This window comes from Scyliorhinus canicula, chromosome 1, assembly GCF_902713615.1.
Source record: "Scyliorhinus canicula chromosome 1, sScyCan1.1, whole genome shotgun sequence".
In the NCBI taxonomy this organism is placed as follows: Eukaryota; Metazoa; Chordata; class Chondrichthyes; order Carcharhiniformes; family Scyliorhinidae; genus Scyliorhinus; species Scyliorhinus canicula.
This window is the reverse complement of record NC_052146.1, coordinates 213,937,188-214,009,276: the sequence shown is the minus strand read 5'-3', so window position 1 is coordinate 214,009,276 and position 72,089 is coordinate 213,937,188.

The window sequence follows — 72,089 nt, the reverse complement described above, 5'->3', positions numbered from 1 at the left end:
ATCCCTCCCTCTCTCTGTAATCTCCTCCAGCCCGCGAACCCGTCAAGGTATCTGAGTGCCTAATTCTGGTCTCTGGAAACATGTCTGATTTTAATCGCCTCAACATTGTTGGCCATGCCTTCAACTACCTGGGCCCTCACCTTTGAATGTAATTTCCTCTCTAAATATCTCCACCTCTCTACCTTCCTTCCCTCCTTTAAGACATTCCTTGAGACTTAGCTCATTGGCCAAGTTTTTGGTCATATGGGGCCGAGTTTTGCTAAAAAATGGCAAAGTGTCATTTTCGGAAAGAAAATTGTTGCGATTCCTGTCAGCCCTGGCGGCACTACCTGGATCGCAATCTTTAGACATTTGAAAACAAAAATTTCCCACACGTGGAAAACACTGTGCCTGAAGCATGAAGCGTCAGATTGCGCTTCAATCAAGGCATTTAAATGGCTCCACAGCAGTTGTTCACAGTCAAGCCAGGAGGATGGCAGCCAAGGAACCAGCTCCACCATTCACTGAGGGGCCCTCAGAAAAATGTTGGCAACTATCAGAGGAGCAAGAGACTCTCCAGCAACTTCACGATTCCCAACTTGGAAGCAATGGAAGCACGAGCCAGTGCCAGCAGTTTGACCAAGACGACAGGAATGTAGTATTGGAAGAAGATGAATGACCTCCTACAACCAGCTCCCTGTAAGTGCTCCCTGTCTCCTCTCAGCACTCCACCCTTCCGTCACCTCCAGAATGTCACCTGGAACCCACATGCCACCACCTCTCAGGCGCCCAACATCCGACTTCCCAACATCATCCTCCAGTGCAGAAGGAGGCCATTCAGCCCATCGAGTCTGCACCAACCCTCTGAAACAGCACTCCATCTTGACCCAATCCCTCAATCTACCCCTGTAACCCCGCACATTGATAATGGCCAACCCAATTAACCTGCACATCTTTGGACACTAAGTGGCAATTTTACCATGGCCGCCCCACCTAACCTTTGAACTGTGGGAGGAAACCGGAGCACCCAGAGGAAACCCATGCAGACACAGGGAGAACATGCAAATGCTACATAGTCACCCCAGGCTGGAGCTAAACCCAGGTCTTTGGCACTGTGTGGCAGCAGTACAAACCAATGTGCCACCATGATATCCTCTAGGCCCCACATCAACCATGCTTGGAAATATGTCACCATTGCCGCTGGGTCAAAATCCTAGATCGCCCTCCCAAACAGCACTCTGGGTGCCACATAGAGTGCAGTGGTTCAAGAAGGCAGCACATCACCATCTTCTGAAGGGTAATTATGGAAGGGAAATAAATGTTGGCACACATCTCATTAACAAACATATATATATTCTTTCAAAGCTATGTAAAAGCAGCAATGGCATCTTGCTTTTATCCAGACTGCAACAAAATCAACATGAAAATGAACACCAGCTTTACGCCAACAGCAACTGATTCAGGAAATATCCTGAGAATCCCATGAGCAGTTTCAAGGAAAAGGTAGTATAAAACAAGGAGGAATCAGCAGAAACAGATCTTGAATCTGGGGAAACGTATGGGAAAAACACAGGCCGGAATTCTCTGGCTGTCGTGATTCCCACTGGCGGCGCACCCCTGCCCGTGGGGTTTCCGGTGGTGTGGAGTGGCTTCAATGGGAAATCCCATTCCCAGCAGCGGGAAGAGAGAATCCCGTCACCAGGGATCGTGCTCCCCCGAGAAATGTGGCGAGGGGACTGAAGAACACTCCCACCAGTCTTCTTTCTTTAGTTTCTCTTTACTTTATTAATATTAGAAAAAATATATATTTTAAGTCATTACACCATAACTGACACACGTTAAATACAGCCTGTTTTTAAAAATTGTAATTGTGGAATACAGGACAATATTTAAACTGAGTCTGCAGAGAGTCCGATTCCCTCATCGTTCCTCTGCTCAGTGATCTAGATTGGCTCCCAGTCAAGAAATATCTTGATTTTAAAATTAAAATTAAAACAAGGATGAGGCTCCTGGGTCACCCTCTGGTGAGCAACACACACATGCTGCAGCACATCAGCACGGACAGCATGGTAGCATAGTGGTTAGCACTGTGGCTTCACTGTCTGTGTGGAGTCTGCACCTTCTCCCCGTGTCTGTGTGGGTTTCCTCCAGCTGCTCTGGTTTCCTCCCACAATCCAAAGACGTGCAGGTTAGGTGGATTGGCCATGCTAAATTGCCCTTAGTGTCCAAAAAGGTTAGGAGGGGTTATTGGGTTCGGAGGATAGGGTGGAGGTGAGGGCCTAAGTGGGTCGGTGCAGACTCGATGGGCCAAATGGCCTCCTTCAGCACTGTATGTTCCATGTTCTATGTTCTATCAGGTGGAAGCAGTGACTCAACCAGTCAGAGGGCTACCCAATCCCAGAGAACAGCTATCCACAAGACAGATGTTCTGTTTCTGCAAAAGGTGATCCCACCACTGGTACAGATGCAGACACAAACCAGGATGCACAGAATGGGGTGACAGCAACTTTCCAGCGCCTGCAAGTACATTTGGAGGAGTCCAGCCGCCTTCAGGCACAGGAGATGGTGCCGACAATGCGTGGCACCCAGGCTGATACTGAAAGGGTGGTGGTCACAGTGGAAGGCTTGGGACAAGACACCAGAGCCATGTGTCAGGATGTGTAAGGCTCGGGGCACACTGTGCTGTCCATGGCTGATTAGTAGGACAGGAGAGCCCAGCTACAGGCAGACATGCCCCTGGTGCAGAAGGATGTTGCTGCGATGCTCCAGAGCTTTGCCCATTCCCAAAAAGTCACAGCTGAGGACATCCAGAGACTTGGCCAGACGCAGATTTACCTGAGCCAGTCACAGAGGGACATGACCGAGGCAGTGAGGGATATGGGCCACTCGCTGAGGTAAAAGTCCCAGCCATAGAGCACCATGGCTGAGGGCATCAACAGAATGGTTCAGACGAGGGCAGGCCTCCAGTCCTGACAGTGCCATTTCGAGATGAGGCCTCCGCAACTCACTCCGGCTGGGCCTCCATCCCGTGGAGTAGCCCAGTGAGTACCCCGAAGGAGGAGGAGGAAAGGAAGGGGGAGGTGCTGGAACACTCCAGCCCATCTGAATCCCCCTCCTCCTGACGCTGGCACACCTGCTGGGCAGCAGGCAGAACAGGCTGACTCGACATTACCTGTGATGCCTGAAAGCTGGCCAGGCCCACCCAGGTCCAGGCCCTCCAGAGCCTGACTACCAAGGGCACCACAGGGTAGAGGGCGAGACAAGCAGGATCCGGGCGCAACGGACTCATGGACGTCATACAGGCATCCAACCTCACCGAAAAGTGACAAGCTATGGGAGCTACAGTGTGAAACAGCCTAGAGTAACACCAGTGAATGAGCCCAAACCATTCATGAACACCCCCCCACTCCCAAAATGATGTGACCCATGAGAAGCTGTCCCCATTGGACAACCAGGGATCATCCGGGTGGACAGTGGTATGGTATCTTCAGGCCAGGAGTCAGATTTTGTCACACAAATGAGGAGAACCAGAGCTTATCTCGCAGCGAGTCATCCTCCTCCTTCTCCATCCCATGGACAAGACCCGCTGATACTGCCAACCTGAGGCCAACACCCTGAGGTGATGCTGAGATGAACTTCAGAGGAGGGAGGGGGAGTTGTGCTAAGCGAAAGGTCGGGTGAAATGCTAAGGGGGAAAGGCCCGGGGGGGGGGGGGGGGGGGGGGGAATGGATCTGGGGGTGGAGAGCACAATTGCAATGGAGCTGCCGGTGGTTTGATCTCCTCATCAGAAAATTAGGAATAATTTCTCATGTTTCTCCCTGGCTCATCAGCCCTGAGTGACTCATTCCATGGTCTGTCGAGTCCCCCAGCGCCGGATCCACATCAGGACATTGGCCAGTAAGCAATAAGCCTGAGGACTGAGAGAAATTTAACATTCAACAGAGGAAGACAAAGGTATTAATTCGGAAGGGGAAAATAGAATACAAGAGTAAGCTTGCAGAAAACATAAAAAATGATTGCAAAAGCTTCTAAAGATGTGTGAAGAGAAAAAATCTGCTGAAGCCAAATGTAGGTCCCTTACAGTTAGAATCAGGTGAATTCATAGCGGGCAACAAAGAGATGGCAGACCAGTTGAACAAATATTTTGGATCTAAGGAGGACACAAATAACCTTCCGAAAACATTAGGGACAGAGCGTCTAGCATGAAGGAAATCCTTATTAGTCAGGAAATTGTATTGGGGAAATTGATGGAATTAAACCCATTAGATCCCCAGCGCCTGATGTTCTGCATCCCAGAATACTCAAGGAAGTGGCCCTGGAAATAGTGGATACATTGGTGACCATTTTCCAGCATTCCATAGACTTTGGAAGAGTTCCAATGGATTGGAGGGTAGATAATGTAACCTCACTTTTTAAAAAAGCAAGGAGAGAGAAAATGAGGAATTATGAACCGGTTAGCCTGACATCGGTGGTGGGGAAAATCCCAATTATTAAGGATGAAATAACTGAGCATTTGGAAAGCGGGGTCAGGATCGGTCCAAATCAGCATGGATTCACTAAAGGGAAATCATGCCTGACAAATCTTCTGGATTTTTTTTTGAGGATGTGACCAGTGGAGTGGACAAGGGTGAACCAGTGGATGTTGTTATCTGGACTTTCAAAAAGCTTTTGACAAGGTCCCACACAAGCGATTAGTGAGCAAAATTAAACCTCATGGTATTGGAAGTAATGTATTGATGTGGAGAGAGAACTGGTTGGCAGACAGGAAGCAGGCAGTGGGAATAAACGGATCCTTTTCAAAGTTGTAGCAGTGACTAGTGGGGTACCGCAGAGTTCAGTGCTGGGACCCCAGCTGTTCACAATATACACTAATGATTTGGGCGAAGGAATTGCATGCAATATCTCCATATTTGAAGGCGACGCTAAGCTGGGAGGCAGTGTGTGCTAGGAGGAGGATGCAAAGAGGCTGCAGGGTGACTTGACAGGCTGGCTGAGTGGACAAATACTTGGCAAATGCAATATAATGTGGGTTATTGTGAGGTTATCCACTTTGGTCGCAAAAACAGGAAGGCAGATTCTTATCTGAACGTTGACAGTTTAGGAAAAGGGGAAGTGCAGTGAGACCTGGGTGGCATGGTGGAACAGTCGCTGAAGGTTGGCATGCAGGTACAGCAGGTGATGAGGAAAGCTAATGGCTGGCTGGCCTTCATAGCGAGAGGATTTGAATATAGAAATAGAGATGTCTTGCTGCAGTTATATAGGGCCTTGGTCAGGCCACACCTCGAATAGTGTGTGCAGTTTTGGTCTCCTAGTTTGAGAAAGGACATTCTTCCTATTGAGGGTGTTCAGCAAAGGTTCACCAGACTAATTCCCGGGATGGCAGGACTGGCATATGAAGAAAGACTGGATCGACTGGGCTTGTATTTAGAAGAATGTTGAGAAGAGTTTAGAAGAATGAAAGGGGATCTCATAGAAACATATAAAATCCTGATGGGACTGGACAGGCTAGATGCGGGAAGAATGTTCCCGATGTTGGGAGAACTAGGTGTCACAAACTATGGGTCACAGCCTAAGAATAAGGGGTAGGCCATTCAGGACTGAGGTGAGGAAGACCTTCTTCTCTTGGAGAGTTGTGAACTTGTGGAATTCTCTACCACAGGAAGCCGTTGGGGCCAGTTCGTTGGATATATTCAAGAGGGAGCTGGATGTGACCCTTGCAGCTGAAGGGATCAAGGGGTATGGAGAGAAAGTGGGAGGGGGAGACTGAATTTGCATGATCAGCCATGATCATATTTAATGGTGGTGCAGGCTCGAAGGGCCGAATGGCCTACTGCAGCTATTTTCTATGTTTCACACCTGGCTCATCCTGGACATCCTCCTCGTCTGGTGAGGCCAATCATTCTTCTCTCTCCTCCAGCCTGTTGCCCAGCTGCTGTGCGATATTCTACAGGAGGCAGCAGGTCACCACGATGCATGAGACCTTTCAAGGGGCTGTGTTGGAAAGCCCACCAGAGCGACCCCGGTAGCAGAAGCACATCTTAAGGAGCTCGATGCACAGCTCGCCCACTGGCCAACCCCTCACCTGAGAGAGCATCTCAAAGGTGCTGTGAATCTCGCTAGGATGTATGTGTCATGTACGCTGCCTGGATATTGGGCACAGACATGCATGATGTGCAGGTGATGATCGCACACAAACTGCATGTTCAGGGAGTGGAAACCCTTCCTGTTAATTGAGGGAACCCCCTGTTGAGGTGGTGCTGTGAGGGCGACATGCATACCATCAATATCTCCCTGGACTTGGGGCATCCTGGTGGGCCTGGTCCAGGTTAAAGCGGATGTTGATAGATGCCTCGGTACATAGGGCATCCAAAACATCTTGGGTAAAGGGTGAAGCTTCGAGCTTCCAAATCGTTAATTGGATTCAAATGAATGCAAAGGAACTGTTTTCATGTTCCAGATGGAGCGGGGCGGGAATCCCGCTATGGCCACTGGGCGGGACCGGAGACTGGGACAGCTCTGCTGCCCGGCACCGTTCCCATTTTTGGCCCGACGTGGGATTTTCCACCCAATCTGGAGTCCCGATCATAGCGACGGGGAATGGAGCATTCCGGCCTCAGTTTGAATATTGCCCATTATTCTCCGGATCCTGGATTTAAATTATTCATCTTTTCATGAACTAACAAGTTAACAAACTTGGAATTTTGGGGGTTTGGAAATGAAGAAGCGTCAAAGGCTTTGGATCAATTTCATTGTGCTGAAATCATTTTCATTGTTTCATTTTATTTGTAAAGGAGCAAAACAAAAGTTCCCAAAACCTCTCCGCCAAAGTGTTTCGGGGTCAGGTTTCTGTGAGTCAGATAAGTTAATACAGGGGGAAATCGGCCAATCAAGTGGAAAATGATCAGGGAATTTTAAACATTAATTATGCACAACATGGTGGATGAAGAATGGCTCTGACATTAAAATATGGTCAGATACCAGCACCTGTGCAATTGTAATCCACCAGGAAAGGTAATGGTTTGGAGGGTAGGTGGGGAGTATTAATCAGGAACTCATGCTGACTGCTGAAGTATTGCAGGAAAGCAGTTTTGTGAAGATAATGTTAACAATTGTTACAGTCAGCATTCTGACAACATTCACAAAAACAGGAGAGTCCTCCGATTGTAACATTCGTATGTATACAGAAGGGATCATAAAGTTACATTTTTAAACCGTATTTTAAAGAACGATTATTTATTGTGTCTGTATTCTCAGCATGTCTGTTTAAATCAATGGGAAGTCTACAGAAGGAGCAGGCAAGGCAGGAAATCTACTTCCTTGTCTTCACTCATTGCAATCTGCTGCTGACAAGTAATTTCACGCCCTCATAATCTGTGCTGTACCTGTGTCACTCTTCCCCACAATCACTCAGGAAGCACACAAGGCATTGGATTTGCCCAAAAACACATTTACAGTTTTCATTGCAAAAGTTAATTTTCCTTTCCTCGATTCTGAAACTTTTGGCCAATCTAAGGTGACGGCGCAAGGGATATGGAGCAAAGGTGGGTGCATGGAGTCGGGTGACAGGTCAGCCATGATCTCCTTGATTGGCGGAACAGGTTTGATGGGCTACATGGCCGCTTCCTGTTCCTGTAGATTGCTTGTTAAGCTGATGGAGCTAAAATGTTAGTTATTGCACTATTGACACCTGAAGTGGCTCCTTAAGAACACAGCGCCAAATATAACACTCAACCTGTTCACTATTTTAACTCAAACTGAAGCTATTTAAATTACACTGCACAAAAATTCTTCCCCGTTGTTCTAGTTTAATTAAAATTGCTTTGGTTATGTTACAACCAGCGAGGACACGTGTCAGCACTCGACCTTTCTTTCACACTCCTTGATTTATCGTAAGGGAGATTTTTGTAATTTATAAGGCTGATGGTATTAGTTCAGTCCCTGTAATTAACCATTTAAATGCTGACTGCAAACAACTCATCCCAGCAAGCTTTCTTGAATTTAGTTTTTGTTGCGCTAAGAACCCACCCAGGTAAAGATATAAAGATTATTTTTAAAAAGGTTAACACATGTCCCGATCTTCAGAACACACACAAACACACACGCTCACACACACACACACACATTCACAAGCATGCAAAATTATGTTATACAGCCAAGGGTGTTACCTTTTGACCAAATTATGGTTCTATGATTAAAAAAAGACAAGGAAATAGAGTTCGCTGTTTTCGATTCCTCTATCGGTGTTTGTGGATGAGGCGGAATTTTTTCCATGGTGGTCTTGCAATTCTGTGGGGTTGAAGCTAATGTAAACCGCAGTTTTTGGATAGAGTCTCTTTTAAACCATAATCAATCTTTTCCAAAGGCCAATAATATTGTTCCCAAGATTCCTTTCAACTGAAATTCTCTGGGCGGGATTCTCCGATTGCTGACGCCGAAATCACATTCGGCGATTGGATGGAGAATCCCTTTTGACGCCAAAATCGGGGTCAGCGCCTGTTTTCGCACACTCCGCCTCCTCCAAAACGACATCGTCGGTGAGTACGCCGCACGCCATTGGGCCTCCACAATGCTCCGCTCCCGATGGGCCAACTTCCTGACAGTGTGGATCAACCTAACATGTTCGTCAACCTAACATGATGGCTGCGGACTGTGTCCAGCTTCATCACAGTCGGGAGGGGAGGGGGGGAGGAGCAGATCCGTTGGCCGGTGGGGGGGTTCGCCGGGGACTGGTGGGGGGTTGTTCGGTGATGGCGAGGGGGGTTACAGGGGTGCACTATCTGGCAGGCTGGGTCTGCGCGCGGCTGGCACCATGTTGAACAGCACGACCGCTGCAAGTCTTCGCCATGTGCGTGCATGGCCATGGACCCGTCAATTCTCCGGCTGTTTCTGTCAGGAATGCCAGGGGTTTTACGTGGCGCAACTGCTAGCCCCCCACCAGGCAGAGCATCGGTGTAGGGGCGGCGCCGAATTTTTCATTGTCAGACTAGACACATGCTCCGGACATAGCCTCAGAATTGGAGAATCTGGGCGGCATGTGGCACAGTGGTTAGCACTGGGACTGCGGCGCTGAGGACCCGGATTCGAATCCTGGCCGTGGGTCACTGTCCGTGTGGAGTTTGCACATTCTCCCTGTGTCTGTGTGGGTTTCACCTCCACAACCCAAAGATGTGCAGGTTAGGTGGATTGGCCACGCTAAATTGCCCCTAAAATTGGAAATAAATAATTGGGTACTCTAAATTTTTAAAAAACGGAGAATCCAGCCCTCTATCTCTGTCAGAGATTGGGCTCTGAACTTGAAAGCAGGGGAGAGCGAGATAGTGTACCGCTCCCTTGGCAGATTTATTCTAAACGGTTCCAAAGCAACCTGTCATAAAAGTGATTTCAAAATGGTTATTCTGGCTATGTGATCTCTCTCTCCGTAATGAGTTGGGTATTCCATAGCAAGCAATTGATCAGCTCATATCTGGACAGATCTTATTGTGTTATGTTATAGGTGATTATGTTCAATGTCCCAGCCATCATTTCTGAATGGACCATTCTTCCCGGTGATGAGCTAGGAAGGACACCTTCTTTATAGTCATTATCCCCTGTAGAATGTCAGTCTCTGCTTGAAAGGTGGGTTTGTAGAAACACACAAAGAGTGAGAACTGAATCATTCCCAGAACCTGCATTGAGAGAAGTTGGGAGCAGTGGTTATGATCTGAAATGGTTGAACTCAGTGTTGAGGTTAGAAGGTTGTAGAGTGCCTAATTGAAAGATGAGGTGCTGTTCCTCGATCTTTACTTCAACTTAATTTGAACAGTGTTGGAGGCCAAGGACAGAGAGGTCCATGTGGGAGTGAAAAGGACAAGTAAACAGAGACTGAACAGAAGTGGTGAGCAAAGCAACAATCAATCTGTCATCTTTAATGAAAGTGGGATATGAACAATGTACCTGACAAATGAACCTTTACTCATCTCAAAATATATCATGGCTGACTAACCTTTGGCAAGTCATTATTACTGTGGTGATTTATGGTGACTGTCCCTTTAAGGGCAACATAACCGAATTGGGTCACCAGGCTTGGGGGACCAATTGGGGCGAGAGTTGATAATTACACGGGGATTCCTCTCTGAGGCAGAAGGCATGCAGGGAACTAGGGCAGCCGTGTGGGCTGCTGGCCTCTGTACAGATTTTATTATTCATAAGCATGTTTTGTGTTTCCAACAAAGTCTGCCAAAGTACATCATTATTGCTAATTTGCATTAAAAACATGCCAATCATAGTACTTTAAATGGTGTAAACTAAAATAATTAGTCAACAGAACCAAATTGGGAATTTGTGTGTGTAAATTAAAATGTGGCAGTCATGGGAAATTCCATGAAATTGGCTCTTGGTTCCCACTCTGGTTAAACATCCAGCTTGGGAAAGTCTTCACACTCGGATTCAGTTGAAAGTTGGCTGCATATCAGGATCGTGGCCTAATTCGACTTAGATGGACAGTTCTATAACTGCCAGGATTTAGGCCTGTGCCAAGACTGCCAGAAAATACATGGTGATAGATTCTCCGGTCCCCCAGCAGCGTGATTCTCGGCAGTGCGCCTTTCGCTGGTGGTGGGATTCTTTCTTCCCAACGATTGTCAGTGGGATTTCCCATTGAAGCCCCTCCACGCCTCTGGGAAGCCAATGGGGGGGGGTGCGCTGCCTGCGGAAGAAGAGAATCCCAACGGCTGGGTGATTCCGCCCCATGATATTCATGAAAATATCAACACTCAGCCACTATGAGAATATTAGGGCTCAGCCATTGACACATTGGCAATAGTCAGCCATGGCTCAGTGGTTTGGCCTCTAAGTCGAAAGATCATGGGCTCAAGTCTGACTCTGGTGCCTGGGCCCAACAATCTAGGCTGATACTCAGTGCAGTACAGAGGGAGGGCTGCACTGTCAGGTGTGCTGTCCTTTTGGACAAGATGGTAAAAGCTCAGATGGACAGAGAAGATCCTATGATACCACTTGGATGAAGAGCAGCAGGATTATCCTTGGTGTCCTATCCAATATTTATCTTTCAATTAATATCGTTGAAAAAGATGATCACATTATTGTTTGTTGAAGCTTGTTGTGAATGAATTGGTTGCTGTTTTTCCTACATTGCAACAGTGACTATATGTCAAAATTACACCATTGGCTGTAGGGTGCTCATGCAAAGAGAATAAGGAATACATGTATATCTTTATGAGACCTGAATACCTAGTCACCGAGAGCCACTTGTCATGTGTCCAGAATTGTCCTGGGGGCTCCAGAAATTGCAGATTAAATTTGTGGACTTGATCACGGTGAAGCAAGAGATACAGCATTGAGGAGATTGAGAAAATCTTTTGTTTGCACATTTTAATGGAGGAACGTGAAAAGGACATTAATGTGAGAGTCAATGAGCATCCAATCTGAACATACAAAATAGGAACAATTGTAGGCCATTTGGTCTCTTGAACCGATTCCGCCATTTGATAAGATCATGGCAGATCTGTTGTGTTGAGTTCAACATTCCTAATCGACCACGATGACTTTTGACGTGTGACGTAGGTCATAGGAAGCGATTGCACATGCGCGGCTTCTTGCACATGCGCAAACGGACCTTCCCGTTTTGTGTGCACTTGGCGCAACTGCGCATGTGCAGCTCCTTTTTCAAGATGGCTGCTAATCAAAACTGCAGATTTCTTCAATGGAAAGCCTACCTTAGCCTCGTGGCGAGTTTTGGCGCCTCTTTTACTGTTGTTTTTTTGTATGTATCTTGGAATTTGTCCAGGACTGCCTGGAAGTTGCTCTTGTTTTGCCCCTTTGAGTATTTGAAGAGCTGGACCTATGATGGTAAGTAGAAGCTTTATATTTTTCTGCATCCGCCACGCCATCTAGGTCGGACGCTACCAGGTAGATCTGCCTGAACGCACACCAATTTTCACTGAGATTGCCTTGGTACCTGAACTGCTGTGGAACCGGAATCTTGAACATCATCTTGCCTGGCTGCTGTTGCTTGTTGTCACTGTTCGCTGAGTTGTAACTATATGGATTTAAACAGGTCGCTCTTGGGTACCATGTTTTGTTCTGCTCTTGACGTAGCATAAGCTGCTTCCTTGATGTGCACTCTGACAAAGGAAGGTTCAGACTTGGAGATAGCTTTAACACATTTATTAAACTGTTAACAATTCTCCTACTTGGATTCGACTCTCTGTTAATCCTGCTATAGCTACTCAGGCTGACGGACCAGTCTGCTACAATCCACGTGGTGGGTGTGATGTGTTTCAAATCAACCCTGTGTACTCACTGAGTGTCTCCACTGGAAAGAGGAAGATCATGTATGCTGTGTTCTTTTATATGGGTTGGTGTAATGCCCTCCTGTGGTAGTGTCATCTCTGTGTGTATCGTGAATGCCCATTGGTCGTGTCCTATCTTATTGACCTATTGGTTGAATGTCTGTGTCTCAAGTCTCTCATGCTCCCTCTAGTGTCTAGATAGTCTACGTGTATTTATATTAACCCCTTGTGTATTTACAGTGATTCATATCAACACAGCCTCCAGGGAGCAGTCTCAGTGGGAAGGGTATAAAAGTCGGTGAGTATAAAGTAACTTACCGTGTGGATTCATTGCCTAGTTTCCAGGGAGCAGTCTCGGATGGCAGGGTATCGAAGTCAGTGAGTATAACGTAACTAACCTCAGGGGTTTGTGGCCTTGTCTCCAGGGGAAAGTTTCGGTGGAGGAGTATCAAACTCGGTGATTAGAATGTAACTTACCTCGGGGATTCATGGCCTAGCCTCCAGGGAGCAGACTCGGTGGGAAGAGTATAGAACCCGGTGAGTATAAAGTAACTTACCATGGGGATTCACAGCCTAGTCTCCAGGGAGCTGTCTCGGTGGGTGGAGTATCAAACTCGCTGAGCATAAAGTAACTTACCATGGGGATTCACGGCCTGGCCTCCAGGCAACAGTCTCAGATGGCAGAGTACCGAACTCGGTGAGTATAAAGTAATTTACTGTGGGGATTCACGGCCTAGTCTCCTGGGAGCAAACTCGGTGGGCGGGAGCACCGAACTCGGTGAGTATAAAGTAATTTACCTCGGGGATTCACAGCCTAGTCTCCAGGGAGCAGTTTTGGTGGGTGATGGATCGAACCCGCTGAGGGTAAAGTAACTTACCATGGGAATTCATGGCATAGTATCCAAGGAGCAGTGTCAGTGGGTGGAGTTTCAAACACGGTGAGTATAAAGTAACTAACCTCAGGGATTCACGGCCTAGTCTCCAGGAAGCAGTCTCAGATGGCAGAGTATCGAACTTGATGAGTATAATGTAACCTATCTCGGGGATTCAGAGCCTAGTCTCCAGGGAGCAGTCTCAGTGGGCGGAGTATCAAACTCAGTGATTATAAAGTAACTTACTTCGGGGATTCACGGCCTAGTCTCCAGGAAACAGTCTCGGTGGGTAGAATATCGAACTCGGTGAGTATAAAGTAGCTTACTTCAGGGATTCACGGCCTAGCCTCCAGAGAGCAGTCACGGATGGCAGAGCATCGAACTCTGTGAGTGTAAACTAACTTACCGTGGGGATTCAAGGCCTAGCCTCCAGGGAGCAGTCACGGATGGCAGAGCATCGAACTGTGTGAGTGTAAACTAACTTACCGTGGGGATTCAAAGTCTAGCCTCCAGGGAGCAGCTTCGGTGGGAAGATTACCAAACCCGGTAAATATAAAGTAACTAACCTAGTCTCCAGGAAGCAGTCTCGGATGGCAGAGTATCGAACTTGGTGAGTATAAAGTAACCAATTTCAGGGATTCACAGCCTAGTCTCCAGGGAGCAGTCTCGGTGGGTAGAATATCGAACTTGGTGAGTATAAAGTAACTTACCATGGGGATTCATGACCCAGCCTCCAGAGAGAAGTCACAGATGGCAGAGCATCGAATTCGGTGAGTATAAACTAACTTACCATGGGGATTCATGGCCCAGCCTCCAGAGAGAAGACCCAGATGGCAGAGCGTCGAATTCGGTGAGTATAAACTAACTTACTATGGGGATTCAAGGCCTAGCCTCCAGGGAGCAGTCTCGGTGGGAAGATTACTAAACCTGGTGAATATAAAGTAACTTACCTCGGGGATTTGCATCCTAGTCTTCAGGGAGTAGTCTCGGTGGGCTGGAGCATCAAACTCGGTGAGTATAAAGTAACTTACCTCGGGGATTCAAGGCCTAGTCTACAGGGAGCTGTCTCGGTGGGTGGATTATCGAACTCGGTGAGTATGAAGTAACTTACCGTGGGGATTCGCGGCCTAACCTCGCAGAGCAGTCTCGGTTGGCAGAGTATCGAACTTGGTGAGTATAAAGTAACTAACCTCAGGGGTTCGTGGCCTAGTCTCCAGGGAACAGTCTCAGTGGGCAGAGTATTGAACTCGGTGATTATAAAGTATCTTACCTCGGGGATCCATGGCCTAGCCTCCAGGGAGCAGTCTCCAGGGAGCTGTCTCGGTGGGTGGAGTATCAAACTCAATGAGTATAAAGTAACTTACCTTGTGGATTCATGGCCTAGTCTCCAGGGAGCAGTCTCAGAGGGCAGAATAGCGAACTCGGTGACTATAAAGTAACTTACCTCGGGGATTTGCGGCCTTGTCTCCAGGGAGCAGTCTTGGAGGACGGAATATCGAACTCGGTGAGGAGAAAGTAACTTAGCTCGGGGATTATTCCTCCCTGCTTACTAGTCGGGTCCTTGATCAACTGCACAAGAGAATTCCTGGTGTGGTGAGGATGAAGGAAATGGTGCGCAGTTATTTTTGGTGGCCAGGATTAGATGCCAAAATTGAAAAGAAAGTAGGGCAATGTCAATCTTGTGCAAAACTGAGGAACATTCCACCATTACAGCCATTATATCTGTGGGGACGGTCGACTCAGCCATGGCAGAGAATATACATTGATTATACTGATCCACTAGAGGGTCACATGTTCTTAATGATTGTGGACGTGCACTTGAAATAGCCAGATGTCGCGATAATGAAGTCAATGACGATTGAACAGACCATTGAGAAACTAGAGAAAATGTTCACAAGGTTTGGAACACAGGAGCAGATTGTCTGTGATAATGGTACGCAGTTTACTTTGAAGGAGTTTGAGGACTATTTGAAAAGAAACGGTATACACCATATCAAATCAGCTCCATATCATCTTGCAATGAATGGATTGGCTGAACATTTTGTACATTCATTAAATCATTTTATCAAAGCATCGAAGGAGCTGGGAACATTATCAAGAAAAGTAATCAAATTTGTAATACCATATCGGAACATTGTACATGCTATGAAGCAAAGTTCACCAGCAATGCTGTTGTTTAAGAGGAAACTACGAACACTGTTTGATTTGTTAACTCCACTTGGTACTTCAGAGATTGTCAAACGACAACAACAAACACAAATTGCCTGCAGGTAGTAAATCTCTAAATGATGTGTTTTCAACCAGGAAGAGAAAATGTTAGCGAGGAGATACACCACCAACGAGAAATAGGTACCAGCTATGATCCCAGCAAAAACAGGTCCAATATCACACACCGTACAGACTAATGACAAAAGAGATTGGCAACATAATGCTGATCACAAAGTGAGTTTGCAGAAACTGCTCAAGAGGTTTCACTGTTAGATCTGTAGAGCAATACTTTGGAACAGAGACCAGAGACAGTGCCGAGTTCCGATTCTATTTCTGAGGACTTTTCAATGCCTATAGTTACAGATACTGAAATAACTACTCAAGAAGTACCTTGTACAGAAAGGAATGAGGACACTCCTGAGGTCGCAAGTAGCTGATTTCACGAATGCCAAATTCTACCAAAAAGGGACAGATGTCCTATTTATGTTATTGCACTATTGAAGTAAAGAAGGAGAGATGTCATATATCTGGGAATTCATTTCTGCTGGTTCTGCGGCATGTGAGGTGTAGTGACTGTTGTGTTATGCTGCTTCAGATAACACAGGCTGCTACTTGATGCAGTCTTAACTAAAGGATGCTCCAGACTCTGAAATGAGTTTGACTCTCTGCTAATCTAACTGTAGTAACTCAGTCTAACTGTACCAGTTTGCTCCAAGCCATGTGCTGGGCTGTGATGCTGCTGATCAACCCTGTCTAACTCTGTCTGTCTGTGCAAAGAGGCAGGGTGTGAGTGCCTCATCCCTTTTATAGTGTTTATGTCATGCCCCCTTGTGGTGATGCCACCTCTGAGTGTCCTGACTGCCCATTGGTTGTATCCTATTCTGAGTGTTCATTGGTTGCATGTTTGCATAGCATGACACCTCCCTTTTTTTTCCTTTTTTTTGATGTATATACATGTGAATGTGTCTGTCTAATGTGACTGACTGAGGAATACAGAACAGAACAAACAAAACAAATGCTCATAAGTCCAGTCTCTGAGGCTTGCGTCTGATCCTCGTCGACCGCCGGAGAGGTGGTGGAGGGGATGAGGGTGTCTTGACAGGCGAGTGGGAGGCACGACTGGTGGCCTCGTAGTTCGAGGTATCTGGAGGTGGCAATTCGACATGTGGAAATGGAGGGGAAAGTGGTTGTGGGCAAGCAACTTTTCACAGTGCCCTTCGATTCCTTCGCACAATGGAGCCATCAGCCATACGTATGACATAGTATGACGAACAACGACAGCTCTGGAGATGTAGCGGGATGACTATCCTGTCCAGCTTGAGCCGGAGCAGACCACCCACCATCCGGTATCTTTATCCTGACCGTGTCTGCCGGGGATAGCACGTCCAGATCGGTGGCATGTGCATCATAGCCCTGCTTCTGGCTGTCGTGAAGCTGCTGAATCTTCTGCAGCACCGGGAGGTTATCAAGGTTGGTCAGGTGTATGGCTGGAAGCGTCGTCCGCAGGTCCCTGTTCATCAGCAGTTGAGCTGGCGACATGCCAGTGGACAAGGGAGTCGCCCGGTTCGCAAGTAGTGCAAGGTGCATGTCCGAAGCAGAGTCCGAGGCCTTGCGGATGAGCTGCTTAACGATGTGCACCCCTTTTTCGACTTTGCCACTGGACTGCGGATAGTGCGGACTGGAGTTGGCATGCCTGAAATTGTAGCACTTGGCAAACGTGGACCATTCCCGACTGTGGAAGCACGGGCCATTGTCTCTCATGATGGTGTTCATGATGCCATGCCGTGAGAATGTCTCTTTACACGCTTTGATGATGGTCCGTGAGGTGAGGTCTGACAGCTTCAGCACCTCAGTTCGAAAAGTAATCGATGATTAAGATAGAGTCGTGACCATTCACGTGGAATAGGTCAATGCCAACCTTGGACCACGGGGAGGTCTCTAGGTCATGTGGTTGGAGCGTCTCCTTGCTCTGCGCTGGTTGGAACCTCTGACAGGTTTCGCAGTTCAAGACCATGTCCGTGATGTCCTGAATGTTGCCGGGCAAGTAGAAAGCTTGCCGGGACCTGCGTCTGCACTTTTCTACGCCCAGGTGTCCCTCATGAATCTGCCGCAGCACCATGCTCTGGAGACGTAGTGGGATGACTATCCTGTCCACCTTGAGCAGGATGCCGTCGATCAGCGTCAGGTTGTCCTTGATGTTGTAGAATTGAGGGCATTGCCCTTTCTGCCAGCCATTGCTGAGGTTGTGGATGACTCGCTGTAAGAAGGGGGTCTTTGGCCGTCTCTTGTCGGATCAGAACGATCTTCTCATCTGTTGCCGGGAGAGTGCTTGCACACAGTTGTACCTGCAATTCAATGTGCTGGATGATCTCCAGTGGTTCACTGGGTGAGTTGACGGAGGAGCGGGACAATGCATCGGCGATGATGAGCTCCTTGCCAGGTGTGTACACCAAATTGAAATCATACCTCCGGAGTTTGAGCAGAATTCTCTGCAAACGAGGTGTCATGTTGTTCAGGTCCTTTTCGATGATGTGGACCAGAGGCCTACGATCCGTCTCAACAGTAAATGTTGGCAAGCAGTAGACATAATCAAGAAATCTGAGGATGCCGGTGAGAAAACCTGAACACTCCTTCCCAATCTGCGCATATCTGGTCTCAGTGGGTGTCATTGCCCGTGACGCGTATGCTACTGGTACCCAGGATGACGTGTCATCTCTTTGAAGCAACACTGCCCCAATGCCACCCTGACTCGCATCTGTTGCTATCTTGGTCTCTCGGTCTGGGTCAAAGAATGCAACGACGGGAGCAGTGGTGAGCTTGGCTTTCAGCTCCAGCCACTCTGGTGCTCCACCTTCCACTCAAAGGTGGTTGATTTTTTTCACCAGTTTGCGTAGGGCTGTGGTGTGTGTCACCAAATTCGGGATGAACTTGCCAAGGAATTGACCATTCCCAGGAAGCGCAGTACTGCCTTCTTGTCCTCGGGGACTTTCATTGCCTCGATGGCTTTAATTTTGTCTGTGATCGCCCAGGAACTCCAGCGTGGATGTCCCAAAACAGCACTTGGGCCTGTTTAGCTTGAGACCATGTTCACATATGCGTTGGAATACTTTCTTGAGTCGCACCACATGTTCCTCTGGGTGTAGATCAGATTATGATAGCGTCAACGTAGACACGAACCCCTTCTATTCCATCCATCATCTGTTCCATGATGCGATGGAAAATCTCTGATGCCGAGATGATGCCAAATGGCATTCGGTTGGAGCAGAATCTGCCAAAAGGCGTGTTGAAGGTGCAGAGCCTACTACTGGATTCTTCAAGTTGGATTTACCAAAATCCTTGGGATTCGTCCAATTTTGTGAAGAAGCGCGCGTGTGCCATCTCACTTGTGATTTCTGCCCTCTTCAGGATGGGGTAATGTTCCCGTGTAATGTTTTTGTTTAGATCCTTGGGGTCAATGCAGATGCGTAGGTCCCCCGAAGGCTTCTTTAAGCACACCATCGAGCTGTCCCAGTCAGTTGATTCAGTGACTTTGTAGATTATGCCTTTTTGTTGTAGACTCATGAGCTCTGCCTTCAGGCGCTCTCTCAGTGGAGCAGGGACTCATCGTGGTGCGTGGACCACTGGCTTGGCATCAGGCTGCAGTGGAATCTTGTACTCGTACAGCAGCGTGCCCATCCCGCTGAATACATCTGGGTACTGGGTTAGGATGTCGTCGATGCTGGCCTGAAGATCCAAATGGGACGGCGTCGTGGTGTGGACCCTTTGAATGAGGTTCAGTTGCTTGCAGGTGTTCGCACCCAGCAGGGATGACCTGTCTGGTTTAACAATCTCGAAGTGTAATCTTGCTTGTGTGTTGGAGGATGAACAGGTTGAACCTTGAAAAGAGAAATGCTGAAGCACCATAGCATCAATACAGGAGGTGATCTGGGTTTGAAGTCTGGTGTCAACAGCACGTTGAGGGGGCATTTCCAAGCTCCATCAACGTGACCTGTGAAAAGGAGGCCCACAAAGCTAGATTTTTATTCTTGGGTGGTGTGGGGGGGGGGGGGGGGGGGGGGGGGGGGGGATTGTGGGTGGGCAGGGACTGGATCAGAACTCAGGTCCACCGCTCCTGGAACAAGTGCAGACACTGCCGGGTGTGGAGATGGGCTATTCGGAAGACCTGCTTCTGTGCGCAGGTACATTGCTGAAGATATTAAAAGATGATTGAAACAGAAAACAGCCCTCCAGCCCTCACCCCTAATCTTTGTCACCCTCCAGGTCGGTACAGTGGCGCAGTGGTTAGCACTGCTGCCTCATGACACTGAGGACCCGGGTTTGATCCTAGCCCCGGGCCACTGTCTGTGTGGAGTTGGCACATTCCCCCTGTGTCTGCATGGGTCTCACCCCCACAACCCAAAAGAGGTGGATTGGCCACGCTAAATTGCCCCTTAATTGGAAAAAAAATTTATGAAAGAAAAAAACCCTTTGTCACCCTCCATACACCCTCCATGCCTCATCCATGACAATCTATGCCATCCTATACCCATCTACCCACCCCAATAGCACCTCATACCCACTCAGCCACCGTATTTCCCTCTATCCATCTCCCTAGACCCCCTCATACCCCCATGCCCCTCACTAATCATCACGGCCCTTTAAAACCTTTCTGTCAACTGAATGCCAACTCACCCAATAACCACCACAGAAAACCTCCTGAGCCATGCCAGCATGTGCCTATTGATTATGTTACTATTTTAAAACACATTGATATTAAAAATCAATACATATAAATAAATTCAACTGATCTCTTATGAAAAAAAACATATTTTATAACCACTTAGAATTTCACTCAAACTGTTCATTTAACAGGCACCCCACTGGGATAATGTTAGTTTGTAAAATTAGTCCTGTTGCACAAATCCTCTAATGTTAATCTTTCAGTTTATGTCCATAGATAGAGTGTAATAGCAGGCACTGGTTTTTCTTTAACTTCACACGTTAAATATTTTTTAATACCCAGCAGAGTTAAATCATTTGACAGCTTTGACAATTCAAATGAGCTTTAACAGCTCCAATATGTTTTAACTTTTAACTGACAGCTTTGGTGTATTTATGCACTTTTTATGCACAATCATGTCTACTTTTAACAATCCCAAAGGGCACCTGTCCTAGCCCAAAAGGTGCCTTACCTCTCCACAAGGTGTCGAGGGACCATATTTAAAAGGGTACTCTACCTTTCCCAATGAATCCACAACGTTGATTTTGGCTCCCTGCATACTTTGGGTTTCGGGACAACTCCCTCACCAAAATCACACATCACTGGAGGCAGCTGCTGATTTATATAGGCAGCTATCCCTGTGAAACAGGAATGTGCTATTTAGAATTTGCCCCCATTCACACCCCCACAGCACATGCATGAAACAGCAAAGGTTGAGCTTTATGGGCTCTGCAGTATTTTTGTGCAGACAGAGAGTGGAGACTGCGAACAACATCAAAAGCAGTTAAGTACTTTCTGAAGGGAAAAAGAGGAAGTGAGAGCACTTAACTGCTTTTTATGTGGTCCAAAAGCTGTTAATCACAGATAGATGTTCATAAACATTGCTGTTAGTTTCAAAGTTGGGTACTTGTGATCCATTCAAGCGTGAAGGGAAATCCAAACAGCTGGCTGTGTGAAAGCTGTCAATCACAGCCTAATAAAACCAATTCCCATTGATGTGAATGAAAGCTTTTCAGATCGACGATCTGAGGGAGTTTTAACCCAGCAGATGTGGTTTTCGTTTCCTAGGAATTTACAGGTGCTACTTTTTCTGCCTGAACCAGCAGGTGTACTGCACAGGTGAGTTCTAAAGCAATGATTTTTTTCACTGTCTCTATTTGGTTTGCTCTCGAGTACCCAGTCAGGGGTCTAGCTCATGGAAGGCCTCAGGATGGAGGCTCTCTTATGGAAGGATCTCTCATGCACGGCTCTCTCATGGGCGGATCCCTGGTGGGGGGGGGGCTCTGTAATGGGGGGGCCTTTTGTGGTGGTTTCTCTTATTGAGGGTCCCTGGTGGGGGTCTCTCTTATGAGGGGTGTCTCTAGTGGTGGGTGGAGTGGGCAGGATTTGCATTGCGGGGGTGTGGGTAACCCCTCCAATGGACTTTGGGGACAACTTCCTTCATGGGTTACCCCCTTGGCCCATGAGGTCCACCACGCCGGGTTCATGCTGGGAAATCCCAGAGTGGAGATTCACGCAGGCTTGGAGAATCTGGTGGCCTCCCGCTGGTGAAGGGTACAAACCTCGATACCGCCGCGAGCATAGGACCGGAGCATCTCGTTTTTTTGATAGCACTGGATTCTGCACCACATTGGGAACTCCGCTACCGGTGGGGGGCGGCGGAGAATTCAGCCCACTGAAAGAAATAATTTTTTTAAATGGAAGATAGGAGAGAAGGAATAAAAATATTGCATGTTTCTATCTGAATCCGTTTAACCTACCCAACTGTCTCAGCGTCCATTGCAAACTCCAGGCTTTATTTGGTTTTCCCTTAACCAAACAGAACAGTTGTTTCGAATATCACGATGAACATTTTCATTTGTGATATTTTGTCATGATTCTAAGGGATCCCAAAATCCCAATCCCAGCTGTTGAAAGTCAACAATAATTGGCAGAAAAATATGTGTTTCACCAAATGTGACAATGGTACTATTCAGTGCTCACACCAATTGCAAATAAACGTGTCCAGATGTCATAAAGCAAAAAGAAGAAAAACTTGCATTTCAAAAGCACTTTTCACTACCCCAAGACTTCCCAAATGCTACTTATTACAAATGAAGAACTTTTGGAGTGTAATCACCATTGTAATATGGGGAAAGCTGCGATTAATTTGTGTATAGATCAGGAATACAACCTGGTCTTTTCTGGGCTATCTGGTATCACCCATTGATATCTGCTGTGGCTGAATGCGTAGTATTCTTGTCTCTGCAGCAGAAGATTACAGCTTCAAAACACACTCCAGGCATTTGAGCACAAAATGTAGGCTGACACTTCAATGTAATATTGGAGTGTTGCACTGTTGGAGATGCTGGCCTGGATTTGAATCATGATTGGGCAGAGAACCGGGGGTCCAGCCAACATGGAGGTTCATGTGCAGCGCTGAACTGAACGGCAAGCTCTGTTCCCTCATTGGTGGTGATAATGAGATTCCCGTCCCCCGCCGGTGGCAACGTGCAAAAGCGGCATTTGCATGCATTTAAATGCCATTAGCGTATCTGACCCAGTAAGCTCCATGCCTCCATGGTGCTCCGCCCCTCTCAGGTGGAAGTCACGCGGGCGCGGTTCACTACAGTGGGGATGGGGCGCCATGGCTGCTGAGGAGGAGAGAGAAGGTAAGCAGAGTTGTAGAAAATGCTTAAAACTGTAGTGCTTGCTGGAGGGTAGTTGCCAGGACCGGGGGGTAGTAGCGGGAATGACTTGGTGGCATGTCTGTGGATTCGGGGTGTTCCCCTCGGGGTGGCCTCGCTCAGGCTGCCATTGCTGCAGTATTTGTTTTAAGCACATTCATTTGGTACAAGTTACAGGCCCCTGGCTGCTCACTCTGCTGACATAATGGTGACTCGCTGCGAGATGAGCTTATCTTTAATAATCTTTATTAGTGTTACAAGTAGGCTTATATTAACACTGCAATGAAGTTACTGTGAAAAGCCCCTGGTCGCCACATTCCGGCCCCTGTTCAAGCACACTTCTGGCCCTGTTCCTTGCTGCCTCTGAGGGTTATCCCCAGGTGGAATGTCCAATTGTCCTGGAGACCCTGGCCATGCCATCCTCTAATAACCACACCACCAACCTCACACACACCCCCACCTAGAACACCCTCTAAACCCAGCCTAGCCCAGCCCATCCCTCACACTCTTCAGATTGAGGCTTGTCACAACTTTGGTGCGAAAATGTTTAATTGTGACTATCTACGGTATTTTGCCCTGACCTCTAGCCTATGTATTGCACCCGTCCAACTTAACTGGTGTCTAACTTCTTCAACTTATGTGGCCTACCGCTCCTTCTAGGTGTGACCCCAAACAGCACCACAGATGTGGATCAGCCGCTGGATGGTTGCTGACACCCCTTACTGTCGACTGTAGCTCTACATCTGCATCTCTACCAGTGATGGGATCATTCTTTCCAGAAGCGCAACACCTGTCTGGACTACAGCTAATTCCTGGGGCCGGGCAGCCTTCCAGCTATTTGCTCACTTGGGTGTTCCTATCTCTACGTTGCAGTATGTGTGCCGTGGACATCAGAAAGTGACCCAGGAGCCACTTCACTAATATGACCCACCTTGGTGATAGTATCTGGTTGGTGGAGAGTGCAGGTGAATGCAGTGCAGAGAAGTTGGTGTTGTCCCTGGACTAGTCCTCCGGGGTGTGCTGGGACTGCAGTAACCTGGATGAGGCAGCATGGTCTGATGGTAATCCTGCAAGACAGAAGACCAGACACACATTGTGCGATCTTGGGAAGGAGTGTTCTGGGGGTGAGGGGTGACTCACTTGCGATGGGGATATCATTTTGAATTCGGGGTTCACTTGGTTGTGCCATGCCGATCTCCGCCTGGGAGATCTCGCTTCCAGCTCCCTGGCTAACCCCATCACCTTGTCTGCAGTGCAAACCCTGAGGTCCAGCAGGCCCCCCTGGCCTTCTCCCACTCCCAGCGGTTATGGGCCATCTTATCCTAGAGGAGAGACATAGAACATGATGAGGCACCTGGACGCTAGTTATACGGGGTGTCTGTAGCTGGTAGCCTGTATATGCAAGCCACACGGGCAAAGAGGACAATAGAGATGTTGGGGTTTGGTGCAGAGTGGGTGTAAGGGGGATGCAGGCAGGTGGACTTTGATTGGCCTCCAGGGAGTGGGGTGGACAGTGAAGAGTGAGGGGTAGGAGTGATGCCAGGGGAACAGAGGTGGTGCCTCACACGAGCTGCCTGAGGAGGTGATTCACTTTTCTCCAGCACGGCGTGCCAGTCCACCTGGTGAGGGCCACAGCACTCGACGGCTCTGCCAACTCCGCCAAGGCCGGTTCACATTGGCGGGCGGTAGCCTCCTGCCCTCCCTGGGGAAGAGGGTGTCCTGCCTTTCCTTCACCGTATCCAACATCCTGTTCAGCTCCGCGTCTATAAATCATGATGCTGCTCTTCGGACGGCCCTCTTCTTGGCTGGAATGGGGGAGTGTGGGGAGTGGAGTGCTTGTAAGCACCTCCAGCTTGTGAAGCTCCCCAGTGCCAATTCCGGCCCCGACGAATCCGATGTTGGTGGCAATTAGGACTGCTCTAGATTCATGTGGGCAGAGTGCTAGGCCATTAACATGTTCTGAACTAGCGGCCACAACGGGAATGAGAACCCCACGCAATTCAGTCCTGGAGTCAACACTTAGTCTTCCAAACAGAGAATTCCGCCCGCTGTCTTTCAGGTGACATATTAATCTGAGGCGCTATCTGCTTTGTTTGGTGGATGTAAACGTTCATATGGTATTATCCTGCAGGGGAGTTCTCCCTAGTGTCCTTCTCCATATTTATCCCTCAATCAACATCACTAAAAACAGATTATCCAGTCACATTGTCATATTGTGGTTTGTAGGATCTTGCTGTGCACATATTGGCTGCTGTGTTTCCAAAATTACAACAGTAAAGTGCTTTGGGATGTCCTGAGGTTATAAAAGGTGCTGTAGGAATAGAAATCTTTCTTTCTTTGGGATCTCTTCATCTTGTACTTCCTGTGCATATATGAATCTCCACTGGTTGAAGGGCCCCATTGAAAAAACTATTCAGCGATGAGCAGGATATGTTTGGAGTCTAATCTTGGGGGTATTCTTCATGGGTCCCCAGAACCTGCAACAGCGGGGGATTAATATGGTAATATGGTTGTCTAGCTTTAAATAATAATCCTGTGAAGCCAGAGGGGCATGAGTGATCTTGAAGCTTTACCAGGATCACATTTTCCCACCGCGCCTCTTCCCCTTAGCTTACTGCATTCCCCACGCTCCTCCTGGGATTTATCCGAGCGTTCACGGCCACTAAAGTAGGTGGTCTGATCACTTGTGTCTCTGGACTGTCAGCTACATGTAGCGCAGTGACCAGCACCAGGAGCATGGGCTGAAAATGTTCACTAGAATATGGGTTCATGTTAGTTACCTCTCCTCATCGTCTCCATAAAAAACATGATGAGACATTAACTGTAAGCATCAAGCTTGCTATTCAATCACACATCAAGAAAACGATTCCAACAACTGACGGCCGTATCCAATAAATTTACTACCTGAATCACCACAACAAACATCATTCAGATTTAAAGTGAAGTTGAGTAGTTTGCACAGCTACTTAATGCAAACTGAACATCACCATATACAATGTCATTAAGTCTAAACACCAAAACAAAATGTCACTGTCAAAGTTCAATCAGGAATTCCAGGTTTCAATGGGGAATGGCATTGAACAGGATGAAATGTTTTCAATTCTCAACTAATAGACATGTAGTGGGTTTAAAGATACATTTTTGATGTCATTTTCAATTCAGGATTTTCTGGCAAAAACGCAATTTTCTCAGTTCCCTGGTCAGTGTTGAGTTTGGGTGACCTCAGGTCTCAATTCCTATGGGTTAAAGAGGGAGGAAATGTTAGCCACGGTAAGCATGCCTGATCACTATCCAATGATTTCTCTTGGACTGTGGATTTCTGGATCATTCTGATAAAAAGAACAGGCTTGCCTAAGATGTGGGGCCTGATTTAGCACATTTTGTGGGCTGGTTTAGCACACTGGGCTAAATAGCTGGCTTTTAAAGCAGACCAAGGCAGGCCAGCAGCACAGTTCAATTCCCGTACCAGCCTTCCCGAACAGGTGCCGGAATGTGGCGACTTCACAGTAACTTCATTGAAGCCTACTGGTGACAATAAGCAATTTTCATTTCATTTCATTTCATTTTAACTCTGAGAGTGGATGGATTTTGAGTGAGGTCTTGCCCGTGGATCTTGCTTTATTTTCCGTGTCACGTTGCGTTCAAATTCCTCCATGGCCTCGCCCCAACCCTATCTCTGTAATCTTTATCAACCCCACAACCCTCCGAGGTCTCTGCACTCCTCCAATTCTGGCCTCTTGCACATCTCCAATTCCCATCACTGCAACATTGGTGGCTATGTCTTCAGCTGCTTGGTCCTAAGCTTTGGAATTCCCTCCCTAAATCTCTCCACGTCTCGTCACCTTTTAGATGCGCTTTGAAACCTACTTTTTGGCAATGCGCATGGTCACCAGTCCTATTATCGCCCAATTGGCTCAGTGACAAATTCTGTTTGATGATTGCTCTTGTTAAGCTGCTTTGGAATGTTTTATTAGGTTAACGCTGCTAATGTGAAGACAAATCTGGTGCTGTTGGTTCTACTGTTAATTAAGTGGCCAACACTTCCTCATAACACTCACATCTGGTCACTTGGGTGAGATGCGTCGGGGTGCAACCTCACATGCATTAGCACCATCAGGAGATGAAAAGGAGAAACTGGGAGCAGAAAAAAATGTTTTGTTCTTTCTCCTCACACCGAAACGTCAAAATCAAGATTTGAAAATTGATAAAGACGCAGATGATCCTCAGTAATTGAAGCACACACAGAAATAGTAAAGATATGAGGAATGTTAATCGACCCATTAACAAAAAGATTGCTTCAGACGTTCCTTGTTCAACAGAACAGTTGAAATATTAATCACCTGCACCTTTTCTGCAAGAAGGAACAATGGATTAAGCATAAAAGAAAGCCGCTACATAAAAACCTAAAGCAAGATTAGGAATGGAACCCAAGTTAAAGATACTGATAAACCATTAATTACTGCACAATGCAAACTGCTGACGAGCAGAATCAGTGTCCAGGTCATCTACACACTCCATTGACAGTCCAGTCACCGCAGTTTTCACAAAGTCACTAACATTTGTTTCTGCGGCTAAATGAGTCTCCCTCTTGTTTGCCTTCTTTATTTAGAATCAATATTCATTAAGAGAAATGCTTTAAACATGTACAATGCCACTGATGTGAAATAGGTACTCACCCTGATCATTCTAAACAATATATTCACATCAAACTTTAAACAGAGTCATTAATATGCTGCCATAATGAAACGAAAGTTGAAGATCTTTGCAAATTATAATCGATGATAGTTCGCAAATGCGGACCTACTTGAAATGCATTCTGAACACTAAATTAAAGCCGCTCACTTTAGTCACTTAGTTGGACTGTAACACATGAGGAATTGATTTTCTTATTTTCAGCTGTCAGTCCTGCGCCAAAGAATGAGTTTTAATTCTGTGCTCTTATTAAAGTGCTTGCTTAACGGGCGGAGGAATGGAACCATTGCCAGTGTAATGCAAGAGCTGCTGTCCTACTGAATGGCACCTGTCATGAGATGATAAATGACCCTCCATGCTCCCCAATCCCCTTCTCTGTCACTCAGGTGAGAATCATTAATCTTCATCTTGGACAGTCAGCTTCAAGCTGCCCTGATTGCAAGTGTCTGCAAGCATTTACCAGCAAGATGCGGAGCACAATGGGAAATTCTTATTGTCAGAATACATGCCCATTAGCATAATTTATTATGATTCACCCAAAAAAGCAAGTGGGGGATAGATGTGATTAGACAGATGGAGTGTGGGCCCTGGCTGGCAGCCATTGAGACCCCTACAGTGCTTGATGAAGAGTGGAACATTCTACAGACCAATCAAAAAGCTGGCAGTTCAATTACAGAGTAATAAAGGGACATTCATCATTCAATTAGGCACCTGTCATGCTTCACAAAAGGGAAAACTTCTAACCTGACACTCCAGGGAGAAGATGCTACACTGGGATACAAGCAAGTAAATGAAAAAAGGACAAAGTCAATTATTGGACAGCCAGACAGGGGAAAGTGTAAAAAAAGAGGAAAACGCTCCCGAGGCAGAAATCAAAAAAGAAATGCGTTGGAAGGCTGAAAGGAGGAATCTTTAAGCCAAGTTTACCCATGTTCATGTGAATGGGATTGCCTCCCGTCTGGGACAGAACTGTTAGCGATAAGAAAGAGAAACAGAGGAAAAGAGTAAGAGCAATGGACAGAGCAGAGGAAGAGTGAAAACTATCAGGAATAAGGAGGTATAAATTATTGATGAGCCAAGGGGCCTGATAGAGAGTGCTCATTAATATCATTCTGAAGCTTCATTAAGTACCGTATCGCTATCTTCCTCGCATGGTTCCTCCTGAGCCTTGACGAAGCAGTGAGCACCACGGCTCGTATGTCAAAACTTCGGTCTTTCTCTCCATGCCAGCTGCTTGCTAAGCTGCAAGAGCCTCGGCCTAGTAGTTCTGCAACTCATCTCTATTGCCATGCCTCCTGCCCTAGGTCCCTAACCGTGACAGTAAGACCTAGTGAATTATATATTAAGATAAATGATAATTGCTCTGGTTTTACCATCATTTAATGAGGACCATAAATTAAAAAATGAAAAATACAAACAGTACTTTGCAATACTGCCTACTCTTTAAACACATCAGTGGCATAAACATAAACGCCTGGAAGAAAAGGAAACCTTGAAATGCAACTTTGCAAATATTTCTTGGCCTTTCGTTAAAGTTTTTTCTTGAAAAGATTACTGATTAAGTTCCAAAAATCATAAACAGCCCCCTTGCACTGAAGACACCTACAAACGTGCAGCAACAGCCACTGCCTCTTTATATTAATGTGTCCAACACTGAAGCAGCACTCCGATACTTTGCGTAACGAGACTTGATCAAACCTTTACATTCATTCAATTGTGAAATGGAGAAGAGTCGCCAAGTCCTATTTGCCGGCTGGCATGCTAAAATGCAACTTTCATTTTTACCTTCTTCCACTCAACACATGAACCATGAATTTCCACAAGGTGCACCCGATCTCTCCCGCCTCCTGGCAATCCTGGACAAATAATACAATGCACATTTTTTAAACCATCCCACGCATATACACATTCATAGCATGCAGCACATTTAAAGTGTGTAGATCACAGAGAATTGCAGCTTCGAATAATAATCTTTATTATTGTCACGAGTAGGCTTACATTAACACTGCAAGGAAGTTGCTGTGAAAATCTTTGTGACTGATATGGTTTCAACGCCGTTCAAAATTCATCAATTGTTCACTGTTCTAAACCGTGATTTGTGCCCCTTTAAACCCACAAAAAATAACATTTGTTGCTTTCTGAGGCTGCTGTTGCTCCTTCTTAAAATGGCTGATACCTTTCAGGCCCCAGAATGTCTCTTAACGGCCTGCCTGCACCCAATAGTGCGTCTCCTCTCCCACACACCTGGCGTGTGCCTATATTATTTAAATTAAACACAACAGGAAGCTTGCACACTGAGCACTGTTCCAACTGTTCAGCCTAAATTGCTGCCAGACAGAGCTGGGAGAGGAAAATCAGATTACAAACTTTTCCATTATGTATTTTACATTTATTTTTTAATATCTTCCTTTGTTCTCTGAAATTTCACTTTGCAGTCCTCTGCTCACCTTCATACTCCATATGGTTTGTTAACCTTTCTGTGGAAAATTACATTTTAAAAAAATCCACATTTAACAACTTGTCTGCATGTTTGTAAATGATATACGCGCCTCTCACTGGCGTAAATTGCAATTAAGTCTCTTTGTGTTTTTTTAAATTAAAGCAATCAATCTGTCCACTGTATTTTCTTAAGAGAGCGCAGGAGCTTCGGGCGTACATGAAGCCAAAAGGGAGCAAAGGGATTTAGTAGAGATGTTTAGAGCTTGAATGGAGCCTAAGGCAGAGAGTGACTGTGAGGTGCATTCCCTGATCTACATGCCTCAGTTAATCACTAGATTTACTTGGTAAACTACCAGGACAATTTTATTCTAATTTCATGTCTGGAAAGTTTTGATTCTTACATTGCCACAGGTGAGTCCAGGCAAGGTTCCTTGGATTACCAGTAACTCGTCCATCACTGGTCCTTCCTCTTTAGACTAAGGAATAAAAGCCTTTCACTGAAATAGCATCTTTCGTGATCTCTGCATGTCCCAAGGCACATTACAACCAATGAAGTGAAAAGTCAAAGGAAAGTGACCATAGTCCCAGATGACCACAGGCTGCTTTCCACTTTGACGGGAGAGCTGACTGGTGATGATTTAACCTGAGGATCACCACACCTCAGGTGAGAGGCAACATTGAGAAGGCAGGACCTTCATGAATAACCTCAGCAAGTACAGGAATTGAACCCCTGCTGTTGGTCTTGCTCCGCATCGCGAACCAGCTGTGCAGCCAACTGAGCTAAACTGCTCCCCAAAGTGTAGTCACTGTTGTAATGTGGGACATGCGGTAGTCATTTTGTGCACAGCATGCTCCCACACACAGCAACGTGATAATGCTTAGATTGTCTGTTTCGTCATATTGATGTGTGCATGTGTTTTGGGGGGGGAGGGGGGGAGCAGGGGTCGGAGTTGGGGGTGAGAGTGGGTTAAAATAGAATGGGAGGTGTGCTGACCTGCAGTCAGCCAGTGGTTCCTCAGTAAATGTGTAGACCGGGTGCCAGGAATATAACTGCTGCTTTAACCCAAGGTCTGAATGGAAAAGCAGCAATGGCTTCCCTGCCAGACCGTATTGGGAGCATCAGACAGGTTCAGAACAGGCCATGGTATTGCAGTAACCTAGGAAGGCCTAGATTTAGGCCCGAATAAAATTGTGTATTTTAAATTTTAAAAATCGACAATTAAATTGGATATCCTAAAGGAAAGAATTGGGCATTTTTACATCATACTGCAGTCAAACCTCAGGAAGGCTATTGGAATTCAGACTTGACCAAAGTCAAATACACAACCAACAGACAAGCTGCCAGAACGTGTCTGGGCCTGTCCCATTCAATCACCCATCAAAGATCATTGCATGCTACTAAGGCCCAGCAGGAAATCATTGTGCCCCATTGAATTGCACAGGTCTATTGTATGTAGCCCAGATCGAGCCAGACTTTCCATTACCCAGAGTTTCTACTGTTACCTTATATGGGAACAGGTCATGTGCAGGCCACACCACCAGAGATGGAACACCTGGGGCTGGCTCAGGTGGCCTGTCAAATGGTCATCAACCGGACCATGGGCTGCTGGGACCCCCTCCCAAGACCTCATTGGCCGGAAGCCAGAGAAGTTACTGGAAAGTCGGGGCCTCAGACACACCAGCAGCAAACTCTCAGTGACCTTGACCAGACCAGAAGGAAGGAAGGAAGGAAGCAAAGAAGAAAGAGACTGCCAGCGAGAACCACCTTTGTGAAGACTGGCCAGAAGAATTTCAGCGATCAGATCCACAGACTACCAAGCCATTTTTGCGGGTGGCATACTTTAATCTCAGGTATCCTCTTGTTTTATGTGGGTAATATAAGGGTTAATTGTGTTAATAAATATTGTTGAATTTTGAATCTGTGTTTGTGGTTTGTTTCCTGGTAAATACAGACAGCCTAGGTAAAACCTTTGAATAATTAAACTGGTCGAAAGTACCTTGAGGTTTTACAGGTCCAACAGTATGATTTTAAAATGTTATTCGATTTCTCTGTGGTGCTTCTCTGGGCTCCACATGTAAGCCTCAGGCCCTTCCTGCCTGATGGTTCCCCTCACAATCTGCTTCCCTGGAGCTGAGGGAGGACCATTCCCTCAGGGCACAGGTGACAGCCTCCTGCCACCAAAGGTTTACCAGATCCAGCAGCTCCGCTCCACCGACTTGTTTGGGAATTTGTAAACGCCATGTTATTGAGACCTGATCAGTAAAATTGACAAAGTCTGTCTGCTGCCAAACCGTGCAGTTGTTAACATTGAACGACAGGGTGGGAACCAAAATTGTTCTTAAAATAGCTGGCCCAGGAAGCCTGAAATTTTGAAATTTGATGGACCCCAACAGTGTAGATTAAACTCTATTCCTATTATTTGACATTTTCTGGTACACTAAATGATTGCCAATAACTGGCACTGCAATGCTTCCAATGGCAGAAGCATTGATAACCAGAGTTTTCAGGTGATCGGCAAAAACAACAAAGGTGAGGTGAGAATTGATTTTCTGTACTGAAAGTTGTTGTGATCTGGAACACGCCACCTGAAAGGACGGTGTAAACGGAATCAACAACACCTTTCAGAAGGGAACTGGATAAATTACTTGAAGGGGAGAAATTTGACGGGCTCTGGGGAAAGAGTTGGTGGTGGGGCGGGGGGGGGGGGGGGGGGGGGGTGTAAGTGTGATTAGCTGGATAAGTCTTTCAAAGCACCAGCACTGACAGGTTGAGTTGAATGATCTCTTCCTGTCCCCTGAATTTCTATAAAAGCAAACTAAACAAAGAGAACAGTTACAATGTAGAACGACACAAGAATACTGTTTTGTTTTATTTAAAATTAAATTAGACAGTGGATTTGCACCAGCACTAAATCCATTGATAACATTATCATCAGAAAACAAGTGGAAGGATATAGCCACTTGATGCAACTATGCTGAGTAAATAATATTAATAACAATATTAATCTGTGACTTTAATCTTCTTTCCTACTTTTGCATATTAATTAAACCTCCTGTCAGCACTGCACTCCCGAATCAGGGCCAGAATTATCCGGCCGTTAGGATTCTCTGTTCCCACTGGCAGCACTCCCCCGCCTGCTGGTTTTCCGGCAGAGTGGGGTGGCTTCAATGTAAAATATCACTGACAAGCAGCGTGAGTAGAGAATCCTATCGTCAGCGAATGGCGCACCTCCAAGAAGCACTCGGCTGGTTGAACGGAGAATCCTGCCCCAGATATACACCAACAAAATCAACTTCCAGCTGCAAAACCTCTTTCAGATCTTTCATAGCAATGGGAGATTTTCCAGAATGTGAAACTCCCAAATATTTATTTTTATCTTGTTAACATTAGTAAAGCATCGAACACAGTGGTGCAGTGGTCAGCACTGCTGCCTCACGGCGCTGAGGACTCAGGTTCAATCCCGGCTCCGGGTCACTGTCCGTGTGGAGTTTGCACATTCTCCCCGTGTCTGCATTAGGTCTCATTGCCCTTTCATTGGAAAAAAAATAAACTCCAAATTTATTTTTAAAAAAGTAAAGCATTGAACATCTGAAGTACCTAATACAGTAGTGACTACTTGGGTAATTTCATAAGAATGCCTTACGATAATGCAGGGAAGAATTATCTCTGGGTGTTCCAGCCAATATTTATCTTTCCATAAACATCACAAAAACAGATTACCTGGTCATTATCACATTGCTATATGTGGGAGCTTGCTGTGTACAAATTAGCAAATGAGTTTCCTGCATTATATCAGCGACTCTACTTCAAAAAGTACCTCATTGGCTGTAAAATGCTCAGAAACATTTGGTGGTCATAAAAAGCACTGTCTAGATGGACATCTTTCTTTCTTACTTGCTATCACTGGCTGTCACAGATTTTATATTTTCTATAACATATGACCTGCCCCATTGAAATCAGTTAGAGAAGGCAGAATACGGGTTATGCTCAAGAGATGCTCAAATATTAATCAGCAGCCTAAAATTTCTGGGCGGAATTCTCCGTTGCCCGACGCCGAAATCGCGATCGGGTGGAGAATCCCTTTTTATCACTGAATCGGGGGCGGCGCCTATTTTCGGATGCTCTGCACCCTCCGAAAAGGCATCATTGGGGAATACGCCTGACTTCATTGGGACGGCCTCAGGATGTCACCAGAAGGCCCTCCCTCGATGCTCCGCCTCCGATGGGCTGAGTTCACAATGGTGTGGGATACATGTGCTCTGAGTTTTCGTCAACCTCGCATGGCGGCTGCGGACTGTGTCCAGTGTCGCCACAGTCAGTGGGGAAGTCATGCCGCTGGCCGGGGGAGGCTTCGGCGAGGGCTAGGGAGGACAGGTGGGGGTTGGTCAAGGGTGGAGAGGGGTTTCCAGGGGGCACTATCTGGCAGGACGTGTCCGCGCTTGGCCAGCGTCATGATGTACGGCGCGACTGCTGCAGGTTGTCGCCGTCTGCATGCGCAGCCATGGACCTGGCATTTCTCAGGCTGGTTTTGGCATGGGAGCCGGGAGTTTTACCCGGCTCTACTACTAGCCCTTCACCGGTCCCGGAATCGGTGAGGGTTCGGCGCCAATTTTGGAGTCGTAAAACGCCACTGTTCTCATGCCGACGTTGGCACTGAGCTGCAAAATCAGAGAATCCAGCCCTATGTTTTCAAATTCTTCTAAGGCCTTGCTCCTCCCTATCTCTGCATTCACCCCCAGCTCAACAACCCTCAGAGATCTCTGCAGTGGGTTTTAAATCCGAACTTCAATTCATTTTCAGCTTTAATTGTTCCACCATTGACGGCCATTCCTTCAGCTGCCTGGATTCTAAGCTCTGGAATTCTCTCCTTTAACCTCTCCATCTCTCTCTCTTTTTCCCTCTCTCTATTCCTTTAAAACAATGGGCGGAAAAATGACTAAGGCTGGGATTCTCCGTTGCGGGTCTGCCCTGCCACTGCTGCCAGCGACCACAGAGAACTTGGCATCTAGCCAAAATTCCATTCGCTGCAGTGGGACCTGAGAATCCCAGCCATGGGCAAGGTCGGAGGATACCAGCCTAAGTGTCATTCCGGTTGGGAAAACCGCAGGAATCCCGTTGACTGTTCTGGTGCGGTTCCCATCACAATGTACCCACACTGCTTCACAGCTCCAGGGTCCCAGGTTCAATTCCCGGCTTGGTCACTGTCTGTGCGGAGTCTGCACATCCTCCCCGTGTGTGTGTGGGTCCTCTGGGCGCTCCGGTTTCCTCCCACAGTCCAAAGATGTGCAGGTTAGGTGGATTGGCCATGCTAAATTCCCCTGAGTGTCCAAAATTGCCCTTAGTGTTAGGTGGGGTTACTGGGTTATGGGGATAGGGTGGGTTTGTGGGCTTGGGTAGGGTGCTCTTTCCAAGAGCCGGTGCAGACTTGATGGGCCGAATGGCCTCCTTCTGCACTGTAAATTCTATGAACTCTATGAACTTGAAATAAAATGAAAATCGCTTATTGTCACGAGTAGGCTTCAATGAAGTTACTGTGAAAAGCCCCTAGTCGCCACATTCCGGCGCCTGTTCGGGGATGCTGTTACGGGAATCGAACCGTGCTGCTGGCCTGCCTTGGTCTGCTTTCAAAGCCAACGATTTAGCCCAGTATGCTAAACAGCCCTGGTTGGATTCTCCATTTCCCAACGGCGGTAGTGGATTTATAGATCTAGCGGAGAAGGAAGCACAGACCGAATCGATCTTGTGTGCCAATCCCATTCCAATGCTCTGGTCCACCACTGGCAGCAGTAGTAAGCTACACCCCCGCTGCCGGAGGGAGGATGCAAATCAGTGATTGGCACCCATTTGCATCTGATTAATGTGCTGGAAGCCTGAATCTGCCAGCTGCCAATGGGCTGAGTATAGTTAAATGCTCATTTAAATATGCTAAGCTGGTTCAGGTCCAGCGAGAGTGTGAACCAGATCGCGTCTGACTCGAACCTTGTTTAGGGGCTCTCTCACTGTTCTCCGGGAATGGTGGGTGGTGCTCCAGGTGCAACGGAGGGGTAGAATTGTGCCCAATATGTATTACTTACTTCTTTGACTGAGCTTTAGGTCATCTGACCTAAGGCAGGAGTCTCCCTTAAATGTTGCCACCGGGACTGAATCGTGTGTGGTTCATGTTCCCTTTTGGGTGCCATTCTGAAAGCCAATCTTGAGATGTAAATGGGCCAATACTCTGCCCATGTGTATTTACAGAATTCCCACTCCCGCTGGTGTCGGATTCGCTGGGGCCAGAATTGGCACTGGAGAGCCTGACAAGCTGGAGCTGCTTATAAGAGCAGCACGATAGCACAGGGCAGCTCAGTAGCACAGTAGTTAGCACTGTGGCTTCACAGTGCCACGGTCCCAGGTTCGTTTCCTGGCTGGGTCACTATCAGTGCAGAGTCTACACGTTCTCCCTGTGCCTGCGTGGGTTTCCTCCGGGTGCTCTGGTTTCGTCCCACAAGTCCCAAAAGACGTTCTGTTAGGTGAATTGGACATTCTGAATTCTCCCTCTGTGTACCTGAACATGTGCTGGAATATGGCAACTAGGGAGCTTTTCGCAGTAACTTCATTGCGGTGTTAATTGTAAAGCCTACTTGTGACAATAAAGATTTAGATTTTTAAAAAGTACTCCACTCCCCAAACATTCCAGTCATGATGATGGCTCCATGGAGACCTGCTCCCAGACCTGCCCCCGAGATTGAACTCGATCCATATGCTGGACACGGTAGAGGAGAGGAGGGGCAACCTCTTCTCCAGGTTGAGGTGGAGACTAAAGTCCACCATTGTCAACAGGGCCTGGGCTGAGGTGGCAGAGGTGGTCAGTGCAGCCAGCCTGACCAGGAGGACTGGAACCCAATGCTGGAAGAAGATGAATGGCCTCCTCAGGGACACTTGGGTGAGTCACCACCTGTGTTCCCCTGGCATCACTCCTGTCCCTCACTCTTCATATCACTCCCCACTCCCCTAGAGGCCAATCAAAACCCACCTGCCTGCATCTCCCTTACATCCCAAGCTCCACCAAACCCCAGAACCTGCATTGTCCTCTTCGGCCTGGTGTCTTGCACACAGCTGCAGAGCCCCCTGTAGAACTCGCCTCCATCCATCTCACCATGCTCTTTATGTATCCCCTAGGACAAAGTGGCCTATAATTGATAAAGATAAATAGGTTTTTGAAGAATAACGGAATAAAGGGTTATGGTGCTCGGGCGGGAAAGTGGAGCTGAGTCCACAAAAGATCAGCCATGATCTCATTGAATGGCGGAGCAGGCTCGAGGGGCCAGATGGCCTACTCCTGCACCAAGTTCTTATGTTCCTTTAATCGCCAGCAGCAGCAGAAAACCGGTAGGGGCATCCCAGACCTGATTCTAAATCCCCCTGGAGCAGAGGGTGAGTAAGCTAGCGGGCGAGGCTGAGGAAAGGGCAATGTGGGAAATGGGGATCGACATGTGGCAACTAAACGAGTTCCAAATGCAAACTGATGTCCCTATATCAAGTGAATCACCTCTCTCCCCCAGACTACTTCTTCCCAACATCTCACCATGTGTCTTGCCTTTTATCCTGCAGGATCACCAACAGACAAGGCCCAGCTTTCCGGGGTCAATGCCCCCAGCCACATACCCAGCACACCCTGAATCATCAGTCCAACTTCTCATTGTTGCTTTCACCTGTGTCCTCCACCATCGCAGAGACTTTCACAGCGGTGATGAGGCCATTTTAGTGATTAAGGCTCCTGGGTTCACCTTCTGGTTTGCACTTCACATATGCTGCAGCACATCAGGTGGAGTCAGGGAGACCCAAGGGATAGTGGGTGGTCGGAGGGCAACCCGATCCCAGGAAACAGCTGTAGTCCGGTCAGGTGCCAGGCTTCTGATCACCAGTGGACATGCAGACACATAGCCAGAATCTACAGGAGGGGTTTCAGCAACAATCCAATGCCTGCAGGTACTGCTGGAGGAGTCCAACAGCCTTCAGGCACAGGAGATGGTGCCGACAATACATGTCACCCGGGCCCAACACTGAACGGGTGGCATCCATAGTGGAAGACTTCGGGCAAGAAATCAGAGCCATGGATCAAGACATCCAAGGCTTCGGGCAATATGTATGGTTAATGGCTGGAGCAGAGCAGGGAAGTCCACTCCACATAGAATCATACAATTTACAGTACAGAAGGAGGCCATTCGGCTCATCAAGTCTGCACACTACCTAGGCCCACATCTTAACCCTATCCCAGTAACCCCTCCCAACACTAAGAGCAATTTTGGACACTAAGGGCAATTTAGCATGGCCAATCCACCTAACCTGCACATCTTTGGACTGTGGGAGGAAGCCGGAGCACCCGGAGGAAACCCACGCACACATGGGGTGAACGTGCAGACTCCGCACAGACAATGACCCAAGCCGGGAATCGAACCTGGGACCCAGGAGCTGTGAAGTAATTGTGCTAACCACTATGCTACCATACTGTACCGGATCCACTCGCTGAGGAATATGTCCCACTCTGAGTGCTCCATGATTGAGAGCATCGAGACCATAGATCAGACGAGAGCGGGCCTCCAGGACTGGCAGCCCCAGGTAGTGGTGAAGCTTCTGGCGCTCACTCTGGCTTCATCTCTGTCCCATGGAGTAGCCTGGGGGCCACTGCGCACTCTCACATGAATGAAGCGAAGGGGCTCATGGCGAGGCCTCTTGCAGGGGAGGTGCTAGAACACCGCCCCCCCCATCCGATACTAGCGCATCTGATGGGAAGCGGACAGAACAAGGCGGCACATTGTCACCAGTGATGCCTAAAAGTTGGTCGGGCCTGTCCAGGTCCAGACCCTCCAGAGGACAGCGCCAAAGACATCACAGGTCAAAGGGAGAGACAAGCAGCATACTTCTGATGTGCTATCTGGGGTAGCATCTAGAAAGGCCGGCAAAGCACTGAAAATTATAAAGTTAGACACCACGTATGAAATGAAATTGCAGAGCCGTTGGCAATGATCTTTTTGTCCTCACTGTCAACAGGGGTGGTACCAGGGGATTGGAGAGTGGCGAATGTCGTGCCCCTGTTCAAAAAAGGGAATAGGGATAACCCTGGAAGTACAGACAGTTTAGTCTTACTTCGGTGGTAGGCAAAGTAATGGAAAGGGTACTGAGGGATAGGATTTCTGAGCATCTGGAAAGACACTGCTTGATTAGGGATAGTTAGCACGGATTTGTGAGGGGTAGGTCTTGCCTTACAAGTCTTATTGACTTCTTTGAGGAGGTGACCAAGCATGTGGATGAAGGTAAAGCAGTGGATGTAGTGTACATAAATTTTAGTAAGGCATTTGATAAGGTTCCCCATGGTAGCTTAATGCAGAAAGTAAGGAGGCAAGGGACAGTGGGAAATTTGGCCAGTTGGATAACGAACTGGCTAACCAATAGAAGTCAGAGAGTGGTGGTGGATGGCAAATATTCAGCCTGGAGCCCAGATACCAGTGGCGTACTGTAGGAATCAGTTCTGGGTCCTCTGATGTTTGTGATTTTCATTAATGACTTGGATGAAGGAGTTGAAGGGTGGGTCAGTAAATTTGCAGATGATACGAAGATTGGTGGAGTTGTGGATAGTGAGGAGGGCTGTTGTCGGCTGCAAAGAGACATAGATAGGATGCAGAGCTGGGCTGAGAAGTGGCAGATGGAGTTTAACTCTGAAAAGTGTGAGATTGTCCATTTTGGAAGGACAAATATGAATGCGGAATACAGGGTTAACGGTCGGGCTCTTGGCAATGTAAAGGAGCAGAGAGATCTTGGGGTCTATGTTCTAGATCTTTGAAAGTTTGCCACTCAAGTGTCTAGAAGCTGTGAAGAAGGCCTATGGTGTGCTAGCGTTCATTGGCAGAGGGATTGAATTTAAGAGCCGTGAGGTGATGATGCAGCTGTACAAAACCTTGGTAAGGCCACATTTGGAGTAGTGTGTGCAGTTCTGGTCACCTCATTTTAGGAAGGATGTGGAAGGTTTGGAAAAGGTGCAAAGGAGATTTACCAGGATGTTGCCTGGAATGGAGAGTAGGTCTTACGAGGAAAGGTTGAGGGTGCTAGGCCTTTTCTCATTAGGAATGGGAGAAGGATGAGGAGCGACTTGATAGAGGTTTATAAGATGATCAGGGGAATAGATAGAGTAGTCAGTCAGAGACTTTTTCCACGGGTGGAACAAACCCATTACAAGGGGACATCAATTTAAGGTGAATGGTGGAAGATATAGGGGGATGTCAGAGGTAGGTTCTTACCCAGAGAGTAGTGGGGGCATGGAATGCACTGCCTGTGGAAGTAGTTGAGTCGGAAACATTAGGGACCTCAAGCAGCTATTGGATAGGTACATGGATTATGGTAGAATAATGGAGTGTAGATTAATTTGTTCTTAAGGGCAGCACGGTAGCAATTGTGGATAGCAGAATTGCTTCACAGCTCCAGGGTCCCGGGTTCGATTCCAGCTTGGGTCACTGTCCTGTGTGGAGTCCTGACATCCTCCCCGTGTGTGTGCGTGGGTTTTCCTCCTGGTGCTCCGGTTTCTTCCCACAGTCCAAAGATATGCAGGTTGGGTGGATTGGCCATGATAAATTGCCCTTAGTGTCCAAAATTCTATGATAATCTAAGATTAACCCAGGACAAAAGTTCGGCACAACATCGTGGGCCAAAGGGCCTGTTCTGTGCTGTATTTCTCTATGTTCTATGTTCTATGTTATGTATGTTGGCACGAGTGCAGCACATAGGTGATAGTTAGGGGTTAGGGCACAACAATGTATAGACACCAGTAAACACTTTTGTACGAACATCCCGATCTGCCTTTTTCCTCTGTCTGAACAGGGTGTTAGGGATGGGCTGCTCTGGATGTAGATGATGTGGCGGATGAGGGGACGTGGTTGGTGGGTGGGTGGGAGATGACTGGAGTATGGGGTGGGGCAGGGCCTCCATGACACTTGAACTCCCACCTGGGGTCACCCTCTGCAAGAGATGACAGGCAATGGGACAGTAGTGTGAGTCCACTTTGTATGACAGCTTGCCCAGTGAGTGACCTGTCACCACTCACCATCTCCATAAACACCCCTATCCAACTACCCAAGGATATATGGGCCCATGAGATGGAATGGCAAGCATATAAGCAAAGAACACCCGGGCGGACACTGGAATGTGATTTAAAGGTAGGTGTTAGACTATGAGCACCAGAGTTCAACTCACAGCACATCATCATCCTCCATCCCATGGACAAGAGCTGCTGATACTGCCTGTCCAGGGCCAACACCCATCACATCGTGGATGCACCTGTGTGTGGACGTTTGTGAGATCCCACACGGGTCCCACTCGAGCCCTGGAAAGACCCAGAGGCATAAAAGTCAGGGCGGCCATCACCTTGACGGCCACGGGAGTGGTTGTTCTCCTCCAAATCCCCATGTTGCCAGCTGTGCCACTACAGTGTTTAACCAAGTCTTTGGCAACACAAGCCATCCGGTAGCTCCTCGAAGAACAGACACCGATGGTAATGCGTGACCCTGATGCGGCGCCTCATTCGGACCTCCTCCTCAACTACCTGAATGGCCAGCACTCGAGCCTCACCGTCTGGCTCCTGCTCTCCTGAGGCAGGCTCCTTCTGTGCAGGATCTTCCCTGAGCAGGCCCTGCTCCGCAAGTCTCCATGCATCTGCAACGGCAACTGCGGCCAGGTAAAGAGCGAGCATTGCTGGATGGACTCCGGAATTCGTTCTTTGAGGGTGGTGGTGGGGGACCAGTATCAGTGATAGCCTCTGTGGCCCCTATCCTGTATCCCTCCGTGGGGTCTATTGTGGGTGTCCTCATTGGGTGGGCCATGTGTTCTGCCAGCAGGGTGGCATCCAGTTGTGTGATGAAGAAGTTAATTGTGTGCCATCAATCGCATCCATGCTTCGAAGACAGATCGTACAGATGAAAGTAGAGATGGATGTGTGTCTCTTGTAACTTGTACTGAAATGGGTGTGTTTAAACCAAATACCACCGTAATGGCAGCATGAGCCTGGCCACCCCAACCCTGAGGGGGACATCCTGAATCCACGCATCTGTCACCAAGTCGCTCCCCACTTCTTCTCCAGCCCTGGCAGCTACTCCCCAGCAAGACTAACAATTTTGGAGAGTTTTTAGAAGTTTTCCTACCTTTCCGCAGCCCCTCAGCTGCCATGGTTCCCAGATCGCGCTTGTAAATCACTCGCCTCCCCCCACCGCCTTGGCTTCCACCTGAGAGGGGCAGGTGGAGCATACTGTGTCCAAGACGCTAATGATATTTAAATGCATGCAAATGATGATTTTGCTTGACCTGCCAGCAAGGCACCGGGGCACAGCAACAGAATCAGTGCCAGGCGCAGACCTCAACTTTTGGTTTACCCATGGTTCTCCACCCGATTGCACTTCCGGCGAAAAGTATCGGTGGAACCGAAAGGAAGAATCGACAAGCGAGTTGTGAGATCAATCTCGTTATGTCGGGCAGAAAACTCGTACGACAAGAAGAGAGGAACAAGGACTGGGTACTAATGAGATGCGCATGCTGAGCTGGATGTGTGGAGTAACGAGAGAGGACAAGATCAGGAACCAGCACATCGGGGGTCAGTGAAGATTGTGGGAGCATCGAAGAAAGTAGCTGGGAAGAGGCTGAGATGTTACAGTCACATGTTACGGGAAGAGAGAGAGGGAATGTGGTGAGGTGAGTGATGGAGTTGGCAATACCATGAAAAGGAGAAGAAGAGGAATTTTTATGACTATATGGAAAGAAGAGGTGGCGAGAGATGCAAACAAAAAGGCATTGGTCGAAGAATGGGTGACCGACAACAGGAGATGGAGAAGAGTAATCAAACAGCACTGGGGTGATCCCAATAGGAGGATCCAAAGAAAGCCGAAAAGGAAGAAGAGGGTTTCTGCCTGTACCACCCTTACACACAGTGAGTTCCAGGTCCCCACCATCTGCCGGGTGCAAAAATTACACTTCAACCCCCTCTTACCCTTCCACTTTAAGCATGCCCCTGGTTATTGACATCTCTGCTACAGAAATAGGTCCCTATATTCCACTTTATCTAGGCCTGTCCTCATTTTAGTCACCTCAGTTAAATCTCCTCTCGGCCGCCTCTGTTCCAAAGAAAACAAGCCCAGGCTATCCAGTCTTCTCATGGCTAAAATTCCCCATTCCTCATAAATTTCCCGGCACCCTCTCTAACCTGGGCACCTCCTTCCTGTAAACGACATGAGAAGAGCTACAAGGAAGATGAGAAAAGCCAACTGAGCAAATCCCCTGCGGGGGGGGGGGAGCTTTGCCATATGGCCAGGGGAATGCTATTGCTTAAATCAGCTCTGTGCCTCCACGCATTATCTAAAAATTAAAAAATAATTATTCCATGGGTGGGACAAGGATAGATATAGAGCCACATGGGTAAACAGAATGATGTTAATCTCTTGTATTACATTTGGTATCTGACTAATTGAGTTTGGGCTTTATGTTAGACCCTGACCTTCTGCCTATATTCACTCATACCTTTTGGATCTTGCCATTATCTTAACAATAGATTTTGTTTTCTAATTGAAAAGGTACACAGAAGCAGGGAGGCTGATCGGGGAAGGATTGGAGCAAAAATAAACAAGGGGAGCAAAGACAGAAGAAAATCAGACGTTGATGGATGGTGCCTTCGTACTGAAAGCTGTGCAGTGATAAGTGGAGCAGATAAGATGAACCTCGATGAAATAAAACTCTCCTCGTTTCATTTCACAAAGTGCGATGGCTCCTTTGTGTGTGACAGAAAGACTGACTCAGCTGAAGGACAATGCTGTGAAGCAGCTCTGGGGAGCCAGTTGGTTAGACTAAAACAGCATTGCCAAACAGCTGCTACAAACAAAGGAAATCTGCATAAATTCATATTTCATAAATTAGCCAAACAGCTTGCCAAACATTAGCAAGGGGGAATAATCTGATGTCTAATTAGCTTAAATGTTCAGAATCTGAAAACTAGAAACACATCTATGAAACCTGTTCTTCAAACTGCAGCATTGTGATACTCTATAGTAATAATTATATCGCAGACTAAAGTAAAATGGATACCATGCACAGGATGCATTTTAATAAAGTTGAGCAATGAGCTCCAGGCACCTGGTTAGAAAATGTAACAAGGTCTTTCTTCAGAACTTCTCTGATGTTAACTATGGGCTGGATTCTCCGTTCTGGAGTCTAAGTGCTCCCGCCAGCGGAGAATCAGGACTGGTCTCCACTGGCACTGAGAAAGGGGCCCAGGTGCGAGTCTCTCTCCTTAACCATGCAAATATATGCGTGGTGGAGAACTTGCCGGATTCCGTTGGAATCTCAGTATCAAGCCACCATTTTGAGTGGGTGGCCCAATCCCGAAGTCCGGTGGTGGCGCCCTTTCCCCACCCCCGCAAAGCAAATCCTGCTCACCCCTCCCCACCCCTGTTGACACAGCAGAAAATACTTAACTGCTTTTGATGTGGTGAGGACATGTCAATCATAGCAAGAGTGTGCATAAATATTGTGGATAGTGTCAAATTAGATTTGAGATGCATTCAAGTATAATGGGATAGGTAAATAAACAATCCACGCCCCATATGCCTGACACAAAACTGTCACTCACTGGGTAGTAAAAGGCTTTCTCAGTGAAATTAAATGTGAGTTTTACATTTCAAAGGCTGTCAAGGGATTTGAAACCCTTTCAAATGTACTTGTAATAACTGCTGCTTGAAAAACATTTGGCTGAGGCAGCAGATGTTAGGGCAGGCTGAGTGAAAATGCAGTGATCTTTCACTGTACTGCCTGGACTCCTCTTCAGCTTTCATGCAGGCGTGACTGATGAAGGTCTGAAGGTGGTCTCTGATGAGGGCCTCTGAAGGGATGACTGATGGAGAGTATGAGTGGGGTCTGATGGAAGGGGTTGGGGGTCGGTGGGAGGGAGTTGGGTCACCCTCATGCATGTGTGCTGTGGAGGGAATGACCTGTTATTCCGGTGGTGGGGTTGAGGAGGATGCCCCGACTTGTCAATGTGGGCGTGGAGGGCAGGATTTTGGTGGTGAGGGAGCGGGGGCCTTCTGACAGACTTTTGGGGGGGAGTTCCTCAGTTATACACTGACCCCCTTAAACAACCTGTGGTTCCACCGCCACCGGGCGATATTTGGGCAAACTTGCACCAAAGTCCGCCCGGTGTATTTCTCGCTGTGGGGGGGGGGGGGGGGGGGGGGGGTGTCAGTGCATAACGGGGCGGGGGGGGGGGATCGGACTTCTAATCAATAATTATATTGAAATCCAGCCGGTGCAGGGCAGATGGCACGCTGAGGCCACCGGCCTGGGATCGAAGCAATGAACCATTTTCGGGCGACGGTCCATTCTCTGCCCGATTGGGAATCCAGATCACGGCACTGGGCAATGGAGAATCCACCCCTATATGTCAATCTATGAAATATGGAGTTTAAAAACATCAAACTAGTCTCCAAGAGATGGTCAGTGGATAAGGGGAGGCAGATAATGAGCATTAATCGAAACATTCAGGAGAGCATAAGGAGTAGAACATTTGAGCGAGCTCCGTCATTCAGTAAGATCATGACAGTTCATCTACAATAACTGCACCATCCCACACTATTCCCAGAAAGCTTAATTCCCTTAGTATCGAAACATCTCCGTCTTAAACATACTCAATACTGAGCATCCACAGCCCTCTGGGGTAGAGAATTCCAAATTCTAAAGATTCACAGCTCTCCGAGAGAAGAAATTTCTCCTCATCAGAGACCTAACTGGCAAATCCCTTATCCTGAGATTGTGACCCCGTGTTCTTGGTTCCCCAACCAAGGGAAACATTTTCCAGCATCCACCCTGTCAATTTAGATAATCGCTCATTCCTCATATATAGGGAATATCGGCCTAATCTACCCTTTAACCAACTGAATGATGCTCTACCTTGCATTAGTGGTTTTCCATTGGACAGTTTAAAAATTGTTTTGATCCTGAATCTTTGCAAAGGTAAGTGGAACAGATTGAATAACTGGTTTGTTAGAATACAATCAGCCTGACGCTAAATATTAGTTCCTAGTTTGTGTGTGCTAGAAACCTATTAAAGGTCCTATCAATAATGTAGACAATCTAATATGGCTATTCAACAGTTACAAATGGTGACCAGAACCAGTTTAAAAAGTAAAGCTTTTATCTACATTTTAATCAGTAGCATAATAGGAAAATAATTTGGTAACCTAAATAAATGGCTTATTTCACCCTTTGGGATTACCCTTCCATCTCTCCAAACCTACAACTCTCTGAGACTCCTTGAGGTTGTGGTCACCTGTTCTAACACTGCCCGGTGGCTCAGTGTCAAATATTGTTTGTCTACGTCTTCCGTGAAGGGTCTCGAGACATGTTGCTATGTTGCTGTAGAAATGTAAGTTGTTGTTATCCCATCTGCACCATACACATAATTTAAGCATGTCTGACTCTAAATAGTGAGAAAATAGGAGGGTTTTTTTAGAAACTAAACTTTTCTACATCCATTTAGTAACTAATGGTGTGTTTATTGTAACAGTACTGTTAGGTTTCTCGTGAAGTTTGGGACTTCCCAATCTCCTTTAGCACACTTCATGGCATCATCAAGACTTTTTTGGCTGAATATGTTCCCTGGTAGCCATCTGTTGTCCAATGTGGGGCATTTAATAGACAACATCTACATTTTCTTTGAAGTTAATTCCATTAGCATTTATTTGAAATGAAGTTATTATTGTCTGACATACTTAACAACAGACTCATTTTCCCCAATCTCATTCTCCCTTCTTTGCTGGCATTATCATCTTTGAATACAAGTAACACATAACTACTATTACCAGAGCTAACCATTACTGCTAATGTTAGCAGTATTACTTCACTACCATCTCGACTCCTTCTGTGATGTTATTTCAAGACTGTACAGTTCATATGCTTTATTGTACATTGACCTGCAAAGTTTTTGTTGATTGCGGGAAAGGTGCAAGGGGCATTCATTTGCTGAAAATCCATTCTCTCAGGGAGAGTATACGGAACAGCTGAGAATTAATGGGTTCCCAGAAATTGAACTTTGTATCTACTGACACTAAAAGCGTTGAATGTGATGTAAAAGGTGAGCTGTACACAGATGTGCTCCACTCTGAATAACACAAGTAATTATTGCCTAGTGGTGTCCTCCTCCTGTTAACTGCTGCCGCGTTCAAATTCTGCTACAAGGTTGGTATTTTCCACAAGATGTGGGTCTACATTAAAAAAACTTGGCAGACACATTGAAAGCAGTTGGTAGCAATAATGGTAGAATGTGAATTGCTAAGTAGAAGTCTTACTTCTAAAGGAAAGTAAACAAAGAGCGAGTGAAAATCATTAAAAATGAATTCTATGTATATATATTTTAAAAATCTAGTTTAAAAATCCTGAGCTTGGAGAAAATTGTTCAGGCTTCACTCGCACAATTTTCTGGCACCATCCCAGCCCATCAAGTATGTGACAGACCAGCGAAGCACTTCAGCCCATCATGCATTTGTATTATATTGCTCGTTAAAATGTCACCATGCTACTTCTTTATGTTGCATAAAAAGATAGACAATAGGAGCAGGAGGAGGCCATTCAGCCCTTTGAGCCTGATCTGCCATTTATTATGATCATGGCTGATCATCAAGTTCAATACCTTGATCCCACCTTCCCCCCAGATCCTTTGATCCCCTTCGCCCAAGTGCGATACTTAACATCTTCTTGAAAACATATGTTTTGGCCTCAACAACTCCCTGTGGTAACAAATTCCACAGGCTCATCACGCTCTGAGTGAGGAAATTACTCCTCAACTCACTCCTAAATGATTTACCCCGTATCCTCAGACTGTGACTCCTGGTTCTGGACACACCCATCATCGGGAACATTCTTTCAGCATCTACCCTGTCTCGTCCTGTTAGAATTTTATAGATTTCAATGAGATCCCCTCTCATTCTTCTGAACGCCAGCAAATACAATCCTAACTGATTCAATCTCCCCTCATACGTCAGCCCCGCCATCCCAGGAATCAGTCTGGTAAACATTCACTGTCTTCGCTTCGATGTTTTCTAAGAAGCCAGGAGGGAAACAAAGGGGAAATTAAGCATTGTGAAGCAAGATTATGGGAGGCTGGGTTTATCTCAGGAGAACAGTTTGTAAGAACCGGCCGGATTCAGCTGTGTAGAGATTCTGTGGCTTACCCTCGCGTGCAGTAGGCTGAGTTTTTGTTCCTCCGTTGTTCCGGCGGTGCTGGTACTGTGTGCCAGGTATTTGCCAGGTAGGCTTTAAAACATCACAGCCAGTGGGAAAACATTTCCTTAGCCTCTGCATCCTGTGGGTCGAGTTCTAAGCGTCCGGGCTTGAGGGCTGCTTCCATGATTTCTTCGACTGTTTCCTAAGTATATTAAATTGTTGGAACAAACAGTTCTACGGACACATGCTTGTAGGATTAGAATAGCGGTTTTAATATACTTACAACAGAGCCAGCCTGTTAGCCGTTGAACTTTCGGTGAACTGGCCAGCTGACCCTGTGGCACTGATCTTTATACAGCAGCTCCCGGGGAGGAGTCCTGGGCGGAGCCAAGGGAGGAGCCCAGTGCAACTCTCGAGCATTCCCAGAGCTACTCCCCCTGGAGGTCAGGTAGTGCAACTGCACTTACAATATAGACACATGTATGTACAGATTATAGTCCGGTGTGAATCACATTCACCACATGGGTCAATCAACAAAAGAAAAGTCATTTAATTTCAGGAACAGTTTCAAACGCAGATATAACTCGGATAAAACTGATCCAAGTAAAGGAAACTTGCTTTAAGTGTCTTGTTTCACGTTCATACAGAAACAGCCTGGCCTCTGAGTCAGGAACATTGACCTGGAATTAAAATGGGCAGGCAATTGGCAGGTGGAGTGAGCTGTGGTTGGTAGCTGCTCACTATTTTGACGTGTAACTTTCACAAATTAAACATATCCTTTGTGGGTGGCAGCTTGTTTGGCCACTCTGGTTCTGGACAAAACTGGCTGCAGTGCGTTCTGAGCATGCCGCGCTTGCCATGTTTATTCACAAGGGGCCATGAGGAAAGTGTCAGGTTTGGATGGCTACAGGTCATCCTAACCAACATAACATGTGCGTCATACACTTCAGATGTGAGTGCACAGGCGCGGCACATCATATTGGGTCCTGAAAGTCAAGGTGTGCAATGGAATTTCAAGGCTGCTATCAATTAAATGAGATGCTAAATCAAGGTACTGACTGCCTTTTCTGACCGATTTTAAACAATTCCATGGTATTTGTTAGGGGAGGGCATGCAGCTGACTTCAGAAAGTATCATAGAATCCCTCCAGAGTAGAAGGAGGTCATTCAGCCCATAAAGTCTACACCAACCCTCCGAAGAGCACTCTACCTAGGCCCACTTCCCTGCTCCATCGCTGTAACTCTGCGCAATCACATGACTAATCCACCTCACCGATATATCTTTCGTCTGTGGGAGGAAACCAGAGCACCTGGAGGAAACCCACGCAGACACGGGGAGAAAGTGCAAACTCCACACAGTCACCAGAGGTCGGGACTGAACCCAGGTCCCTGGCGCTATGAGGCAGCAGTGCTAACCACTGTGCCACCGTGCCACCCTTGACCACCAATTCTCCCCCCACGAGTGACACAACAGATTTTCTGATGATTTTTTGGGGAGTTTGTGCACATACTGGCTGCAGCATTTCCTCAGTGACTACACTCCAAAAGCATTTCATAGACTGTGTGGTGCTTCGGGGCGGTTCTGTAGAATGTAAGGAGCTATATAAATGCACATCTTTTCCATTAAAGTTACAGAGCTAGATATTTTACAGTGATGTTTAAACATAATGACAGTTTGTCTAGTTGTTTGACTCATTGCTGTCAATGGGACCTGACCATGTGCAATTTGGCTGCTGTGATTCCAAGAGCAACACAGTAACTGCACTTCTAAAGTTCTTCGTTGGCTGAAATGTTTTGAGTCGTCCTAAGGTTGTGTAAGTCTCCTCGGCTTCCCACGCTAGTTCCATGAGCTGAATATCTGGGAATCCCCACCCGTCTTCTGATGCTCCCTCTGATTATGGCCAACTTTATCCTTGGGGACATGAAAAGAACATAGTGACATCCTGGAATGCCAGTTTTAGGAGGGGGGGGGGTTCCAGCTGTTGGCATGCATTGGCACGGAGGCCACTATATGTGTTGGAGGTTCCTGAAGGGTGGGTTCTGAGGGACTCGCTAGTCAAACCTCTTAACAAAAGTCTTATTTCTTGCAGACTTTATTTGAGGATCGAGAAGTTTGAAAGTATTGGCCAGCTTCAGGCTGCTATGTCCCACATTTCAGAATTTCAAAGTTAAAATGTTGCACAACAGCACTCTGACCCAGTCTATAAGCACGCCAGTAATTCTACACTGCGCAGTGGACATTAAGCCTTTTAGTTTTCAGTTGACTTCATCCTGTTCGGAACTGCAGTGGTTTAATCCATTTTTTCGACACCAGTTGACTAATTAATTCCAATGAGTTTAGGCAAGTGTGAGAAATGCTGACCTTAGGGCATCCATTTATGACTAAATGTTTCCTTCATATCACCAGGAGAGCTGAATTACCTCCCTATTCCATGACTTCACATGATGCAATATCAGATTCATTCAGTCTTGTTTGAACTCCTGGGGCCATAGAACTCGATTGATGAAAACTTAACTTCTGATGGATGCAGACAGAAAGGTAGCTTGGCACAGATGAACCTGTAATGGAATTAGTTAGAGTCCTTTTAATCTGCACACCTTTTTCTCAAGCGAACTGTGATCTTCTACTCAATGTCATGTTAACCTGCACCAGAGGCTAACCTATGACGACTGAAGTGTGACAAATTACTGTGGAAAATAAATGGAGCCATTCTTATCTCTAGGATTAAGTTGATCTAACTTTTATACTGGAGTGTAAAAGGCCTCAGTGTTCAATATTTAGGCTTTCCTTGGCTTTCATCCAAGTCCCATTCCAAAAAGATATCCTTTGATACACCTCTTAGGTGTTGGGTGTCTGTCTCAGGCTCTCCTTAAATTGCTGTTTCAATATTTTTTTTTGAAAAAGCTATTTTCAAAATCAGTGCGACTCAGTTTTTTAACCTGCTTGGTAAATGTCCTTCATTAGAATATGTCTGGTAATTGAAAAGCAGATGCATGCTTTCTTTGTTTCAATCCAGCAGCATTTTTCCCAGCTCATGTGCCAAATATGTTGCTTCCCTGTCCCATTAGTGCCTCTGACGAAATCAGTCCCACAGCCATTAATTTAATTTCCTTTTTTCATTCATCACTGGTTCGTTTGGATACCAACTCCAGCTTTTCCTCTGGTTTACTTTTCTTTTCATTCCTCTGCGGTCTGAAAGGACATTAAGAGACCAGTGACAGGCTTCCTTTCCTGCGCCAAGCTTTATCCTTTGTTGGAATAACAGAGGGACTGCTCCAAACAGCAGTATAATGGGCAGGTAAATATGTGGAATGGGATGTGTTTGTTGAATCTCATTCACTCTGTCAAGCCACTGGAAAGTCAAAGAACAGAGTTGAACATTGGTGTAAACGTCCTTTCTTGACTGGGAACTGACTCACAGTTCAACGCTTTCTGTCAGGGCAGCTACGTGGAAAATATTTGATTTGTTTTGTGGGTGGGGAAGCCATAACCCTTGGCAGCTCCCCAAACTTTACACCAATGGGGCTAATTGTTACAGAAGTGCTGAATACCTAGGCATATGCCTTGCTGCAGCATATATTCTAACCATATTGCAAAAAGCAACATCTGGACATAACACTCTGGACAGTAACAGTTGCTGGACCTGATCGATTATGGAATGACCACTACTTAAACCGGATGAGAGGATTCCACCTCGTACAAACTCTGCAAGTTATTTTGAAGAATCTGTCCAACCTCATTCTTAGCAAAGAAAATATTCTGCAGGAATATAAGAACAAAGAACAAAGAAAAGTACAGCACGGAAACAGGCCCTTCGGCCCTTCAAGCCTGTGCCGATCATGGTGCCCTAACAAAAAAAAACTCTGCCCTTACTCGGTCCTATCCCTCTATTTCCTCCCTATTCATGTATCCATCCAGATGTCTTTTAAATTTTGCTAATGTGCCTGCTTCCACCACATCCTCAGGCAACCCATTCCAGGCACCCACCACTCTCTGCGTGTAAAATGTACCTTGTACGTCTCCCTTAAACTTTCCCCCTTTCACCTTGAACCTATGCTCCCTTGTAATTGACACTTCGACCCTTGGAAAAAGCCTCCGCCTATCCACGCTGTCTATGCCTCTCATAAGTTTGTAGACCTTTATCAGGTCTCCCCTCAGCCTCTGTCTTTCCAGTGAAAACAATCCTAATTTATTCAACCTCTCCTCATAGCCAATACCCTCAAGACCAGTAACATCCTGGTGAACCTTCTTTGCACTCGCCTCACAGCTATCACGTCCTTCTGATAATGTGGTGACCAGAACGGCATGCAATACTCCAAATGTGGCCTAACCAAGGTTTTATAAAGCTTGGTAAGGATTGTCAAATGTGCTGAAATATTCTTAACTTGACCCTTTCCATAGTTCATACAATAGGCTTTTGGGATGGATTTACACTAGACCATCTGTAACTCCACTAAACAATAAGTTTAATGTTCAGCCAGACAAAATATGATATAGGCAGCACAAATATGACATAAGTGCTCTGTAAATGACATCAAGCATGTTTTATTATTTCAGGTTCATTACCAAGTTACCGAACATGATATTAGGGAGAACAATGCTCGCTCAGAATTGTGAACTAATATTATCACGTACTATACCTGAAGCAGAATAGCTGCTGTAGGTTACTCATTAGACATAACAGTGCTATTAAACAACTAAAACATCCCATAAATTCACTGACTGCCAGCTACCCTTGACCCCCAAGTCTCCATGCAGTGTAAAGTTGCCCATCCAGTGTGAAGTTTCAACTCTTCTCTCCTGCCATTTGATTTGAACATTTTATGGAGTTAACACTCAATTTTAGAGGTGCATTTTCCGTGCATTTTCACTGTACCAATTCATTGGCCTTGTTTCATACAGTGCAAACTTTAGAAAACCCTTTGATGTTTTTCAAGCACATATCTTATGTCACTGCAACTGCCTAAATTAACAAGATGCTTGCAGCATTAATACTTGAAAAGATATGATTTCCCCTATTAAACGTATAAATCTTACTGGACCACATGAACGACTATCGCTACCCTGGAGCATTTGCACACCGCAGCTTGCCACAGGATTAACAACTCATTTTTTTCTATTGCTGAAATAAGATAAAATATTATTAAATGTGTTATCTGCGTCCCAGGTGGGACCGAGAAGCCTCATTGTATGATGAAAGGTTTGATCTAAGCTCTCAAATGATGTTCAGCTGATGGAGAAAACTGAAGAAGGTTATAGCTGAACTTGGCTGAAGCTGACAGCTCAGAGTGTCAGGTTCCTCAAAGCATACCGACAGATTAGCCAGAAAGAACATTCAAAGCTATCTGATTTCAAACAGAGTAATCCTCATATTCCTGATTCACACTCAGACAATGGCAATGCTTCTTTATTACCCTCACTTTGCCTTATTAATCTTACTTTACAAATTCATGCCATGATTTATATCATGTTTAATTAACTGATTGAGGGCTCCTGCAGTAAAGAGGCATGATATTAAGCTCCATCTGAATGACAAATGCAAATCACGTCTTATGGTTTTACAAAAAAAAAATATCTTGGGATTCACTGATGACAGGATGCGGAATCAGAATAAAGTCCCCCCTGTCATTTGAGGGACCAAGTGAGTATGGTTGCCATATGCTCATTATATTCCAAGGGGGAAAGACATGTTAAAATAAGTTTGAAACTTACATTAATATTTTCAGTCACTTATCCAATACTCCAAAAGGTTTTTTAAAAAAATCAAACCTGGGAGATTACCCAGTTCATGCAAAATCCACCACTCACTCCCGTGCGCAATGGAAACAGTTTGTTCCAGTAGCAAGTACCATCAAATATTGCACTGGCCCGGGGCAGCACGGTGGCGCAGTGGTTAGCACTGCTGTCTCACGCCGCCGAGGTCCCAGGTTCGGTCCCGGCTCTGGGTCACTGTCCGTGTGGAGTTAGCACATTCTCCCCGTGTCTGCGTGGGTTTCGCCCCCACAACCCAAAGATGTGCAGGGTAGGTGGATTGGCCACGCTAAATTGCTCCTTAATTGGAAAAAAATAATTGGGCACTCTAAATTTATTTTAAAATGCACTGGCCCGAGGCATTTTCTCCAATGTTATAAATATTAATTTCTCTTATTCTTTTGATCAATAAAATTACACGGCTGTATGCACATGGATACCTGTATGAGGCTCTCCCTGCAATCAGTGTGTAGATGTGCACATTGATGAGATACTGCACAAGGAGACGGGGCATTTTTTTCTGTGGATTCACTGGAAAGATACCTTGGGCCTTTGAAGGTACTAGACCAATGTAATTCATTGTCACTACCTATCGGCAGTGAAATCAGAATTCCATTGTGAAAAGATGCATTTGCAATTTTGCTAGAAATGGCAAACATGCAAACATCTAACTCCAAGACAATATTTGACTCGATTCCTGATCTGGTTGAGTTTGCTGACCTGAGCTGGAGGGTGGGGCTGGTGGTGGGTTCCATCCAGTGAGTTCAGAATCGCAAAACGCGATTGGGTGTCCTCAAAGGTGACGGTCGCCTGAACGTTCATGCAATGGGGTCAATTCCAGGGCGTCGAGTGGGTACTTGTCGGGGACCTCCATGACCTCGGTGCACAGATGCAGCTGTGCCGTCGCATGCGCCTGAATGCCATGGGCGGCACATTGCAGCATCCTGAATATGGACCAAGCCACCCGAGTTGCCCCACGGGCATCAGCGTTCACCGCCATCGCCAGAATGGTCACAGGTCCAGGGGTGATCGACAGGACGCATGTCCTTCTACGCGCACCGGTGCATGAGGTTGTGCACTTTACAAACCGCAAGGGGTACCCATCCACGAACGTGTAGTTGGTGGGTGACCATGTGTTGGAACCAACAATTCTATGGACACGTGCTTGTAGGATTAGAATAGCGGTTTTAATATACTTACAACAGAGCCAGCCTGTTAGCCGTTGAACTTTCGGTGAACTGGCTGGCTGACCCTGTGGCACGGATCTTATACAGCAGCTCCAGGGGGAGGAGTCCTGGGCGGAGCAAAGGGAGGAGCCCAGTACAAACTCTCGAGTACTCCCAGAGCTACTCCCCCTGGTGGTCAGGTAGTGCAACTGCACTTACAATATTGATACATATATACAGATTATAATACCGTGTGAATTCTCATTCACCACACCATGCGATGCACATCATGTACACCTGTGCCCTATACCCAGGCAGCGTGCACAAAGCCTTCATCCTCGCATCGACAATACCCAACACTTTGAGGTGCTCCCCCAGATGAGGGTTGGCTATTGGGCGACAAGAGCTATCCATTGCAGTCATGGCTGATGACGCCTATCCAGAGGCCACAGACCAATGTGGAAACCTGCTAAAACGACACCCATTCAGCGATCAAGGGCATGAGCAAGTGGTGCATCAGTATGCTCAAGATGCCATTCAGGTGCCTGGACCACACTGTATAGTTCCAGGAGATCCTCACACATCGTGGTGGCCTGCTGCATCACCACCGACATTACGTGGCAGAGGGGTGACATGCTGGAGGCGAAGGAAGAACACCAGGCCACATCCAATGAGAAGGATGGGAGGCGGCAGGAAGGGCATGGTGCCCACAACATGTGCGCCAGATCTTCTTGCACATGGGACAGTCTTATCTACACCTGGTTCACCGGCTTAGGGGTCTGGCCCGCAGCAGCTTGAACATCCCGTCCCACACTCACTCACATCCCCCCCCCCATCCCCGGCCAGTTACCCCCCTCCCCTGTCCACCCTCCTTGCAACTCTCCCCCCCCCCCCCCCCCACCCCCTCACTCCCCTCTGTGCTTCCTATCTGCTTCAATACAGGGTGCTGACCCTGGGTTGGCAGTATCAACAGGTCTGGTCTATGAGATGGAGGATGATGACAACCTGCTCTGTGATGAGCTCTGGTGTTCCGCATCGTTTTACAGCATCTGCCTCCTGCCCTGACTCCACCCGGGTTACCCCTGCATGTATGCTGGACATTCCATCACAGGTCCCATCGAATCCCTGGGTTGGCGGAGAAAGGGCCGGGGTCCGGGGGGGGGGGGGTTGCGGAGTCCGGGGTGGAGGGGACAGGGTGGGACCCCAGGGCAGTATGCAGTGGTGGGACATGCACCTGGCTGGCCGTACCACATGGCACCCCCACATACCTAGCCCTGTCCTCTGTTGCCTTGGGGGCATCCCCGGGGCTGGGCCCTGAATGCCATGGGGATCCTTGCCCTTGCCCACCTCCAACAGCTGCACCCCACATCAGTGACCTCCCAGCACCCCAACCTGGCATACCCTCTGTACCCGGCTCAGCCCAGCCCATCGCTCACACCCTTCAGACACAACACCGAGGCAGATCTCAGAGTTGGTGAACAGGTGTGATATATATATGTAAGTATTGTATCCTAGCCCCTATCGCTAACCTATGTGCTTCACCCATGCCAACCTAACTGGGGTCTAACTTTCTTATTTTACGTAGCCTTTCGCTCCATCTAGGTGTATCCCCAGGTGGTACATCGGAAGTGGAGGTGGCCTGCTGTGATCCCCACCCTGTAATCTGGGTCCCCTTGGTGGCTGTCCTCTGGAGCAACCGGGCCTGGATGGGCCCACCTGTCCACAGGGAGTCACAGGTGGCTTGGTGCAACCCTGCTCTGCCCACTGCAATGCTGGAGTCACCATATGGGCCCCATCACCTCCTTCTCCCTTGGGGGGTCAGATCGCTCTCCCGGCTACTGCTTGAGATAGGGGGTGAGGCCGGAGCAAGCACTGAGGGCTCCGCCGTCACCTGGCACTGCCAGTCCTGGAGGCCCATTTTCACCCCAACCAAGTCTCAAATCTCGCGCCATGAAGCACTTGGACTGTGCCACGTCCTTCTGGGATTTTGTCACATCACTCTGGGACTGCCATATCACTCAGCAACCATGACAGATCCCCTCTGTCCTGGCCCCTGTCAGCCAGCATCAGACCATGCTCTCGATGCGCGCAGCCATGCACCCGTTAGACTGGGCCACCGCTCTGGAACACCATTGCATGTCCATGTGGTCCTGTGCACATGGCTGCCTGTGGCATTGCCGACCTGTCCTGTGCATCAGCCACTGCCCCGTTCTCGTGCCGCATGCCTTGAACATCCTGACCCATGATGAATACAGTCGTAGTCAAGGCCCCCACTGTGGATGCCGCCCGGCGGTGTTGGCCAGGATGGCATGCATGGTCGACATCACCTCCTGACCCTGCAGGTGGTTGGACTCCTCTAACTGCACCTGCGGGCACTGGATGGTTGCAGACACTCCCTCCAGTAGTCACCGGCCTCTGCGCCTGCATCTCCAGCATTGATGAGATTGCCTTTTCCAGAAGCCAGAGACCCCGTCTAGATGGCAGCTAGTTACTAGGGTTGGGCGGCCTCCGACATCCGCCCCTTCGGCGGTTCCTACCTCCACCTGATGCACTGCTGCAGGTGTGTGGTGCACAACAGACGGTGTCCAGAGCCTCTTCACTAATATGCCAACCGAGATGAATGTCTCTGGGTTGATGGAGGGTGTCGGTGACGCCAGTGCCTGGCAAAATCTCTGCCATCCCTAGATGTGTCCTGTGGGGTGTCACGTGATTGCAGCGGGGATGGGGGGGGGGGTCACAACAGGTCCCGCCTCATCGCTGGAGTGTCTCAGGGTTGCGGCGGCGGGGGGGTGGGGGGGGGGTGGGTGGCGGGGCAAAGGACCCGCGATGGCCCGCCTTGTAGCAAGACATAAGACAACATGTATGGTTAGACTTCATTTGATGTGCAAGAAGGTCATTGCTATTCATTGCGGGCTCACTTGGTTCCCCGATGCTGGACCCCCGCCTCGGCGAATGCTAGCTCTCTGACCCTGCAGAGTAGGTCCAATGGCCTCTGCTCTGTGACAGAGAGGGGCCCAGGTCCAGAGGGCCTTCGCCGGTCTTCTCCCACACACTGCGGTTGTGGGCCATCTTCTCCTGAGTGGGGGGGTGGGATAATTCACAGTGTGAGATAATGAATGGGGGCTGCACATGGCGTTCGTGGCTAGGGGCCTGTGTGTGCAGGGCACCCAGCCATAGCGTGCGGTATGGGTATTGGCATATGACGCAGGGTGGGGCACATGGGGATTACCGGCCGGTTGGGGTTCGATCGTCCTCTTTGAGGGGGAGGGCTTTGGGTGTGTGGGATGGGGGTGGTGCCAAGGGCATGGTGGTGGTGATCCACCCTGGCCTGGAGGGTTTGGTTTCCTTGCCCAGCACTACCTACCGGTCCGCCTAGTGGGGACTCGCATGATGGGGGGTGGGGGTTAGAGGGGGCCGGAGGGGGGGGCAGTGAGGGTGAAGGGTGTGGGAGGTGGGAGAAGGGGATTGGTGCCAGGAGCTTTCTGCATGCGTATCCATGCGCGGCAGTTGGATCGCGGGGGAGACTGAAAGTGGGATCCGCGCCGCGTGCTGATCAGTTTGCACCCGCCCCCAGTATCTAACCAGCTCCCCAGCGGGAGGCCACTACAGCCAGAAATTCAAGAAGGCAACTTCACCACCACCTTCTGAAGGATAATTAGGGATCGGCAATGTACGCTGACTCGTGTTTGTGATGTCCACATCCTACAAACGAATAACAACTTTATTGAATAAGAGATTCTCACATTTCCTGATACAAATCACAATTCTGTGGGTTTGTAGAATAAGAAATGTTGATGGTCACTATTCTTAAAAACACAGTCCTACACTCAACTGCTTTGTCAGATCAATTAAAACTAATAGTAAACAGGCTGTCTGTCCACTTTAATAATCAATGCTGAAATTTTTACTCCAACAGGGAAATATTTATAAACATGGCAGTGATTCTTGTGAGTTGGTGGGATGGCTCAAGGGTTTGGTATCAGGTCAGATTTTTCATCTTCCTTATTGAATCTCGAAGCTAAGGGCTGTAGTGTTAGCAAAGAGTTGGAATCTCATGGCTGTGGAATTAAAGCTTACCATATGTACTTAACAGTGAACCTTTCCCATGAATCAATAATGTTTTATTTTATTTGTTCACAGGATGTGGGCATCGCTGGCTAAGCCAGATTTATTGCCCATCCCTAATTGCCTTTGAGAAGGAGGTGATGAGCTGCCTTCTTGAACCACTGCAGTCATGTGGTGTAGGTACACCCACGGTGCTGTTAGGGAGGGAATTCCAGGATTTTGACGCAGTGACAGTGAAGGAACGGTGATGTGTTTCCAAGTCAGGATTGTGTGTGGCTTGAAGGAGAACTTGCAGGTTCCATGCGTCTTTTGCCCTTGTCCTTCTGGATGGTAGAGGTTGCAGGGTTGGAAGGAGCTGCTGAAGCAGCCTTGCTGAGTTGCTGAAATGCACCTTGTAGATGGTACACACTGCTTCCACTGTGCATTGGCGATAAGGGAGTGAAAATCATTAAAAATATAACATGACCAAATAGTCTCTTTTTAGATTCTTATCAAATGTCAGATGTGTTTTTTAAACCCATGTACTCATTTACCAATATGTACTATTCGCCAATATAATAATGTGGGCTGCATTTATAGGAGCGTGGACTGCTCGCACCCCCGTAAGTAGTTGCCAGAGGGCGACTCACTCCATTCCGCCCATCCTGTGACCACAATATGCTGTGGGTGGGCAGAATTGTTGCATAACGAGGAAGTCCTGCCCTTGGGGAGCTGCCACAATGTCAGAGCCTAGGGAGCTGGAAGCTCAGGTAGGGGTCCAAGTTCTGTCAGACAGACAGCACGAGGGAAGGGGGTAACACCTTGGGGATGAGGTTCCCCCACTTCCTTCGTTCATGCTGGCCTTTAAAAACAACCGGCTCACTCTTGACTATCTGCCCACACCAACCATGCTATGGCATGGGCAGCGTATTATCCAGATCAAGAGGCTTGCTAACTGCCTAAATGGGCATTTATTTACATATGATGGGTGAGCTGTTATTTTGGCACCCACGTAGCGTATTATGGGGGTGAGCTTGGGAGTGGGCTAGACAACCCGACCATTTTACGTGATCCCCCTCACCCATCGCCGCAAACATGCCCGCGGGGGGGGGCACGTAAAACTTCAACCATGGCTTCAATTTAATACCTCCTGAATGGTGTACCTTGATCAATGAAAAACATGTAGAAGATTCATTGTAAACTAATGGTGAGAAGAAGGATCAGTAAATGGTTGAACAGCTGTACTGCAGTGTGTTGTAAATCACTTGTTCTGGAATTGAGTGCACACTCCAGTGGTTAATGACTCCTTCAACATATACAGGGCCCATTTTTTCGAGATATGCGTATTTTTTGCTGGAGGATGATTTGCAAGAGTTTGCACAAGGTACAGAGCAGGTGTATGCAAAAAGCCAAAGACAAAAAACCCCCAATCTGCTGCATGCAACAGTAAATTAGTGAGGCAGCGGGGAAGTAGGAGAGCTTTACAAAGGCAGGATTCAAACCCGGCGATGTTGGGTTGAACGACTACACCAATATGCAGGTAATATGAAATAAGTGTTCAAAAGGGAAAGCAGAAGGGGAGGGGGCGTGTTTGCTGAATTCGTACTGAATTCACCTTCAGCCTGTACCTCTGAGGGAAACAAAATTCACAGAAACGAATGCTTAGGTTTGCATTCACTTAACACTAGATATGGTGACTGATCAGCTACTTATTTCATTTGAAAGTTGAGAAAACAGTGTCATGAATATCGCTTGATCAGTGGGGAGCGTCATCATAAACAAGACAAGTAATAATCTAAATAGTGAACAACTGTGAACGTGTCAGCCGAGGATATGGCAGCAGAAGGCAGCATGGAATTGCTTGCTTTTAGCTTTCTTCTAACATTGCTCATCCCTCGCCTCCAATGTTTACACAGCAAGTCGACAATTTGGCCTCTATCTTTCTCCACACAAAACAATCCAAAAGAATAACCACACGATTATATCAGACTCTCAGCTCCACGGCTGATATTTTTGGTAATTGCTTCAGCAAACACAATTAATGTTGTTCTAAAATTTCGGATCACATCTGCAACGCTGTTCATATTTCTTTGGTTTAATTCCCCTTCATTGATGGCGATCATATCGTTGAGGACCCTTATCAGTGAATGTCTTCTAGTCTACAGACAATTCTGTAAATATTTCAGTTAGATCTGTAACTCCTTTGAGCTTACTAAATTCCATGTGCTGATACACATGAAACACTGTGCCACCATGCCCGCCCCATAGATTTATGCCATGTGTTTTTATTTATTAATTTAGAGTACCCAATTAATAATTTTTTCCAATTAGGAGGCAATTTAGCCTGGCCAATCCATCTAGCCGGTACATTTTTGGGTTGTGGGGGGTGAAACCCATGCAAATAAGGGGAGAAAGTGCTAACTACACACGGACAGCGTACCGGAGCCGGGATCGAACCTGGGACCCTCTGGCGCCGTGAGGCAGCAGTGCTAACCACTGCACCGTCATGCTGCCCTCTGTCATGTGTTTTTGAGGGAATGGGAAGCTTTCTGCACACGTCACAGTAACATCTCTGAGCTACATAAAATTTTAATATGAACAAGCGACCCGTGCCATGTAGAGAACATCTACAGATCTAATAAAGATTCAAATTCTGGCAGACTCTTATCTGTGAAACCTTCAATTGGAAACTACATTGCTGTCTCAAGAAAAGAAAGGGGCACCATCTAGTGTTGGATTGAGCAACAACTTCTGTTTGTGAACCAGAACGGAGTATTCAAACAAAAAATGCTAGTGCAAACTGTTTGTATTGTGATGTGATGGATTTAAAGACTGCATGGATGTCAATGATCTATATTCTGGGCGGAATTCTCCGCAACGGCCGACACCGTCGTGAAACCCGGAGTGTTTCACGACGGCGTCGGAAGCCGCTCCTCGCCCCCTATTCTCCCCCCCTTGGGGGGGGGGGTAGGAGCGGCGTTTCGTGCAACTCAGCCGCTGGGCCTTGACGCTGGCGTCAAGTAGGCATGCCGATAACGACGTGGCCGTCGGCGCCTTAGTGACGTCAGCCGCGCATGCGCAGGTTGGCCGGCGCCAACCCGCACATGCACGGTTTCCGTCTTCCCCTCCGCTGCCCCGCAAGATGTGGCGGCTTGATCTTGCGGGGCGGCGGAGGGGAAAGAGTGCGTCTCTTAGAGACGCCGGCCCGATGATCGGTGGGCACCGATCGCGGGCCAGTCCCCTCCCCGAGCACGGCCGTGGTGCTCGATCCCCTCTCCGCCCACCCCACAGGCCCCAAACTTACCTTTCGCGCTATGTTCAATCCGGCAACGACCAGGTGTGGTTGCCGCCGGCATGAACAGGTCGGGAATGGCAGGCCGCTTCGGCCCATCCGGGCCGGAGAATCGCGGGTCGCCGTGAAAAACGGCGAGCGGCGATTCTCCGAGTGGCGTGTCGCAAAACGCGACACACCATTTTGGGGGGGGTGGGAGAATCGCAGGGGGTGCCAGAGCGGCCCTCCCGCGATTCTCCCACCCGGCCTGGGGAGCGGAGAATCGCACCCTCTGTCTTTATTCTGAGTAATAGTCTGCTTAATCAATAGTTTTATACAATGTGTCCATCATATGTGAAATCACCTCAGAAATGGACCCAGGGTGTGTTGAACAGGGACTGCAGGAAACAAGGCTTCCAAGAACTTCCACACGTTTCGTAACTATTTACAACTGCACAGAGAGAGGGATAAACATCATGCTGTTTCCAATGAAATCTCCCTCTGAGTGTGGTGACATGTGATCTGACATCACTGATGATGTATAGGGCACTGTTGCTTCACAGTGCCAGAGACCCAGGTTCGATTCTCTCCTTGGGTCACGGTCTGTGTGGAGTCTGCACGCTCTCCCTGTGTCTGCATGGGTTTCCTTCGGGCGCTCCGGTTTCCTCCCAAGGCATGCTTGTTAGGTGAATTGGACAATCTGCATTCTTCCTCTGTGTACCCAAACAGGCGCTGGAGTGTGGCGACTAGGGATTTTCACAGTAACTTCATTGCAGTGTTAATGTGAGCCTACTTGTGACAATAATAAAGATTATTATTATTAGCCATTAGAAGAACAGCTATTAACTCTTTACAACCCAAGTCTTTCATTCTACTCATTAAACCACTAATTAACTATTATCACATCCTACATTCCCCCCCTCCCCCTCCCCACCCACCCTTCCTTAAATCACTGCCGCTATCTCTGACTCACAGAGGAGAGACCCTCTGCTGGTTTGACCAGTCTGTGGAAGGCCTGTGAACTATCCAGTAAGTGGGCTGGGTAGTCTTCTGGGTCATCTGAATAATCAGTCCACTCCTGTAAAGGCCGTCTGCTAGAAGATATGATGTGGATCTGTTATGCCTGAGGACGCTGTCGTCCATCTGGACAAGATCGGAGTATGGATGATTGGATTGACTCAAAACCTGGCTGAGTCAGTTCTCATCTGAGACCCTAATGGACTCCCCTGATGTGGTTGTTGGTGAATTCTGTGCTTTGTGGTGGTGGTTGTACAGCATGGTCTCTTGGTTCCTCTTTCTCTAGAAACCTTTTTATTCTCTGTCACCTAAAGACCTGGTGGGAGTGTATGTGGGAGACTGGGCAATTTCAACTAGAAGCTCGTGATTTAAGTGCAGCACCAGAAGCTAGAAGGATCGCGTTATTTCTATTCCTTGCAGGACAGCAAGTAATCAAAATATTCAACTCATTTCATTTTAGTGCTGGTGAAAACTAAATTTGATCAAGTGATAGCGAAGTTTGATAAACATTGTAAAATGCAGACAAATGAGATTTTAGAACGACTGAAATTTCATCAGAGAATTCAAAAAACTATTGAACCTGTGAATAATTTTATCACAGATCTTAAGCTCTTAGCTAAAACGCGTAACTATGAAAATCTGCATGATTCACTTGTCAGAGATCAAATAGTATATGGTATACTTGATGATAATGTCAGAGAAGCGTTATTCGTCAAAATGATTTAACTCTACAAATTGCGATTGACAAATGTATATCAGCAGAAGAGACTAAAAGCCAGTATCTCGCATTTTATCCAAAGGACAAAAACGCAATTCTCTACCATGAGGCAGAGAAAATTAAAATGGTGTCGCAAGCAAAGCAGAAATCTGTAAGGAACGGAAGCTATCCTCTGAAAGAATTTTCGAGCTCTGCACATGCGCAGTGCACACCAAAATGCGAGACATTCAAGAAGTCTACACGTGCGTGTACATCACAATTACATCATGACGACAATGTAATTTTGTGTCACAGATGTGGTAACGCCCACTTAAAGGGGAATTATCCAGCTTTTGGCAAACAATGTTTAAAATGTCAGAAACTCAACCATTATGCTTCATAGTGTCAATCAACAGCTACATACATTCCTCCTACATACAAAAAGTATCACAAAGTACGAGCTGTGGACAAAACAGAAGAAACCAACACTCAAGAAGATTTCACGGAAGATGATGATATTTTCTCTTAAATACTTTCTTCGTTGGTGTAGCTGATTTGCCCATTAAGCTCGATCTACAAGCAAGCAAGGATAATCTTAAAACAATGAAGTTACCTCATCGAGAGTATGAGAAAAATCTTCAAGCAACGGAAGAACAAAAAGTTAACATAGTAAGCAACGAGTGGATGGCTACTGTATATGTTAACACAATTCCAATCACTTTTAAATTGGATACTGGTGTCTCGGCAAATATTTTGAATTCCAAGGACCTGTCCAAGATCAAAAGTCATTATGAAATGATTGCTCCAGAATGCTCATTTGCGTGATTAAAATGGCAACCCCATTTTTTCACATGATCCTGTTACCTAAGTGTCACAAACAGAGACATTCAACAACAAGTAAGGTTCGAGATTGTCAATGATACTCGTTCATCATTACTTGGAGCACAAGCATGCAAAGATTTGCAACTCATACAGAGAATTTTCATGAATACCTGTCAATAAAGTGCACTCATGATGATGTTCAGCAACTTATACAGCAATACCCAAATGTTTCTCAAGGGTTTGGCACGTTACCTTTTCAGTACAAAATCCAACTGAAAAAGGATGAAAAATCAGTGATCAATCCACCTAGACATGTTCCTGCTCCACTTAAAGATCGACTGAAAGCTGAATTGTTAAGACTTCAAACTCAAGTAATAATCTCTAAGGTTACTCCACCTACTGATGGGGTAAGCTCCCTAGTCTATGTAAAGAAACCTACAGGTTAAATAAGAATCTGTATGGATCCAAAAGATCTCAATAAAAGTATCAAGAGAGAGCATTATCCAATACCAAAGAAAGAAGATGAGATGGCAAATGCTAAAATATTTACCAAGCTTGATGCACCTCAAGGATTTTGGCAGATGCAGTAAGAAGACTCCAGAAAACCTCTTTGTACTTTTAATACACCTTTTGGAAGGTATTGTTTCAATAGGATGTCTTTTGGTATCATATCTGCTTCTGAATGTTTTCACAGCACAATGGAACAGATCACCGAGAACATAGAAGGAGTTCTGGTTTATGTTGACGACATAATCGCCTGGTTAACAACGCCTGAAGAGCATATCACACATCTGCAGGAGGTTTTCAAGAGAATTGCCAACTATGGTTTAAAGTTAAACAAAGCCAAGGGCATGTTTGCCGCCTCATCTTCCTAGGTGACAACAATAACGGCTGAAGGCATTAAACCAGATCAAGACAAAGTGCAAGCTACCAAGGCAATGCAAATTCACAAAGATAAGAAGGCAGTCTTACGCTTTCTCGGATTTGTCAACTTTCTAGGAAAGTTCATTTCAAATCAATCTGCGAGAACAACTGCTCCACGTCAATTGATCAGAAAGAACACAAAATTCATATGGACTGACAAACATTCTGCAGAATGGACTGATTTGAAACAACAATTGATACAAGCTCCAATCTTATCATTCTTTGATCCTACAAAATCAACCAAAGTTTCAACTGATGCAAGTAAAAATGGCATTGGTTCTGTTTTACCGCAAGAAGACCGTTTTGATAATTGAGTTCCTATTGCCAATGCGTCAAGATCAATGACTGACACTGAGTGTAGGTACGCCCAAATCGAAAAAGTGTGTCTAGGGATAGGCACGGGGATTTCCAAATTCCACGACTACATATATGGTCTACCCAAATTCACAGTGGAAACTGACCATCGTCCACCAGTACACATTATAAAACAAAACTTAAATGACATGACTCCCAGATTTCAACGTTTAATGATGAAATTGAGAAGATACAATTTCACACTGAAGTATACACCAGGTAAAGAATTAGTAATTGCTGATACTTTTTCTAGGTCAGTCAACACTGAAATTCTCCAAGAAGAATCCATCAATGATGTTGATTCACATTTGCAACTATTTAAAGAATTAGTACCTGTATCAGATGTCAAATTTCAGCAAATTCGCATTGGGAACACAGAAAGTTATCACGTTAATGAAAGTTATGAAACATCTTCAAGAAGGATGGCCCAAAGGCATTTGTCCGCAATATCAATCCATTCAGTCAGAACTGACTATTGAAGATGGCATACTGATGAGACAAGATCGTATTGCAATTCCACAAAGAATGCTTTCTGAAATGCTGTTGAGATTACATGAGGGTCATCTAGGCATTGAAAAATGTAGATGACGTGCCAGGCTGTCTATCTATTGGCCTGGTATCAACAATGATATTGCGAACATGATATTGTCGTGTTCAACATGTCAATCTCATCAAAGTCAGCAATGCAACTACATGATCTAGTAATGTCACCATGGATCAAGGTTGGTGCAGATCTTTTTCACTCTTTTGGAAAAGACTATCTTGTAGTCATTGACTATTTTTCCAATTTTCCTGAGTTAGTGAAACTGAACAACATCACATCCAACAATGTCATAAAGGCATGCAAGGAGATTTTTGCAAGAAACGGTGTTCCCAGTATCGTAATGTCTGACAATGGCCCTTGTTTCTCAAGTCATGAATGGCATGATTTCTCATTGAAATACAACTTTCAACATGTTACTTCAAGCCCACACTTTCCGCTATCAAATGGAAAAGCAGAGAAAGATGTTCACATCATGAAACAGCTAATTAGCAAATCTAAATAATCTGATTCTGATTTTTTTCTGCTTTACTCAATTACAGAACATCTCCTCTATCTACAGGCTTATCTCCATCTCAAATGTTGTACAACAGTGTTGAGGACAGCATTATCTCAATTACACTTCCCTGATCAAGAACAACAAAATCTTTTAAAAAGAATGCAACAACAGAAATAAGTCAGAAAAGATATTTTAATCAACATTCAAAAGAACTGTCTACTCTATCTGATGATGATATAGTTAGATTCAGACTTCCTGAAGGAGGTTGGTTTGACAAAGCTCACATAATTAGGCAATTCTTACCAAGATCTTATCTGATCAGAACTTCTGATGGAACCATTCTAAGAAGAAATATACTTCAAGTCAAAGATACTGTCAACATGTTTCCAGATCTTGATTTGAACCAGACTGTTTCCAAACAACTTGAAAGAAGAATGCAATCCAATGTACTGATTCACAACAAACTGGAGAATTCTTCATCACATTTGAAGTTGAGAAGATCAACAAGGAGAAGAAGACCCAATTGTCTGAATTTGTGAACTTTTTCAATAATCTAGTGATTACTGTATACTGTTTACACTCCATTTATTATGTAAATTTTCTTTTCAAATATTTCAAAGAAAAGGTCAAAAAGAAAGGGGGATGTAGTGATATTCAGATATCAATATACATGATCAATGTATGTAAATGTAGTACAGTCATTTCAACATTAGATGTCTCACAGTCACATACTATAAGAACTGGATTCCCGCCTTTTCTAATGATGATGTGATTCAGAACAGTGAACAAGCAAGACATAGAATAGCTAGAGTGAGAGAAGTTAGAACTAGTTTGTTGTAATAGTGTATAGTTATATGGTTATCTATATTGTACTTTATTTCTTTATTGTTAGTTTAGTATTGAGTAAAATGACTCATAGTTTATTATTTTATTACTCATTAAATAGTTCATCTTTCAACAAGAAGACTATTGGTCATTTTACCATCCTGGTGGATTCAAGAGTTATACTGGGCAGGCTGAGAACTGAGAACTGGGCAGCACGGTAGCATTGTGGATAGCACAATTGCTTCACAGCTCCAGGGTCCCAGGTTCGATTCCGGCTTGGGTCACTGTCTGTGCGGAGTCTGCACATCCTCCCCATGTGTGCGTGGGTTTCCTCCGGGTGCTCCGGTTTCCTCATCCAAAGATGTGCAGGTTAGGTGGATTGGCCATGATAAAATTGCCCTTAGTGTCCAAAATTGCCCTTAGTGTTGAGTGGGGTTACTGGGTTATGGGGATAGGGTGGAGTTGTTGGCCTTGGGTAGGGTGCTCTTTCCAAGAGCCGGTGCAGACTCGATGGGCTGAATGGCCTTCTGCACTGTAGATTCTATGATTCTATATATTTTAGGTAATTCATTATTTAAAATATAACAATATATTGAAAGATCTCGGGCATAGAGGCAATTCCAAATGGTAAGTGTTAAAGTAGTACTGGCCAAAGGGTGTGTTAAATGTGGTGAACAACTTTGAATCCTTATCTAATGTAAGCTGCCAGAAGTCATTATTAGCATAAGTGAAAACTGAGCTCCTTGCAAGCCTCGCTAAGCTTTTGACAGAAGCCACATGGTGGACCTCTCTCACTACAGCCTTGTTCAAATGTGTGATGCCCACACAAATACAAAATGAGCTGTTGTCTTTGGTACAGGTAGCATGCTAGAGTGCCAAGAGGTGGATTGTGTTATTAGTGATACAATTCTCTGGTGTAGCATGGAGCCAATCACTTGCTTCAACTTTTTCAAGAGAAAGTGGGGGACCATTCATGAACACAGCTCTTGGCATTTGGCTTCAAAGTGATGTGGTAAGTATTGTGGAGCTTCCTCAGACTGATAAATAATATCAGAAATTCCTTTTTGAATTTGTTCGGTGTTTCCCGGTTGTTCAATTTTTCTACCTTGTAAAGAAATTGTAAATCTGAGCAGGCTTGCTGGCTCAGTAATGAGCAGTCCTGATTTGGCCAACATAAATAATTTGACATCTCTTTTCCCATGTTACAAAGTATGGCAATCGACTGCCCCTGCACCTTCAGTGAAGCGCCCTCTGAACCATGGAGTCGAATCTGAGTTAGTTGGGGAAACTTCAGGCATTGTACCATAATCAGACAGAATAGACCCTCCTGCACCCACTTAAGATTGGTTTTATGTCCATTGAATATGCTATCCACACTCCAAAAGGGTCCTTTCAATTTTGTTACTTCACCCAAGAATAGCATTTTGTGTTCCTCTTTTATCTTCTATTTCCTGGATACTACTTGATCAAATTTGTTTCCTTTCGAATGGTTGAGTAAGAGGCTTTCCGTTCTGGCATACCACTTTAAAATGGCTCAGTCTCTGGCAGACACTCTGTATGCATGGCAGGACAGCCTTCATGACAATGGGATTTTTGTTTTTATAAATTTAGACTACCCAATTCATTTTTTTCCAATTAAGGGGCAATTTAGTGTGGCCAATCCACAAGCGTGCACATCTTTGGGTTGTGGGGGCGAAACCCACGCAAACACGGGGAGAATGTGCAAACTCCACACGGACAGTGACCCAGAGCCGGGATCGAACCTGGGACCTCGGCGCCGTGAGGCCACAGTGCTAACCCACTGAGCCACCGTGCTGCCGTGCTGCCACTCAATGGGATTTTTTAATGTCACAACATGAGCACTGGATTATAGAGGTGACTACCCTCCCTTCGTTCCATTGCTTCCAGCCTAAGCAGCTGAAGATAGAACATAGAACAGTACAGCACAGAACAGGCCCTTCGGCCCTCGATGTTGTGCCGAGCAATGATCACCCTACTTAAACCCACGTAACCCAATAATCCCCCCATTAGCCTTACACTACGGGCAATTTAGCATGGCCAATCCACCTAACCCGCACATCTTTGGACTGTGGGAGGAAACCGGAGCACCCGGAGGAAACCCACGCACACACAGGGAGGACGTGCAGACTCCACACAGACAGTGACCCAGCCGGGAATCGAACCTGGGACCCTGGAGCTGTGAAGCATTGATGCTAACCACCATGCTACCGTGAGGCGATACAACTGCGCGTGATGAAGCAACCTAAATTGGAGATTCTCAGGAGGCCAGAATTGGAGGATTGCAGAGATCTTTGTGGATGGTAGGGTTCAAGGAGGTGACAAAGACAGAGAGGGGTGAAGTCTTGGAGAGATTTGAAAACAAGAATGAGAATTTTAAAATCAAGACTTCCATGAGTAGGGTATAGGATTATTGTTTAAATTGTTTAGCATGCATCATCATCATTGCAGAGGTACTGCACAGGTGAGAATGAAGCTCCTGTCTGCAGATTCATTGCAGGATATTTGAAGCAGTCACTCCACCTGCAGCCTGTTTAAAAGTCACAACCCATTAGGATCAAACTTCTTGTTCAATTTAATCATTCCAGTCTGTGATTGGAAGATAAGAAAGGGTCAATAACACTGCCAAAATAGTTTCCACTAACAGTGCAAGGAAACTAGGTTAACACTAGTAAAGATGTGGACAGTACCCTGATGAGCAACTCATTCTTTGATAACTTGTGCTCAGGCAGTTCCAGTAAAATGGAACACAGTACCTTTGGGAGCACATGTTAGGAATTACGGCCTAGTTGCTGTTGAAACCCTTTTATCTGCAAGAGGAATGAACAGACAGAAAATGATCCAGTTAGGTTGGGGGTGTCTTCATTTTGGTGCACCTTTGCTGATGGCTGCGAACACCAATCCTTGAGAGGCAGGTTCTGCCACAAGCCAACACATGGGGTGGGATTCTCCATTGGCTCACGGTGAAATCATAAAACGCGATTGGATGGAGAATCGGTTCCAACGTCGAAATCGTGGCAGGCGCCCATTTCACAAATCGTAATTCTCCCGTCACCTCAACAGTGGCGTCGATGCAGTCCAGAAGGCACATACAGTAAACACTATTTGCATACCATTAGCGGGCCCGACCCAGTATCGTCCGGGGCCTCTGCGATTCTCCCCCTGCCATGGGCCGAGTTCCCGATGACATGGTTCACTTGTGCTTTTAAAAATCGTGAAACCGGTATCATGACTGATGAGGGAGAGAGAGAAGATAGGACACAGGGAGGAGCGACTGGGGGATTCCGGGCCAGACAGTGGTCAGGCTGGCTAAGGTGGGGGGCCTGCCAAGGCAGGGGGGAGAGGGGTGGTGGGGGAATGGGCCAAATGGCCGGGGTGACCCCCCCCCCCACAGAACTGGGTTGGGTCCAGTCACAGACCACCATTACTACAGCCTGCAGACTGTCCATTACAGAAGACCAAAATCCACCTGGATGGTAGCTGGTCCCTGGAGTTGGTCTGCCCTCCGACCGTCCGCCCCCTTGCGAATTCCTACCTCCACCGGATCAGCTGTGTGATGCCGACCAGAGAGTGTCCCAGGAGCCTCTTGATGAAAGTGTCCAACCGAGGTGAGTGTCGCTGGGATGGCGGAGGGTGTAGGAGATGCTGTGATGGGAAATCTGTGTCATCCTCCGACCCAAACTCCGGGGTTGCCTGAGTCTCGGACGGAAGACTGCCATCCGAGCTGCTCCCTGATGTGTTAGGCAGGTTGGTTCGATGTGGACTGCACTCAATGCAGGGAAGTTAGAAACAGACGTCTAACACTGGAGAAGATTCAACGCTGTTTTATTCAACTATAGAACTGATAAACATATTCAGCTGTGGGTCGACACTATACTGATCTGACTGGATACCTTGCAGTAGCCTGACCAGACTTACTAGCTACCGCATGGTGTTTGTACTTGCTAGCTCGTGGACTCTGACTATCTCAGTGGCTGGGTCCAGAGAGAGCGGGAAACCTAGTGCCCTCTGGCTTTATAGTGGTAGTGTCCTGTCTGGTGATTGGCTGTACTGTGTTGTATGCTTACTGGTCATCCAGTGTGTCAATCACTGCC